The 52854-nt window shown below is 40.0% G+C and overlaps 1 long non-coding RNA gene across 1 annotated transcript; it reads left to right on the top strand.

The window, feature by feature from the left end:
• The first annotated feature begins 22599 nt into the window (after positions 1–22599).
• Positions 22600–39885, top strand: LOC113964659. The gene is made up of 3 exons (XR_003533250.1): positions 22600–22609; positions 32765–32767; positions 39792–39885. It is a non-coding gene; the product is annotated as an uncharacterized LOC113964659 (long non-coding RNA).
• Positions 39886–52854: the final 12969 nt, after the last annotated feature.

Here is a 52854-nt window from a genome sequence, read left to right as displayed (position 1 = left end):
GAAAATGTTGTTAGAAGGTTTCTAGGGAAATCCCCAGTCTGACAACCAAGGAAGACCTAGATTTCCAGATCAGCGTCAGATTAATTTTCTCCAAGTTTCAGCCCATAACTTCCTGAGCAATGTGCCTCAATCCAATCTGCATCACTTTTCAATATGCAAACAGGAGTTTGGCTGAAGCCTGATAGATGTCAAAATACCTCAGCAAAACTCTGATCCAAACATACTTTGACTCACATATGGATCCTTCTTGAACTAATTTCAATGACTCCCAAATTGCCTTGTATTATTGATATTTCAACTTGCAGCACGGTATTTATTTTTCTTCCAGGAGAGCTGAACCTTAGCAGGGCATCTTCACCTGATGCTATGCTTGCAAACTGGCAGCAGACCTTCCTACAGGCAGAGTTTAGACTCCGAGCTTGTGTTTTTACATCTGAAATCCAGAACTAATGTCATCTTCTAAGCTACCGTGTCACACTGCAGACTCATTTCACTGGCTCTGTACTCCCATCTTTACACATTTCTTATCTTTCAGCATAGCTGCTCTGTATGATTTTTCCTTTGTCCCGATTATTTCCATCATTTCCTCTACCTCAATGAGTTAATTTATATATTTTCACCCTGAATCTCATGCTGTTATTCTGAGCCCATGTTGTTATCCTTTACAGCCTTTGTCTCTTATTTTCCATTTCCTCCAGGGCAGTTACTTATACTTTCACATCATCTGCAGTTTTCCTTACTTTCACATCATCTGCAGTTTTCCTTACTCTCACATAAATGTGAACACCTGCATAAGAAACGAGCCTAGCACAAATCCCTACCTCATCCATTTTCCTTTTAGTATTCATTTCACCCTCATGTGTTTGTGTAAAACCCCACTCTTCTCAGGCCTCCCTGCCTGGCAGGGCGTTACTTGGCTTCTCTGCTACTCTTATTGCTCCTTGCCTTACAGATGTTATTTGCCCAACCATACCTTTTCACTTGCAATATTGGATTCCTTTTTCATTTCAGCCTCAAACACTGGAACTTTCTTACGTCTCTCTTCTCAGCCAGTGTTCTGTAAGGTGCCTGTTTTCTATGTACATGTGAGCAGTCTAGAACAATTATCTCAATATTCAAAGCAGTGTAAAGATTTGATTTTAGGTAAGACCATGACCTCATGCTTGTATTTGTGCCAGTGTAGATGATCATGCAATTTTAACTCACTTATTGTTTGAGATACTCTCAGTAGTTTTCTCAGATTTGTGGCTCTTGAGGCCAGCAGGGATGGCTCTTGAGCAGCACTCGCCCATGTTTACTCTCATTACAGTGTAGCTGTAAGAAAAAAAAATGAAAAAAGTAGTTTTACAAATTGCTACCATAAATTTTAATGAAAGCCTCACTGTTTAATCCTGTGCCTTATTTCTAGTCCCATTTTTCTGGCTTCAAGACTGCAGAAAGCCATCACCAAAGCTTTCCTCCCTTGTAAGCTCTTATGGATTGCAAATAAGTTATCCTTTAACTTTCTTTTTATGAAATACATACTAGCTCCTAGATCGTAGATTTTCTGCCCATAATAAATATTTCCCAGCTTCTTAACTGTTCTCTTAACTCTTCTCTGAACCCATTTCAGTTTGCCAATATCCTTCTCAAATTGCAGATGACAGAACTGGACACAGGATTCCATTAGTGCTCTCTCCAGTGCCAAACACAAATATCATCGCTCCATTGCTATTTGAGCTACCTCTGTTTATACATCCAAGAACTGCATTAGACACTACCCTGTCAAGGAGAAGCTTATTACCCCACCAGCTCAAATTACCCTTCCAATCCTTTACAGAGATGCTGGTTTCTGGAACACAGGAAGATTTCCTTACCTCACTTTTATTATACATTGCACTCAGATCATGTAATAAACTTCAGGTTAAGACCTACATTGTTTAGTTTATTCTCAGTTTGTTCAGAGAACCACGTTGTTCTGTATGGCTTTTAAGCCCAGCATTGCTGTCACTGTAAACCTCTTTGGTTTCTGGCACTTAATCAATGACCAAGAAGCTGTTACCAGCTGACCACTCTAAAAGCACATATGCTTGCTCATGGTTACCTGCTTATGTGTACTGAAGACCTGGTACCCATCTTATTTTTTTAGATGTGCTATGGTAATTTTGTGGCAATCTTATTTACTTAAAAATATCACATAAGATCTAATCAAATTCTTACCAGATGTCTGAGCACATTATATCCCTAATGCTAGCCAAATTTATCCCATCTTTATCTAGCAATCTATTTCAAATATGAAAGCATCCATTTAAGCTCTTTAATAAAGAGTAAGAAATAATAATTATAAGCCCATTGATTTTCTCCTCTATTTTCTTATTATATCCCATTTAAAATATTTTACCCAGAATGAATGTCAGAATGAGAAATAGCAGTCGAAAGCATGTGAGTCATGCCATCTTCTGATTGTAAACACTGGCATAGCATGGGAGAGGCCTCTGTCTCTAAAGAGTTATTTAAAATTCATCCTACAAATACCGAGGTCCTCAGCCAGCTCATTTAAAACTCCTGTTGTTGAGGAAGCAAAATAGCTTCTTTCTCTCATTTTAATGGATATTTTTAACAAAGTTTTTGTATAAAGTGTCTCAGACTTGTTTGTGAACACAGTGAGGTTGTCTAAGAAAACTGTCAGTAATGACTTCCTGTTTCAGGTGGGTGCCCTCAAGATTTCTCTCAGCTGCCACCTAGCCTTGTAAGCAGTAGTATCCCATTTGCATCTGTATTTCTCTTTCTGGAACTAATCCACTCTGAAACAATCAAACTGGTACTTTTGCTTGTTTATCATACTTGCAAAAGCAGCTACCAGCAGCCCCTTAACTCTGATTCTTGCACAAAGCTCAGTGGCAAGTCTGAGTCCCCCTACGCCCTTTCCAAGAGGGGACCTACAGTGTGAAAAGCAGAGGCACCCACTCCTTGGGGATTTGGTGAGATGAGAGGGAGTTGTGGCCGTTATCTTCAGAGGATATTCCTGCTTGGAGTGTGTCAAATGGTTTACCACCAGCCTGGATTTAAAATGAGGTGGAGGCTTCAAGCTGTGCTCCCTAAAGCATTTATCTACGCAGCTAGGGCCAAGGCCTAGGAAGGACCCTCATCTATCCTAGCAAGGACCCTCTTCCAGCTGCTTGTGGCCCAGCTCTCCCTGCAGCCAAGGATGTGTGGAACCCTGCATCAGCCTGCTCTAGGCAGAGCCTGTAAAACACCTCCTAAAAATTCAGCCTTGGGGAGGACACTTTTCCACACTTGAACTGCCTCGTTTAGTGCGTCTTTCCTGGAGGGATGCACAACCACAGAATGAAAGAGAGATATAGACTTTTAAGTTTATGGCTCCAGTTAAAAAAAAAAAAAGGTTCAGATCCTGTTTCATACCTGACCTGGCCTCTGGCTTTATTCAGCAGCTTCTGTGTTAAGAAAATATTCAGCAGGCCAGGAAAGAGGAGAAGAGGGTTAGGAGCTTAAAGCTCTTTTGCTGCTACAGAAAAGATGGGTGAGAATAAATTATATAAAAATAATCCACATAAAAAATAAGTAGAAAAATAATACTAATCCTATTTAGACGTGGTGATTCTCACTATATGTTTTATTTATGAAACTGTAATCCTAGAACAGTAAATAGTGCTATTCTTTATTCTCCCATGAAGATAATGAGGTAGAAAGGTATGTAGTACACAAAAAAGCACACTAAAAGAAGAAATTGACCACGTAATTAGAAGAGATTTTTTTTCATGGAGCTTAAGAATGTTTTAAAACAGCATTATGTAATGGAGATTTATAAGGGATTGCTTTCACATAACATATAGTACACTGAAAATGAGGGAAAAAAATTACCCAAACATGTTGCATTTCAACTATTTGACATTGCACAAACACCCTTTGTCCACTAGAGAACCAGACGGTTTCTGCTGAGACTTGTTAGTAGGAACAACTTCAGCTACTACAATTGAGAACAGGCTTGTGTGTGCCTGTGTGAACGCGAGCCACACAACTCCTCATTTGCTCCTCAATTATTCTTTCTGCACTAGTTCCCAAGGACTATTTAGCAGTCCTGGTTGCTCAACAATCGCCCGTGGTTTCACACTGAGCTAAACGCTGTCATGTGGGGCCCGAGTCTCTGCCCATAATGCGCTAATTGAAACTTGGCTTCGGGAAGGAAACAAAATGAGGAGAACCGTGGCTGGGTCAGAAGCCAAAGGTGAATTTTCCTGGCTGGCCAAAGATTTGAATTAGGTATGTTCTAATTTTGTGCCAAAACAGTGCTCCAAGTTGAGATGGGAAAAAACATAAACACCTCCCATGGTTTCGATCTGTCACCTAGCAAAAAGCGCGTGATTGCTTTGTATAAGTAAAATCCCTGTTCTTGGCTTTATTCATCCAAAGCTTGATTGCACCCTATGAGGCAACAATTAGCAGATTTGGCTTGTGAATTCAGCCATTGCAATAGCTCCTGCTCAGGACTCCCACTTTTATCCATTTAATAGTCATGATTTTGGTTTGACATCTCAACCTGTGTGGTAAGGAATACTGTAAAAACACTTCCTCTTATAACATGTGCCACAACCCTCTCCTTTGCTGGAATGGTGGTATTCTGGGAGAAGGATTTCTTGCACTCTTCCTGGTTCTGCAGGAGACCACTAGCAGCTTTGCCGTAGCCTTCTGTCCCCACTTTTTTTAGAGGGTATATTCAATGATGCCATGAGCCATGACTGCCTTGCTTGGCCTCCTATGCCACTTAGACACTCACAAGTCTATGGGTCCAGATGGGTTCCAACTGAGAGTACTGAGAGAGCTGGCAGAGGAACTTGCCAATCCACTCCCCATCATTTATCATCAGTTCTGGATAACCGGGGAGGTCCCAGATGATTGGAGGTTTGCCATGTGACATCCAGCTACAAGAATGGTCAGAAGGAGGATCTGGGGAACTACAGGCCTGTCAACCTGATCTCAGCACCAGGGAAAGTTATGGAACAGATCATCTTGAGTGGGATCACTCAGCACGTACAGGACAACCAGGGGATCAGGCCCAGCCAGCATGGGTTCAAGAAAGGCAGGTCGTGCTTGGCCAACCTGATCTCCTTTTATGACCAGGTGACCTGGTCACCAGTGGATGAGGGAAAGGCTGTGGATGTTGTCTACCTGGACCTCAGTAAAGCCTTTGGTACTGCCTCCCACAGCATTCTCCTGGAAAAGCTGGCAGCACATAGCTTGGACAGGTGCACTCTTTGCTGGGTTAAAAACTGGCTGTGTGGCTGGGCCCAGAGAGTGGTGGTGAGTGGAGTTACACCTAGCTGGCATCCAGTCACTAGTGGGGTTCCCCAAGGCTCAGCGTTGGGACCAGTCTTGTTTAAAATCTTTACTGATGAGCTAGACAAGGAGATTGTGTGCTCCCTCAGTAAGTTCGCAAACTACACTGAGTCTGGTTGATATGGTTGCTGTTTGGTCAAAGGTTGGATTCAATGATCTTGGAGATCTTTTCCAACTCTAGTCATTCCATGATGCTATGTGTGTAAGTAACTCCTTCCAGTGTAGTCCTGTATACACTCCTATTTTCCACATACAGCAGAGGTAAATGTTGAGGTGTAGCATCATTATCATTACCAATGCACAGCTCAGTTTTTAGCTTCCTGACAGTGACTCAGAAGAGCTGGTTTTTACTCCCGCCCCTGCCATTTGAGCAGGCACCACTGCAGCAATGACAGAATAGTGCAGATGTACCTAAGTTAGAAACTCTTTAGCTTAGCTACTGCTGCAGCACTAAAACTCAGTGTGAAAGTAACCACTCTGTTGCTCATTCAGCTTCTCCAACCCATTTTGCAGCACTTTCTGCAGTCCCTGATGTTGTGTGTGCAACAGATAGATGTTATCTGCTCTTCTGCAAACTAAGCCGTCCTGAGCCAGCTGGAGGCACCACTACCCTGCAATGCCTGTTGGGAATGAATGGAGAACCTGTGTGGTTAACAATTCATGTCTTTATTCCGTCTGTCTACACGAAGGATACTGAGGATTGTTGCTTACCTTTGTAGTGCTTTGAGGATAATAACATAAGCAATTTTCTGCACATCTAAATACATTATGCCTTAGGAAATCAGCTGGTGCACAGAGAAGCTGATTATGCAGGACTGGAAACAGTGTCTACCTTCAAATCAGAAATAAAAATTTTGACCTTAACTTCTTGCTTCTGCAAAGGCCATCTGGTGGTCAATTGGGCATTGGCTATGCAAGTGATGATGTGCACACACTACAGAGAGGCTTTAGAGAAGAGCACAGCACTCCAGCCCTGCTTCAGAGCTTCTGATAGAGTAGAGCAGAAATCTGCTCCCCAGACAGCAGTAAAGTGGACACTGACAATATTTTCTTGCACGCATATATGTGAACTTCTGCCAGCCATTTTCCAAATCTATCTGTTCTATTACTTTAAAATTTGTACTTCAATGGGGACCAAAATACTCCCTGCAGTCATTAGAAGGACTGGAAGCAGAAAGGAAAGGGCCTGGGATTTGCTTTTAGGCTGGCCCTGGCATACATGATGCTTGGGAAAGAGACAGGGCTGTCCAAATTCAAAGGAGAAAACCTCTTAAAAAAACCAAAAAACCAAAACCAACCAACCAAACAAAAAACCGGAATAGAATTGAAATAACCTGTGTGCTTGAATTTCAACTAATCCCAGTTTCCATGCATTTTTGTCGTATTGTAACCAGTTTGCAAACAGCACTAAAACATCAGAAAAAAACTGAGACTCCTGAATAACATATAAAAAAATAGGCTGCCATTCAGTTTTCATGGGGCATGTGCTGGCTACTTTTGAACTACTGCACATTTCAGTGTAGAAGCCCCATCAGTACTTTACCATTGTCAGTGGGATGCCTGGCTAAGAATTAATCCCTGATTTAGATACTCCCTTTCATATGACTATGTGGCAGTCAACTTCTCTACTCACAGCCAGTGAAGACATCAGTATCAGTCCCTGCCGATAAAACCTCTTCTTCCCTTTCTACATGCTGGGCTGTAGCTCCTGGCTGGGACTCTGCACTGCAGAACAGACATTAAAAATCATTTTTCTGGAAACTGGGTGGCACAGAGAAATGTCAAGGAGTGGATGCCTTTTCTATTCAAGCACTAGTAAGACTCCAGCTGGTCCCTTTCGTCTCCTGGTTAAAGGCAACTGAAAGCAGCTGCCATCTGCTTGCATAATGTTTCTCTCTGAAGACTTAGTATCACTAGTCAGTCATAAATGCCTGTGTCCATACAGCGTACATATTTCATTTTCAGCAAACAGTTTAAGGAGTCTAAGGGGCATGAAGATCCCTGAGTTACAGTTTTAGTCTATGGATAAGTAGCGATTTTGCCTTGGCAGTAGCTATATGGGAAAAACATGGTGACAGTTACACAGCATAATGCTGACAGCACTGCATCTCCTGCGTGAGTAGGTAGGGAGAGAGGACTGTGCTCTGGGCAGAAGACTGCATGTACCACCGAACTGAATTTGTCTTTGGAGCTGTCTAGGCACAGCAAGAATAACACTTTGGATTTACCGAGGACTTGTCCTATCTTTCCAGCAGAACAAGGAAGCTGAGTCATGGAGCTCCATCTGTGCCTTGCCAAGAGCAGTATGCCAAGGGCAATCCCAGCCCCTTCTTACATGCTCTTTCAAGCACACTTCCTTAGCAATTTAGAAATATATATGCCCAGCACTTTACACCTCCATTTATAGCAATTTCTTACACAAAAAGCTGACTTTTGTTGTTGTTTGCTCGATTTCCATAAAAAAATTTAAAGTGAATATCACAGGGTAGATATTGTACTCCAACTTGCACTCAAAAATTAGGTATTTTTCCTCACAGTTAATGCAGACAGCTGAATTTAACAGTCAGAATTGGGGCTGCAATTGAATTAGCTGCTCTTGTAGGACGGTGCCTATAGCTGTCCCTGAGAGTGCTAGTACTGATTATCCCTGGATAATACCAAATAAATGGTGTCTGCAACTCAACATTGCTGCTGATTACAGATGGGCATTTTGAAGCCGATCCAAATATTTGCTTGTGTTTTAAAGACAGAATATAATACTAACTGAATTTAAAATATATTACAAGATTGAGTAATGAAAGGGAAATTACATTGCTGGAATTTTTGACCACTTTTTCTCTCCCAAATTGAACACTTATATTTAAAAATTCCCAGTTTACAGCTGGATACTGTATACAGCTGAAGAATATCATGTTAGATCACTGTATACTAGACACAGCTAAATGCTGTTTCATTCCAATGTCTCCTACAGTGTTTTAAGTGTACTGTAATTAACTATTAGCTATTGGTTAGTTAAAGTTTTTTAACTGAAATTAAATCAATGACACTTTTCTTCTTTTCCCAAAATGAACATGCTCTGTGGTATGAGGGGAATACCTTCTTTGCTTTAGGTCACTTGGATATTTTCAACTTGCTTCAAGTATGTGAAGGGCTCTTTTGCTCATACAGTTCCTACACTGTCCTGACAAAACCATGTCTTGACTCTTATTGTATAGTCCCAGTGGGGAACATGGATTTTGCCCATGTGCATGGTATTGTAAATTAAGGAATAAAGTAGTAATACTTTGGAACTAATAGTATCTTCTCCTTCCATTATGGAACTTGGCATCAAAGCTGGTGTGACTCAGCCAGCTCTTTCCATTTAAAAGTTGACTATCAATCCTATTCTTTAAAAAAAACTTCAGAGATGATTATCATAACATTTTATCCATAATCAGTTAGAAGGTGCATTTGCTTTTTCCAGGTCATAGAGATATTTGGGGCTAAGCAACTTCCAGGTTTCATTTTAAAAAAAGCCTGCAAAGTATGATGGAAATTTGAACCAAGGTTAATTCCTTGCACACTTCCATCCGTGTGACTGACAGAGAACCTGGGAGGTCAATGGTCTCAAAATAGTGCAAGTACCTTCAGTCTTCCCCTCAGTATAACTGCTTGTTTCAAAAGCTTATCTGAGAAACAAACACTTCTGCCATGGCAGAAATGAATGGGATTAAAAGTAACATAAAACTAATTTTGTGTTCAAAGCACCTTGACTGACAGTCTGAGCGAGTCACTGGAAATGTACAAACTTCCTCCCACACTTTCCCATAAATATGCCTCAACCCTTGACAGACCGCACAAGCAAAGGGTGGATTTGTGACCTTGACTATCTTAGCTTTAAATCAGTGCCTAGCAGTACTACCAAGCTTGGTTTATATAATCAGATAAAAATAGGTGACAAATTCTATTTACTATTAGACAACTAAGTGCAAAAGGTATGAAAAGTTACATCTGGTCTACTGTTTCCTTGAATGGGTTTATAGGACTGGCTAAATGCATGAGTGATTTCAGCAACCATACTACATCAAACCTGTTAAAAAAGCAATGGGAAATAGTGTGGTAAAATATTTGGCATTGTTTCATCCTGCCTTCTGCTAACACAAAACTGCAGCCCTCCTTTGTGACCAAAATCGTGCCACTTTCTGGATGGAAGTACAATCAAAATTCAAAGATTGTTTTCTGATCAAAACTGCGGGGCTGTGTTTTGAATATTTCAATTGTGGGGATTACTTTTCTTCCCAGCAGCATCTCATGACTACTAACTAACTTATTGCTCTTTCAGATTGCTGAATTTTCTCATGAGACTGTTTCCCATTAGAAAACCCAACTCAAAATAGAAAGGTACCGCTCACCTGCTAAAAATGGACATAGACAGGTAGCAAAGACCTTCTGGTACAATAGCTGGGCACAAGATGCAGAATAAAATGTATGAATTTATTTGGGTGAAGAGGTAAAATAGTGCTAAAGGACCTGCGGAAGCATTCCCTTCCAGTTTCTGCAATCTTAATGAATGTTTCAAAGCCATCTTAGCAATTCCTTCTATTGTACTTGCCTGACAGACATACCGCCTTTCTGCTAAATCAGTGGAAGGAAGAGGATGGCATTTACAACTACCACTGTCTGCCTGCAATTCTGCTGTCCATGAGACAGAGAAAAGATGGAATTACCTAAAATAAACCATTTTCTCCAGTAAAGCAACTTAATAAAAAAGGGGCTAGTAATATGATGTCTGTAGTCTTTTTTGCCTGTATTTCTTCAGATGTTATCCTACAGCCTGCCTATAAACCTTGCCAGAATATCTGGACTCCCTTTTTATTTGGCAGTAGATAAGGCAGAGAGGCCCTTAGATTTAATATAGCTTAGAGATAAGAGGTGATAATGTCCCTAAATGAAAGTGCTAGAGTTGAAGTTTGCTTACCTACCCTGACTTCCTCCAAAACTCCAGATGTAGCACAGTTGTGTCTCTAACAGTCCCATAGCACGGGACAGCAGAAGCACATGGTAAGGGGACAGCCACTGCCCCAAAGCAAGCAGGACAGGGTGGATGGGAGGAGGAGCTGGCAGACATGCTCAAGGAAGGCCCCAGAGCAAGGCAGCAGGAGCTGCTATGGTCAGCTCTGCATACATCAGTGTCTGATACTGCTACATCGGCTTTTGCAGAGCCTACAAAAAACCCCGAGATGTGTTTTGAATATCTGCTTTCTGGCACTTGCCTTGAACCTTTGATGCTAACACTTGAAAAGTAGCTGCAAGTCTGCTAAAAAAAGTAATGCTTTGACAGTGCTGAAATTCAAACCATACACGGAACATTCACTTTTACTACTATTTTGTAAATAAGGTTATCAAAGACGTTGATAAGAAGAAAGTTCTGTGGTGACAAAATTGATCACATCCTGCAGCACCAGGATTCTCTCCTTCTTCTCTCATCTACTTCTTGAAAACTCTGAGAATTTTAGTATGCAAAAATAATATCTCGGAGTTGACATTATAGCTATTTCCTACAACGACCTATTTTTACCGTAGGCTTCAAACAAACTCCACTTACATGAGCCTGGTAAAACGTAGGAGAAAGTAACTTTGCACTCAGTGGAAGGGAAGTCACTCATTCCAGCACACCCAGGGTCACACAGTCACTGCTGCACAGTTCCTTTTGCCACCCTTGAGGGGCAGAGGCAGGAGACACAACAGCAACTCTTTGCCACCGAGGCAGCTGCCACTGCCAGTTGGACTGTCCCCAGCAGCAGATATGAATTGGTACAGCAAGGGATGATGCACAGTAGCTTTTCTGCTTTCTTCCTCATGTCTTTAAAGGCCACTGCTGATGCCAATAGCAGGCTGCCTTTCACAGCTTGGACGTATTTTTTCAAGCTGCTGTGTAGTCAGCTGAATGGGTGGAGGCCTCCTTCCCCCCTTTTGCTGCTGCGTAGCTCACTTTTCTTTCCTATATCTTTTCACCTTTACTCTTTTTTCCTTCAGCTTTCTGGTCATATGTCACTCCTCTTTATCTTGCTGAGACCTCTTGATAATGAAATAACAATTTAGATAGTTGTAAATTGCAAAGATAGTTCAGAATGTCCTTGCCAGATGTGTTGCTAATTTAATGTTGTATATTACACTTGACAATTCCTTCTCTGTTTCATTTAATTAAAGTTTATTTCTCAATAGTTGTAAAAAATACTATTTTTCTAACTCAGTTTGTGTTCTAGCACTAAACTATGTTTTCAGGAACAGTTTTATTCCATTTGCAGAAATACCAAATCTCCCTCTGTCTGTCCAAAAGAATCCATCTTAGAATGGAACTTAAGTTCAATTTGTAAAAATGCACTGTACTATCATATTTTAAGAGAAAGGGAACGGTTCTTTATGGACAAAAGTACAGTCAATATGTTTTAGGTATTTTAATGAAATCTAGTCTCAACTGAATAAAGATTTAAGAGATTGGATTAAATTAAGATTCACAACACCAAGCTGAGTGGTATGGTTGACATGCCTGAAGAATGAGATGTCATGCAGAGGGACCTGGACCCATATGAACCTCGTGAGGTTCAACAGCGCAAAGTGCAAGGTGCTGCACCTGGGTTGGGATGACCCCTGGAATCAATACAGGTTGGGGGATGAAGGGATTGAGAGCAGCTTCAGGGAGAAGGACTTGAAGGCATTGATGGATGAAAGGCTGGACATGAGCCAGCAATGTGCCCTCACAGCCCAGAAAGCCAATTGTGTCCTGGGCTACATCAAAAGCAGTGTGGCCAGGAGGTCAGGGGAGGTAATCCTGCCCCTCTCTTCCGCTCTGGTGAGACCCCACCTGGAGTACTGCACCCAGCTCTGGGGTCCTCAGCACAGGAAGGACATTGACCTTTAGGAGTGAGCCCTGAGGAGGGCCATGAAACTCATCAGAGGGCTGGAGCACCTTTCCTATGAAGACAGGCTGAGAGAGTTGGAGCAGAGACAGATGTTCCCACCAAATCAGGAACTACCCCTGCCAACATCCTTCTGCACAACAGAAGTGACCTCCTCCCTCTCTCCGTTGTCCCCATGGACAAGAGCAGCTAAGACCTCAGAAATCCCTCACAACTTTTTTAAATGGAAGACAGGTCAGCCAAAACTATGTCAGTGTTCAAGGCTATAGCTATAGAATCCTTCAGATTCTATCTGATCTTCTATCTTCTCTGCTTCTGACCTGTCTTATGTAGGAAATCTTCACTCAAAGCATCTTTCCCTTCTCAACAGAACTAGGGAGATCAGCTCAAAGAATGTTTTATTTCTGAGGTTTTGTTTTGGCCTCCCAATACATTGCACTAGGTGCCCCAAAGGAGGTAAGTAGGTAAAGAAGGCCAAATTCCCTGCCAAAGGTAATGTCTATGGAGGAAAGGCAGCACAGGATCAGCACTCCTTGTAACTCCTTGAAGCTCTAGATGTGCTTGAAGTTTGTTGTCTTTGGGACAGGACAACTTGGCTGTATGTGGCACTTGGGGATATGGTTTAGTTGTGAACATGGTGGTGCTTGATGATCCTAGAAGTCTTTTCCAACCTTAACGATTCTATGAATCTATAATAATAATGGCCCATCTTCGCGAACGAAGATTTGGGGAAAGGTCTTTTTACCTTTCCAGCCTGCGCAATGGATTTTTTAGGTGAGACACAGCCTGCGCTGAACTGAGCCCACCCTTTAATCCTAAAGTTCATCTGCCGGGGCCAAGCAAGCTTGGACAATGGCAGTGAGGTCCTCAGGACGTAGGTTTGTTTAGAGTGTCCTTTCTCATAGATGGATGGCCACACAGGGCTAACGACCTCCATCAGGCCAGGAGACTGGGGACTTGAACCCGTGGTCGCAGCAGTGAAAGTCCTGCACGCTAACCACTAGGCCACCAGGGGTCTCATGAATCTATAAAGAGGTACTGATAGAGCTTAGCCCACTGCACTAAGCACTTAGACTATGAAATTTAGGAAATTTGTTGTGCTTGTTTTTAAAGGAAATTGATTTGGAACGGACTCCCACATGGCACAGTTTGCGCTGCATTTACTTTTCCTTGGAATTCCTTTTTCTTTTGCCTGTTCCAGACAGATGCACACACTATGCAGATACTACTGAAAACATACTTAACCCCTATGGTCAGCTTTTGTTTTGCAGTGAGCCACCTGTAGGCAGACCCCCACAAAACTGAAGAGAGGTTAATGCAAAAAAAATCAACAAAATACTACCAATCACTGTGCATTAACTATTCCCAGAAACACATCTATCCGCAACAAGGGAAACACAAGTGAATGAACGAAGTAGTTTGAAAGCCTGCCCCAAACCCGCACATATGAAATGACTATATGGTCGTAATAAAGGTGGCAGCACCATTTATCTGGCTGCGAGTTACTGTGCCCATAAACAAGTCTACTGCTGAGAGATCTGTGCCTCAAGATACTATAGTGGCAAGTGGCAATTAAGAGTAGATAGCACATTGCCCTCCTTATGATAAACACAATTATATAACATTATTATGCAGTGATATTTTTCACTGTCTGCTTTTGCATATATGCCATTTTAGAAACACGATAAATAACTGGAGATGTTCTTCACAATAGATGGGACTGCCTGAGGTTATTCACATACTAGAGATTCAATGCTTGGAAAACTTTAAATAAACTGAGCCCAAATAAAGGAAATCAAATGAACCATTAGAGAACTGGAAGAGGATTTATTTTCTCAAGACAGTGCTCTACAGGAGCTGTACATCATTTGCAGATGTAAGTACAAAATGAACACAGCGGCTTCCAAGCTAAAGTGTGCTGTTAAATGGGAACTGTTAGCAGTAGGCTAGATACACATTGCTTCCCACCTGCTTCTCTGTCCTCCACCAAGCAAAAAGGGACAGCTTTTCTTCTCAGTTCCTTTCAGTGTCACAACCTTTTTGCTTTTCCATGCTAAGAACGGAAACAAGGATAATGGAAAGAAAGACATAACAATTGCTAGCGCTGAGTTTCTTTCCCTCATCTTTGTTGTGCTATCTGCTGACAGGAATACAAAGGGTGTGGGTAGACTGATAAAGGAAATTGATTAGTTTTGGGAATCAGAATTAAAATGCTGGCAACTATTAATGAAAGTTTCCTTCTTGATTTGTAAACTAGCGAAAGGATGAAAAGTCATGAAAAGCTTGCAAGAGAATTTTCAAGAAGAATATGTTGGTCTAGTCAACTATACTAAATCAAAACAATTGTAGATCTTCAAAGAGCAAAGGAAAATATATGATTAGTGCCTTCAAAATAGACATTTACAATGAGGATATTTCAGATATATCCTAAGGATTTACTTTTTATTCTCCTTCAATAAATTCACAATTAACATCAGATTCTTCATCTCAGTCTTATCTGAGACTTCAAGTTTAGACTGCAAACACTTCACCAGTTTTCAGGAAACTGAGTGTCATTTTCTATACAAACTCTAAAGCAGTGTTCCTTAAGCCTTTTGCAGATGCATCTCCTTTTGCAGTGCCTTCCTTCCTAAGTGTTTACACAAGCCAGGATAAGAGCTACTTTTAACTGCTGACAGGACATCAGTCACACCAAGGTGGATACTAGACTCAATTCAGACTCCTCCTCTATGATCCCCCATGACCACAACACACTGTCTTGAGACACATTGACTCAGAATATAAGAAATAGGAGGGTTATTAGTGCAGTTGCTGTTTTTTTCTGCCATTCATAGAACAATATTTTCCACATGAAGTCTGTCATTTCAAGATAGCTCTATAAAGAAGATGTAAATCATAACTATAACCCACGAGAAAGTCAAATATATCTGAGACTACAATGAACAAACTTGAACTCCCAGACAATTCTGCTGTTTGAGAATTCTACACAAATTTATGGTGCTTCATTGGCAGGAAACAGTTATCTTCAGTATCAGTGCTAGACCAGACACGATCCTGTTTAGCAGGAAAGCAGGAAATTCTGTGACCTAGGGAAAAGTATTAAAGAAAACAGTCCCACTCTTTGCAGAAGCTCTCATAATACAAACAATCCAGAGCAGTAGTGCTTAGAGGGAAGACACTGCGGTGTTTAAAGGGTGTTATTGTACAGTTCACCCTAGACTGTAGATAAGATCTACAGTTGCATACATTATAAATGAGAATTTTTAAAACAAGAAGCAAATGTTTACAGATGGGAAAAAAGTGTCACTGAACTACTCTTCAATATGGAGGTTGTTTAATGAACTGGGCAAAGGGATTTTCAGCTTTATACAAGACATTTTTATGGTTGGACTATGTTTGTTAAACTTGCATTAAATTCATCACTGGTGTAATCCCAATGACATTAGGTACAGGAATCAACCATTGATTGAGGCTATCCAACCTCAGTTAGACTAATTTCCTCTCCCTGAGACAAATCAAGAAAGCACACAGACACAGGTCTCAAAGAGGGAAAAAAATCAGATAAAATTGAGTGAAGAGAGAAATGTCATTTAGATGTCTACATCAAATTAAAGTCCTGAATTTGCAGTTAGGTATTAATGTTGGAGGCACTTTTTGTCCATAGATATTTCAGTGTCTCCCCCCTCTTGACACAGCTGAGCAGAACAGCTCTAGACAGTGCCCAAGTGGAATCAAGGTCCAGAAATAAGCAGTTTTCTGCTAAAATTCAATGCAGTAGATATTTCTAGATTGACACAGAAATCCTGAAATCAGCCTCCATAACAGAATCTGACTGAAGAACATATCTATATTCCATCCCATTAAAACAGCAAGAAAAAACATCTGTGGTTTAGTCATATAGATGAATGATAGAGTTTGAACACCTATGGACAATCTTCAGGTTATATATGAAGGAGAGAAAATATTATGTGTAGAGACATTTTTGGGAGTCACACCAACATATAAATATGTGTTATTTATACAATCCAAATAAAGGCTACCATATAAATCCTTCATACAAAACAGGCATTAAATCCAAGTACGCATTTAGTGCTCTCCATTCACATTTGTATCTTTACCTTGATTTCACTTGTGTTCAATCCATTGATTGCCTCTACCTTTTATCTAGAGGATTATTGCATTACATGTATCATGCCATTCATCTTTACTGTATTTAACAAGTTTTACAATTAAAAATAAATGTTTTATGACAAACACTGAGCATATGAAGTTCACCTGAGGTTAATGAGCACTCACCTGAGAGAAACAATACAGGTGGGGGTTTTTTCAGCTTAAGTAGCTGGAAAAAAAACTTTCCCAAGCCAAATATTAAAATTTATGTTTGTACAGATGAACAAAAACATTTTTGTAAAATAGTTGCAGTGATGTTGAGAGATTTGTTCTTATTTCTTTTCCATATAATAGAAAAGAAATTCACAGCCTGACAAATAGGATTCTAAATCTAACATAAAATTCCAATTCTGGCACCAAATTCTAATTTCACCACTTTAAAAGAGCTTCAGTAACTTAAATGACTTCAACAGAACCTTAAATTGCCTTCACAAGTCTCTCTTAGTTTCTTTAATCACATTTCAGTCATTTTCATTATGAAAACTGCTGAAGTATGTTCCATGTAAATTCAGACTTGGCCTTTTGTACAGATTTTAATTGGAGATGAACGTTCAGGAGGGATATAAATAGCCATCACAACCTAATTGAGGACAGCCTCAGTGTAAAGAACTGAGAGATAAGAATGAGACTACACAGAAATCCTCAAACTTATGATTTAAAAACTAATTAATACAATTTATTTTGAAAGAAAGAAGAAAGTGATAAGAAAGAAAAAGCTCTTCTGAAACAATTTCAGGGATTGCAGCTGAGAGAACGATGTCACTCAGACAAAACAAATCAGGTTCTACAGTCAGGAGAGGAATTCAGTAAACATGAGGAGTGTGTCACTCGGCAAGTTAGATCAGCCAAAATGGTAAAATCTCAAAGATCACGCCAATTATAATGACAATGCTGGGATAATTAATTGAAAATTCGAGAATTGATTTCCTCTAAGAAGCAAAAAGTGAAGAAAAGACAAGAAAGAAATAACAATCAGGAGACAAAGATGTACAAAGTTTTAGGGAAGAGAAAAAAAAAGAGGACAGATTAAATGTAAAATGCACACATAAACTGATACAAATAGAGGAAACCCCAAAGGGTTCTGGAAATGCACACTGACTTTGCAAGAGAGATTCATGACTTACTTCTTTGACATCGAAGCCTTATCTGGCCTGAGGATGATACTCCTGAGGAATTAATCTTAGGGTAAATGAAAACTTAGCTATTTTAAAAGACAGAACACTGACTACTTGAAAATTTAATTCCAGCTCCTCACAAAAAAAGTTCAAACTCAGAAAGGGAGAAATTCCCCATAACCATTAAGGATTACACACGTGGAGGTTGCTATTGATGTAGAAAGTGATAAGCCGCTAAGGTGAAATGTTGCAATGAGGGAGTATGAGACAGGTGGATTTGATCTAATAGATTCACAAAAGTGACTTTTTAAAAAGAATATTATCTTTTAAATTAAAACTAGGTTTGTTAGTTCTCTGTATCTTTAATGACTTTTAAGATATGGTTCACAATTCTAAACTATTTGTACTTGTGAGGAATATGAAAAGTTGCAGTGTGATATTTTTTGTACTGGCGCTATAGATGTTCACTAGTTCCATATAAAAACATCAATCTGGTACAGCTAATCAGGATATTTGGGTGTTGAACTCTGGCATCAACCAGTGGATGAACTCTGGAGATCTACATCACTGCTTGCCTTTTAAGAGTCTGGCAATTAGGTTTTTAGATATTTGAATGAGATTTTTTAAGACAGTCAAAGTGACTTCATAAAGAAATCACATGCACTCTGAGAGCACACCGAGGTTATGTGCCAAATTCATCCCTGGGAAGCCTAGTGGAAGCCAGCACTTTTATTGCCAACAGAGAAGTCTAGATAAGCTTAGGAGGTGACACTGAGAAGGTTAAGCACAACAATGAGGAGACATAAAACAAGAGTAGTCTAAAGACAATTATGCCACATCCTTCATACGTCAATGAAAAAAATTTGCACTGGTTTCAGTAAGTCATGATCAAAATTTACTGGAAGAAATGCTCCAGGAGGGGTTTTTTTCCTAGATTTTATAGAATCTCCCAGAATTTCCTGTTCAAAATGAATCATGCATAGCTCTAGTTGAAGCAATTGCTTCTGAAGGCACCATACATTTGTAAGACATGTATTAAACTCCAACATTTTTTGTAAGATGAAGCAAAGAACAGAGCAGTATCAAAACTCAGAGGTAATTTCAACTTCCTAATTACATCAGCTCAACTGAGTCAATACAATTGTAATGGGTTGAGAAGGGAAACAGAGACCTGGCAAATGAGATAACATTTTTCAGAGTTTCATGATTTTCAATGTTTCTATCAGAACAAACAAAAGGTAAAGAGTCCCTAGCCAGACAGAATTGCAGGAGAATATCTCACCACATTTGTCTATACCTGACCTATGTACTGTGCTAAACCTTCCTGGAGTTAAGCAGCAAACACAGATACTTCAGAGATTTTCTCTCAGATGGAACATTCCCAGCAAATGCACCATACCGGTATAACTGGAAGGTGGACTTTTCTAGTATGGATTCCCATTAAAATTTACTAGTGAGGCATGAGCCTGAGCTTCACTGAATGCTTATATGTCAATGAAGATAAAAAGTTCCTATTTCTTGAAGAAAACCAGCTAACCTTAAAGGCTTTTAACCAGGGCAACAAGTTGTGGCATTCCATAAATGCACCATTCTGACGTGAGGGGGTAAACCTGTTGATTGAAGGTGCAGAAAACCAAGATTTTGCATCCATTTTCACTGAAAAGATCAACCATGGGTTCTTTTTTTTCAAGAACAGTAGGTGTTTCTGGAGCTTTCTTTCTCCCCTAATAAACCTTATGGAGGAAGAAGAAAAGGTCAGGAACACTGGTGTAGAAAAGGCTACTGCAGCAGACTGAAAAAAGAGCACTGAAGAATGGGCATGAGAGTAGCCTCTGAGTATGTAAATGGTCTTCATCTGCTCCCAGTTCCTCAGAAGCTGCACAAAAGGCACTGAGCTGACACAGATTTAGGAGGATGGACTAGATAACCTCTCAACCCTCAGCCCAATTATTTTCCATGAATCAGCAGAAAGAGAAACTCCCTTCTTATACAAATCTCAGCTCTTGAGGCTCCAAACTCCCATTTTTCTTTTCAGGTGTCTAAATTATATAAACACAGGAATCTTATCATTAGACATAAACCAGACCCAACAAAATTACAACACACATCAGTTATCAGTGGATTCTTGGTCCTGCCCCTATTGACTTTCTTAGAAGAGAAGTGCAAACATAAAATACATGATGCAAATCTTGACATACACACAAAAAATTGGAATAATCACTGTGGTGATTCTGCTTGTTGGATTTGATAATCTGTAATTTTGCCCATTTTTGTCATCAAGGAAATTCCATTTTGTTCATACATTACCATTGGGAGCCAGGACACTTTCAAGGTATCTAACAACTACTGCAAGTGTCTACCATTTATTTCTTGCCTAACATCATCTTTATTCATCACAGAGTACCCTATAATTACACGTATTCAGAGACTTTAATAAACAGATTTTTTTCTCCCACAGCCATCTTCACCATAAAACAGATGTTTAGTCAGGCTGGCAAGCTTCCCTTTCCTTAGAACTGTTTTTATTGGGTATCGAAAAAGAGATCATAGGACATGAAAACGAGGTGAAATGGACTCTTGCTGAACACATACCAAACATAAGGGTTTGCTCCATTTTTCCTGACATTACCAGCTTTCCTCAGGCTGCATAATGTGATCATTCATGCAAGTCACTTTGTGATCATTTCTGGCAGTCCCAAATTAGTTTCTGCTGTTTGGTGCTGGAAGACAACGTGCCAGTTCCTTGGAGAAGCAAACCAGCAGCGCTAGAAATTATAAGCTTTCTGAAGTCAGACATATACATGATTCTTGTTTCAGCCTTGTCAGACAAGCTACAGAGATCTTTAACTTCAATTATTTGTAACTGCCTGGAAATCAGCATAAACTGTCCATATGGGAAGCTTGACAAAGCTGTCAGTAATGCCTGTTTCACTGCATATCTATGCCAAAGAACCTTCTGTTCGTACAAAATTAGACAATGATCTTAATTTTTCATTTCAGTTCCCTACTAAGTATTTTAGGAAGAAAGAAAGGAGCCTACAGTTAGGTAAAAATGTAAGTCAAGGATGCATGCCCGAAGGAAGCACAGACAGCAATAAATGGGCAAGTGTAATGTTGTATCCACTACTGAGCACACAACCCTCAGCCACGTATTTGACCGAAGCTACTTTCTGCAGCTTGCACATTTTTGCACACAATTTATAGTTGAATTACGTGTCACTAGTTTGGGAGTTTAGGCAGATTAAGTTTGGCATCTCATTTTCAGTAACATGTAGGAAACACTAGAATAATTTACACTTCCATAGCATTACTATACACCCAGAGTAGTGCAATTTAAAGAATTAAAGTGTACGAGTTTGCATCTGGAATGCTGACTTAATTTATTGCATAGCTCTGCAGTTGATTTCTGAAGTAAACCCCAGGCTCTGTTGAAGTCAATAGGAATTTTACCACTTGCTTCAGCACAGCCCAGATTTCATCCTTATGATATGGGCTTGCACAGCAGAGGGAAAGAAACAAAAAAGAGATCAATAGGATTTTTTCAGTTTCATACTCTTGGCTGAAATGGTCAGAGCTGGAAGAAGGAGTCTCTATTTGACACTGCTAGTTTTTAAATTTGGTCAGGAGGTCTAGTTTTGTCCTCTGCGGTTGTGGCTACAGAGGGAGGTCCTCTGTGGCCCAGGGAAGCTCCAGCAGTGTAGGAAAAGCGTTGCTGTCTTGGGAGCAGCTGCTGCAAGGGCTCCTTCAGGCTGTGAAGAGCTCGGCACATCCTACCAAAAGAGGGAGAAGGGAGGCATTGCCAGACCATACTCAGGCATCTGCAGGCCTGGAAGTGGCAGGCTGTGGTGTTTTCCAAGCAGACTGAGGTCTGCTTCTCACAGCCCAGATTTGGCACCAACTGGGTGTTGTTCCTTGGCAGTGTCCATACTGATTAAGATCACTGAAGCAAACAGGGAAAACAGCCCTCTCCTCCTTGAAAGCAGTTTCTGCAGTGCTAGGGTTAAGCAATGCAGAGAAGCTGGATACCGTGTGCTTTCGTCTGGGAATTACCAACACAGCTGCCTGAGTCCTGTGCCAATTTGTGACTTCTCACCAACACACAAATAGAGTAAATGATGTGGAAATGCTCCTCCCCATGCCATCACAGCCATTTTAATCACTGTGATACAAGCACTTCTACACAGAAAGCACTGGAAAAGCTGGGTTTACCCAGAAATTTTCTGAGCAAAAGTCAGCCATGAAAGCTAAACCACAAATTTTGTCCAGAACTTGATGTATTTTCCTCATAGAGTCTCTCACATCCACTTAAGACTATAGAACATATGTAGTTGTTTTAACTGGACTATTGTACCTCTAGGAGCTTGTGATCCATGCACTGGTTACCCAGAGCAGGCACAGGAACATGCTGTGCTGAGCTGTGCCTCACTGTGCTGCACATATTTCTTGGCCTTCAGGACCATGCTGTGCTCTATATATCCCTTAAACCTAAACTCAACTGGTTAATCATAATGAAAAAGCCTGATGATCACTCTCACCTAGCACCAGTAATGATGCCACCAGGATGTCCTTGTCTTTATCTTGAAAGGAAGCAGCTTATTTTATTTCTAAGAAAGTCCTATAAAAACTTTGAAGACCTCAATGCCAGTGAATCTCACCCCTGACAGGAAGTCTGAACAGCATGTCATGCCCTGACCATAGGTCAGTCTGATGCCACATCTATCTTGAGGTTCCCAGCATCAGAAGGGACACAAGATTTTATGCCTTGCTACTAGCTTTGGTGCTGAACCAGCACTCTGGTGCAAGACAATGTAGAGAAGTGATTTTAACATCCTTATTTTCTCCTTCTGCCCAAATACTCCTGAAGGCATATTAGGGAAGCTAATTAGTGCTATTCAGCAGAAGCAAGGACAGGAGGATTTAACCCTAAACACTGCAAAATAACTGAGCTTCCAAACTGTTTTCTCTCTTTACACTGCATTTCCATCTGCTGCTTTGGAAACTCACATGGTTTATAGTCAACCAGCCAATAATCCCACCCTGCACTTTGAGAGCCAAATTTACTGGGTAACTCAGGTACTCAGGTGGCTCATAGTTCACTGAGATCAGGTTTGACGCCAAAGCTTTTCATGGAGTCAGATTGCAGGCTGCAGCTGGGAGAGCTATCCTCTTGTGAAATACATCCCACTGAATTTAGCAATGATACAGAAATACAATGCCAGAATGATAAACTCCTAGTCAACCCTGAACTTGTGTGGGATTTGCTGCTCCAGTTCAAACTCTGTAAGTCTATAGGGCCTCATCAGATTCATCCAAGGGTATGCAAAGAGCTGGCTGATGTCATTGCAAGATCTCTCTCAATGATTTTTGAACAGTCTTGGGAACCTGGACATGTCCCAGTGGACTGGAAGCTGGCACATGTTGTCCCAGTTTTCAAGAAGAGGGATGACCCTGGAAATTACAGATCTGACATTCTCACCTCAGTGACTGGTAAAATTATGGAGAAGATTATTCTGAGAAGTACTGAAGGGGCAGGCACTGATGTCTTCTCTCTGGTGACCAGTGACAGGACCCAAGGGAATGGCATGAAGCTGTATCAGGGGAGGTTTAAGTTGGATATCAGGAAAAAGTTCTTCACCCAGGGGGTAGTTGGGCACTGGAACAGGTTCCCCAGGGAAGTGGTCACAGCACAAACCCTGATGGAGTTCAAGAATTTGGTCAACACTTTCAGACACATGGTGTGATATTCGAGGTTGTCCTGTGCAGAGCCAGTAGTTGACTTGACCCTTCCCATTCAGGATATTCCATTATATTTCCTATGTCCTGTGAAATAGGACTTTCATGCTGAGGAGCACAGACAGAATCCTTTGTGTTTGTTGAAGTTGCAATGTGGAGGAGAAATGCCTGTGAGCTCATAAGAAAGGAAAAGTCAGAAAAAAATACATCAGTACTTGCAAAATTAACAGTAGATATGCACACATGGTAAACATGTATTTTAGAATCATATAATATCCTGAGTTAGAAGGGACCAACTTCACTTCCTGGAAATCTGATGTCACCCCTAGTTGTAGATCATTTTAGTCTGCTGCATTTAAAATGCTTCCCTTGTACTTGGAAAGGTTATCTGAGTCCCTAGTTCAGAAAAGACCCTGAAATATCTTGAGAAGAGAAATTCTTGATTCTTCATCTGGGAAATGTGGAAATTCAGGCATTTGTAAATGAGTTCCTGTGTTGTGCCATCCCTCCAGTCCCTGCAGGCTGCGATCTGGAGAGCTGGCAGGATACTGCAGCTGGCAGAGATCCTGCTCCCTGAGCATGCGAGTGAGCAAGGCACACGCTGTCAGCTTCAACACCTGCTAACTGGGAACAAAACTCACCACAATGATGCAATATCCATCCTATCACTTGCAAAAATACTCACATCTATATCCATGATAAGGCTGAAATCTTGGGCTTCTTTTAGTCGGTTTTCTGGTGACAGCTAATGCTGCTTATCATCCCTTTACACCTCATGCCCTAAAAGTTCTCTGAGCAGCAGTGAACTGCAAATTCTCTATTGCAAATACACTGTGAATAATTTGCTGAAGTCCTTATTAAAGAATATTACTTATGGTGAGAGTGGTATCAACTTTCAGAAATCTCCTTTGTGATAATGGGTTTTCAGATGTACTTTAAAGCAAAATCTAAGATTATTGCTTCAAAACATATGTGTATATATATATTATTACTGCCTGGTTTTTATTTATGCTTTTGGCATGGAAGTGCTGTGTCACAATCTGCAAAGAATCCTATTTTTGTCAAAAAAGAGCCTGAGCAACAGTTAACACTTCTCAGCAAATAAGCCCATACACCAGTCCTGACTATAAAAACAGCCATGAACAGTAAGCAGTTGGCCTTAGTTTTTTGTTCTTCAATAGATTGTATCTTGGAACAAATAGCTGTTCAAAAAGCAGGAGCTTCAGGAAGCTTGAAAATCTTTTAAAGCAGGCATTTCTATTTTACATCTTAAACACAGAACTGCATTCCTGCCCAAAAACTTGTTAGCACAGCTGAGAAAAAATGCTTTGATAGAAAGGCATAAGCCATCAACTCTAAAGATGGGATCAGCTCTTAGCATATGGAACAGAAATAAAAAAAAAAGCTTCCAAAAATATTTGTGGGAGACACTGACTTTCTGTTTCTACTCTTCTTTCAAGGATTATCATGACTCTTTTCTTTCTTGCTTATTTGCATGTCTTTCAGTAAGTAGCTTTTTCCATCATTTTGTGTACTGCTAAGCTCCATATTATTTGACATACTTTCCCCTTATTACTCACTTAGTTTTTGTTCTTTTATTTTCACCTTGTCCTTGCATTTTTATGTGTCCTTAAGACTCCTTGAGTGTTTATTCTTCCAGGCTGCTCACACCCTGAAAAGTAAGACCTGACAGTTCAGTGTGCCTGTGGTCATCCTTGTCTGAGAGAAGATGGCTTTCCTTTTCTTATCCTCATCCTCCCAATTTCCCCACAGATGCAGAACATAGTGGGCCTTTTCTTATTCCCCTTCAGAGAAGGAGCAAAACAGGGTGCTTATTTTTTTTGAGAAAGATAGAGAAAAAGTGAGAAAGCTAACAGGTACCTTTAGGGTTTCTTCTGCAGTGGCTCCAGTAGCCCCAAGTCTTTGTCATTTCTCTTGTGGTCTCTACTGCCTGGTAAATCTTCCCTCACTTCAGCACTGAGGGAAGAAACACTTCTGTTTACAGATGGTCAGAGAAAAAAAAACCAAAACACAGTGGGATTAAATCTACTGCTTCTGACTTAATTATTTTAAGATTTGAGCAGTTGGTGCTGCAAGAAATCAGCCATATGACCCCTTGCCTCTTGCTTTCACAAGAGTTTCTGCTTGAGTGCTGAGCACAACTCCATCTTCAAGCAGGAGTCTGAATTGTGAGGTTTCGGTGGAAAAGAAGTACTTTAAAAGTCTACCTTCTGCCTGCTAGACTGTCAGGTAACAGCATTTTGCAGAGGTAGGTGCAGAAACAAGCAAACCAAGCAGACATTGAGTGGCTTTGTACTGCACTGTTGTGGAAGAACAGCTTTTTTCAAACAGACTTCCTAATCTATTAGTCTCTCTCGCCACACACAGACACACATGAGAAATACCTATAGGCTAACATCACTCCTAGTAACACAAGGCAAATGTATTTATGCATCGACTGCTGAACAGTGTTTTATGTAATGCGACATCACACACATGCCTGAGAAAAGTTCAGAGCAACAAGCATTTTGCTATTGCAGCTTGTTTGAGCTGAAGTTGTGGAGCAGAGAGATCAGCAGACTAGTGCTGTTGGATGTAGCTGCCAGAGATGAATTGCGACCCCTGTGACTGGCCAGTCAGACAAACTCCTGTAGCACTTCTCACCAAGGGACAGGCACCACATCTCGTGCAATTCATAGCAAAGAAGCATTTTGTTACAGTGACGGTGCAGCTCTTTTTGGTATAACATGCTCCCCATCTACTCCAATCACAGACATCATTGGCTGTGTTTACATAGAGATACATGTTCTCTCCCACCTTGCATTCTACTTAATTTCCCTACTAATATCAACCTGGAGACTTCCTGTTCATAGGCACATATATTCCAGGTCCAGAAGAAGTCTTAGAGCTAAAACTTTGTCATATACAAGATTAAACCACTGAAGTGATCAGGCTGAGATGATCAAACCAAATTTTCAGTTTAATAGGAAACTCTGCAAAAGACCAGGATTTAACAACATCATTGCGGTGGGAAAATGCAGGAAAAGTTAAAAGTGGAGGAAGAGTTCAGGGCACAGGCCAGAAAACACATATGCTTATTTTAAAGCCATTCCCATCTTAAGCATACTGAAATATGTTACTTAATATAGTGTCATGCAGCTGCATGCACACCTAACTCCTTCCAGACTCTTAGCATCCTGTTGCTAATTGGTTACTTATCATTAAAGACAAAACACATTAACAGTATTTGCAATGCAATACAGTCATGATCTATTAAATGAGGCAGGGTTCTGGGCTGTTCTGCTGGCTTTGCAGTTGTCACAGTGTCACTGACTCCTCACTGTACCTTTGGTCTAACTGCAGTTGGAGACCGTTGACGAAAAGGATGATCCAGGACTTTGTCTCTCATCAGCTGCTCTCTATCTAACACAGTGTAGGCCATCTCTTACTTGAGAACTCCTGGTACTCCTGGAGAAAACTGAACCAGAAATATTTATAATTCTAAAAATCTCCAGGCTTCAGGGCTGGTTTTCCTGGTTTCAGAACTGTGGGATTTAGGCAGACCTAGCACAGGAATCAAACTATCAGCATACTGACTGAAGAGTATGTTTTACATCATCTCTGAAATTGAGGCTTATGAAACTGACAGAAGAGGGAGATCCCTGGTGTTAAAAATAGGATATTAACATGCATTTGAAAAACCAAAAAACCTCTAAGCTCATTATTTCCCTCTTCATCTGTAATTCCTATTGTTTATGGAGTATTTTAATTTATTTTCCTTGGTTGATATTTTTCCCTGTGTGATAGATAGCAACAATTATCTTTGAGAGAAAGATTGTTTTGTGGTTAAAAGTGTGGCCCAGGATTCTGAAAATCTGCATTTGTATTCTGCTCTACTACGGGTGATCCTTATGATGTTGGGCAATTCATTTGATCTTGTCTTGGCCCATTTTCTCTTTGCTAAACTGAAGAAAATAATTTTTCCATACTTCATAGAAGAGTTATGGGCATAAATTAATTCATATTTATGAGGTACTAAAGGGATTCTGATGAGTACCATAAAAAGGCTGACTTACAAATAAAACCCTCTCTGTGTTCTGCTTTTCTACTGATATAGCTGTTTTTCTCTACTTCTTTTTATTCAGAGTAATATTTTTTACTTGTGACACTTCTTGATTTTACCTCAGAACGATAAGTACTTGTACATTGCAGTTGCAGCAATTATTTTTATGCATGATATGCTATATATGAAACTTTCAGTGTCCTTTATAGCCAAACAGAACAGAATAGTTCCTTTAAAGATTTATTTTTAAAGCCTGTGAAAGAGCACCAGACTTGCAGCTGACAAGGCAGAAGCATTGCACCTTTACACATAAAGCAGAGGGAGGATGGGAAACAGAGAGAAGAATATCACTTATGATTACAATTCAGTCCTCAGGAGGGCTGACTCATGGGTGAGACAGCAGAATAACATCCACTATGTATAAACTCTGCCTTCTTACTCCGTCTGTAAAACAGAAGTTTGTAGGGTGTCACTCAAGCTATTTTCAAACTTTGGGTGACAACTGAAAAATAAACAAATCAGGTTAAAGTCTCTTGGAAGAAAGCAGAGGAGACTATTCTTCTGTCCTTGACCATTCACAGGTAAGCTTGAACCACTTTTTTGATATAAAACCCAGGAAACCTTTAGCAGAATCTATCACACAAATATTACACCCTGCTGAGAATTTTAAAACCAGCTTTGCCAATAAAAACATGTGCACAAATTAAGTTTCTTTTGTGGACTGAATGTACTTATTTGTCTATGTATATTTATGATGATACCCAAGCATTATGTAGAAATTAGCTATGCAGCCCTATTCTAAAATTCATGTAGGAAATAAAAGCTTTCAAAATATGCAGGGAAAGAAATCTTTTGACTACTACAAAAAACAGCTCTAAAAACTTGAGAAAAGAAAGCAATTCAAAATTTTTCCTATGCTTGAGCAGCATCAGGAATAATAGAAAGCTATGTGACACCATTCAGACAAACAAGTTGTTTAAAGTAAACTCCTAGTCAGGGGAATTCAGTCAGTCCTCCAGTTATCCTTCCCTTCAAATGTCATCGAGCTGGACGAGAAAGAGCCAATAGAAGAAGGAAGCATTTTAAGCCACATACTGCCACTTGCAGGTCAAAAGAAGTCCATGACAGCTAAATAAGGCAAGGATAGAAGCACACAAATTCATAGCCATGTAATGCAGGGTTTCAGAGAAATTTCTTAGAGGTACCTGGAAGAATTTAATTGACATCCTCAAGAGAGAGCAAGTTTGAACAAAGCTAGCTTTGTCACCAAGAAGGAAGTGCCTAGCAGCAGTCATATCTCTTAGAGTAACTGGAGCTGTATGTTCAGGTGACTGGTGACTGGTGGCACAACAGGATGTCCCGGTTTCCACAACACAGGCACAAGTGCATGGAAACATTAGCATGTTGAGAAAATGCTCTTGGACACAGCATATTGTCAGCTTGGGACTGTATCAGGGTGAGTCCTGGGCTTGGGGAAAGACAACGTGCTTTCAAACCATCTCAATCTCTCCTCAGGGCCTCTCTGAATCTTGGTGTCAGTCCATGCTGCCTTGGGACAGGTCTACACTGCACTAACAGCAGCATTTCCTATGGGGTGGCTCTGCTGGCTTGATGTTGTGCCCTGTTCTTCCCCTTCGCTGAGGGAGAAGTGTAGATTTGACCATTTAGGTTTCTGCTCTGAGCTACTTTTCTGTAAAAAAGGTGTCTGTGAGGCTACTCATGCCAAGGGCTTGACTCCTCACCAAGAGAAAAAGCAGCAGTTCAGGCTATGGGTTTCTCCAGGCATGATGTACAGAGGAAGCAAGGGAGGACCAGCAGTCAGGAGGGGAAGAAGGGCAGTAGACCTGCCATTCCCTGCCCACCATGGTGCCTGGAGCCTCAGAAGCAGGCAGAAGGGCTGGGAGGCTGCAGAGCCAGGGTGACACTAGTTCAGTGCATCCCACTTGGCATGCTCCTGAGGCTGAGGTCCAGCAGAGTTCCATCTCAGGTGGCACTTTGAAGCTGCTGGTTGCATTTGAGCAGCCCACGAGGGCCCCTGTGCTGTCCTGGGCTTGAGAAACAAAATACAGCAATGTTGCCTCTGGGTCTATGTCACAATTTATATTTGAAGGGAATTCACAGACTTTCTGCTGAGTTTGGAGGAGGCACAGAGAGAAGAAAACTGAGTTCAACACGTATGTAAGAGGTGGCCCCCATCTCACAGCAGGGATGCATTCCTGCTGACATTTAAAATTAGTAACTTGTCAATGGCACCTCAATTTCTCCATAAATAACATATTCTGGCACATCCATATTATGTCTGAATGATGACATCACAGTATCATTCTAGCCATAATTTGGGCTGATGTAAAAAGTAAAAGTAGTAAGAAGTATGAGATTATGAAAATATTAATTTCTTTCCAGTTAGTAGGGTGATCAAGCACTGTACCACTTCAGTGAGAGAAGACAATCTGGGATCTGTGCCCTGGCTCATGTGCTGCTGTACTCTGATCTGCTCAGACAAGTGGGAAAGAGAATTTTTTTATCTTGTTGAAAAGGTGAGTGAACCTTCTTGGCTTTGGTTTTTAAGTGTAAGGCGAGCTTATTGAACTGTTTCCCTGAAGTATTTTAAATAGAAGAGAAGCGAGGAAGCTTAAATAATGGTATTCACTAAAATAAGTAGCAGTAATAAAAATTTTGTGGAATTAACAGAACATACTACTTGATGTAAAACTTAATTTCTCCATTTTAGTAGTAGATTATACATATTTCACTCATTGACAGAGAGATAATCATACAACTTAAGCTCAGTGTCATTACTCAGTATTTTCAGATCATTTCATTCTTGCAATCTTTGTAATTAAGTATTTTGTCTTAAGCATTCTAGAGCAGTTATAAATGGTTTACATTTGTATAGGATTCTCCCTTTGGTAGAAATTTGCTCATTTGTAACATGACTTAAAATTCTGCTGAAAAGGTCTGAAATTAAATTATAAAAAAAAATATTTTCTATGTACAAGCATACAACATTAATTTGAAGACTCAAAGCATTGTGTAGCTCCAGATTTATTTTGTTTATTATGACTGTAGTAGAGTATTTAAATTTCAAAGAATTTTGGCAAGTCTATATTAGCACAAGTACAACAGCATCTTAGGCAAAACAACAGCGTATTGGGCTTTTCATCATTTTCTACCATTAGCCTTTCCAGAAAAAATACTTACAATCTTGATATTTAAATGGAATACATGTATTAAGTTGTTTTTTTTTAAAAGTCTTGCAAGAGTGGATGAAAATTATATTTGAATTTGTACGTTTTTCAAGCTAGGTCTCATTTCTACTTCCGTATCAGTCAGCCACTCAAAGGTATAGACACCTGTCATTCAAGCAATTAATGGAAAGACAAACCACATCCTCACAATCTTTCCTGAAGTGCTGTACATAGCCTGGCTGTTTGTAACTCTCTGGTTAAGAGGGACTCAAAGAGTATAAACACATTTGTTCTGCACACCACAAAGTTCCATTAGTGAGCTTCGATTGCTCTCAGATACCTCAGACCACGTCTGGTTTGATGCCGCAGGCATCAGAGAACTGCGTCAGATTTCTGTGACCAAAGGGTGTGGGAAAATAACAACAGTCAATTAAACAAAACCTTGCTCTGTAACCTGAGCATAAATTTGCTTCCCAGAGCATGGCTGAGCCATTCAATTCTCTAGAACCTACATCTGATGAAATTGCTTTCCACTTTCCTCATGCTACAATTTAGCTCCTTCCCGTATCTTCTGTTTCGGGATCTACATATTAGATGGCACTAATACTGACCCTACAAATGAAACAAAAGAAAAACTTTCCAAGTTAAAAAAGAAAACAAAAAACAAAACAAAACCAAGGACTTTGACTCCCTACAAAGAAAAGCTAATGAGGAAATCTAGGATAATAAAAGAGAAGCCCTGAGCACCTGGAATTCTTCTGTCAGGTTCTTAGGTTGCTAACACAAATACAGAACAATTGAATCAGAGCAGGCTTCCTTCTGGTTTTGGACAGCAGTTACCACATGTTTTTGAAAAATGTACTGTGTACATCTAAGTCTTGGCCCTGTCCCATTTCATACATGCTCAGGTCATGCTCTCAGCTGCCCACCCCCACAAAGAGTCAATCGTTAACCTCCATGGACACATCAGGGTCCACTGTGCAGAGCTCATTCTCACACTTTCTTCTCCTTTCATGCCATTCATTCTTCATCTGTAGCTTAGTATGCTGCATTATATATGCAAATATTCGGCTTCAGTGGTCCAACACTCTGTGAGCCAAAGAGGCCAGAGATTCTTTTTGTGAGGTTAAATTTCACAGAATTTTTGTGCCATGAGGGAAGAACCTGCTACTGACTAAACAATCTGAAGTAAATGTGCTCTGCACAAAGTAATTGGACAGATTTTGGCAGAAGTTTTCTCTGAAGCCCTAAGACACAGTGCTATAAAAAGTAAGCTGAACCGCCAGAACTATTGATATTTCTTTATCCATTTTCAAGTCAAAGCTGTCACATAGCCTCCTTTGGAGGATTATAGAAATACTGGATTATAGAAACAAGTCCCAGCTGATCAAGATGCTTGTTTGGGATGTGAAAGAGGTGAAAATTTGGACCCAGGATTCCTCCATCACAGAGGAAGCTGTCAAGGTTTTGTAGAAGAGATGTCTGAGGGCTTACAGCAAAACAGGAAATTAAAGTTGAAAGTTGGACACTTCGCAGAAAGAACAGAAAAAGTTCCCACCCTATTGCACTACCCCTGTTGCAGAATGCACCTGCTTTTAGGTGCCAAATTTCTACAATTACATCTTTTTCTCCCCTATGGAGATTGTAGCTGGCCCCAGTCCAGAACTGAGAAATCATTTTGAGTTTTTACACAGATTAGTAAAAGTTGATTTTTTTTTTAAATGGGGGAAGCGCAGAGAAGACCATGAAGTTTCAGTTTGAGCTATAGAGGACACAAATCAAAATGTATTTCACAAACTCAGACTAAGATTTTAAAGGTTATGCCAATTTTCCAGCTTAAATGTATGTTCAAACCCTAGGCCACTGCATCTGTATTAAGAAAACTAATTTGGTTCCAAAGGAAGATTTAAAAACAACAGTAAGACAGGCTCATAGTGTGAATGTGGCAACAAATGAGAAATGCCTTAAGCCCAGAAAAGTGTTTAAGAGGCAATTATAATAACCTCAGAAAGTTCAGTAAACTCATAACCTAATAACCAATAATCTCAAGAAGTTCAACAAGGCCAGGTGCAAGGTCCTGCACCTGGGTGAGGGCAGTCTCATCCCCTAATACAGGCTGGATGAAGAATGGATCACGACTAGCCTTGGGGAGATGGACTTGGGGGTGTTTGTGGACAAAAAGCTCAATATGACTTGGCAATGAATGCTCACAGCCCAGAATTCCAACCACATCCTGGGCTGCATCAAAAGAGGGGTGACCAGCAGGTTGAGGGTCATGATTTCCCCCCTCTACTCTGCTCTAGTAAGACCCCACCTGGAGTGCTGCATCCAGGTCTGGGGGCCCCAACAAAACAAAGATACTGACCTGTTGGAGCAAGTTCAGAGGAGGCCACCAAGTTGTTCAGAGGACTGGGACACCTCTCCTATGAAGACGGACTGAGAGACTCGTGGTTGTTCAGCCTGGAGAAGAGAAGGCTTCAGGGAGACTTTATAGCACCTTCCAGTACCTAAAGGGGGCCTGAGAAAGCAGGAGAGGGACTTTTTACAAGGGTGTGTAGGGCTAGGACAAGGGGGAATGGCCTTAAGCTGAAGGAAGGTAGGTTCAGATTGGATATTATGAAGAAATCCTTTACTGTGGGGGTGGTGAGGCACTGGAACAGGTTGCCCAGAGAAGCTGTGGATTCCCCATGGCTGGAGGTCTTCAAGACCAGGCTGGATGTCACACTGACTAACCTGGTCTAGTGGAAGGTTCCCTGCCCATGGGAGGATGGTTGGAATTAGACAGTCTTTAAGGTCCCATCCAACCCCAAACATGCTATGATTCTATGATTCTAATTCTTATGAATTATATGCAATTTCATAGGCGCCATTTAAAGGTAAAAATATAGTGGTGTAGTGTGCAAGTGTCAAGAACACTTAAAAGCCCTATTAGCCAAGAAAGGAAGAATAAAATTTTAGGATTTTTCATAGGTAGCAGAATAGTTTAAGACAAATATAATATATTCTTGTATAGAAAAGAACTAATGCTTCACTTGGACTTGGCTAGAGTGGATAGAATGATTTAGCTTAATTAATTAAAAAAAAAATCATGAAAGAAAGGAATTTTTTAAGTGTTTGGGGCCAAGAAGCAGCTTTATTCTTCTATGTATTTAATACAAAGACATTTTTCACAGTTCAGTTATCCACTTCTAGGACATTTTGAGTTCATTGTTACTTTGAAGGCCACTATTCTGAATGGGGAAGAATACTTAAGAATATAATTTTAAATCTTAGAGAGTGAGGTTGAAATGATCAATCATCTCAGTTTAGCATAGTGGCTGGTACAAAATAAACCCCCTAAATAAGAATGTTTTTCTGAAGTAGTTTAATGCCAAAGAAGCATTTCTGATTATGTCACACCTCCTGTATTAATAGAGCAAGGTGTTTTGATAACTATCTTTGACCTATCTAGTTAAAGATGTCTTATAAATGTTTCAAGACAACCAGTAGAGCATGAAGTCTGGGATTATGCAACGCTATCAGTTCAGAAGTGTGTGGTGCTAGTTTGATTCCAAGTCTCATAGATACTGATGCATTACTTAGCATCTCAGCTCCTGGTAACAGAACATCAAGTTTGTTTGTATGACAAGGAAACCTGTAGCCTTCCTAGTCTGGAATTTCATCAAGTACACCTGGAAGTTTCCAAAGACAAAGAGAACCTAACATATCTCAAAACACTAGTCTGAACCCTGATACTTGAACATTTGCCTCTTCAGGCTAATCCTTCAAATTCAGTTTCTTTTTGCAGTTAAGTAAAGAGTCACTTTCCTTCTGCATCCAGCAGGACTCAGCAAGACTGAGTTGCAGACAGTGCCCCACTGCTTCACTTTTTGGACTGTCAGGGAGCCAAGTCCTCTGACTTTTTCTCCTGTGCAGTTAACAAGAGAACAGGCCAGACACTGAATCTCTCTGAACGAACAGCTGAGAGCTCCAATCATGCCAACATGGCCGGCTCCAACCTAGACATGTTAAATCAATCTGGACTTGTCCTGGCTTCTGCAGAGCTCTTTGGCTATAGCTCCACCATCTTCCCCCAGGTTTGAGATTATGGTCCCTCAAAGCCAGCTTTGGGCCAGTGATGCTTCATTTGATCTCTATTGAGGCTAAGCTAATAAGCCTAATGGGACCTGAACTGCTCTGCACAGGTTTCCAGTTTTTCAGTCAGTGGTTTAACAGCTACAATGGAGAGCTGAGTGTCCTGGTATTTAATCTGGTCAGGTACTCAGCACCTCCTCTCTCAGACACTGTTTTTGAGGCCCCAAATGTCCAGCCCTTTAAAGAACAGGACAATGTCCCATTTATTTTGTTTTTCTAGTTTTAAATCCTGTATTAATGCTGTACTTGTTACTTGACCAGCGAAATAAGACTGTGACTATTATAAGTCAATGCTTTGGAAGCCTGGGGTTTAATACTTCATATAAATTCTGGCACCACTCAATTTCCTCAACAACATGTTCTCAGAGCTGACTGAAATTCCAAGGGGGAAAGAAGAGTTTCCCATACATTAATGGGATATGGAAAATGCCAGCTCTACCTCTGAAAAAGTTTTTTTAACCAGATGTATAGTTTTTCTCATCAGTAAACTGAAGATGTATGCATTTTCTGTTGCAGATGCAAATGTAACATTTGTATGGATCAGTAAATACTTTTCCACTGCAATGTAAATACGCTTGACAGTTTGAATCTGCCATGAATTTCAGTGATAATTATGCAAATGCCATACAAAACCAAAGAAAAGCAGTTTCTTAAATATTCATGAGGGAATGTTTATGTTACAATTATAGCAAGATACATAATATTCAAAGTATACTGACCATAAAATGTCTGTGACAGCTCTATTCTGCATGAACAGTTAGGAATACTCAGTGCCATCCTTCATACTTGTAGCCACAATAATTATTACAAATCATTCTAGTTAATCAGTCTCCAGGGGTACGGCTGTGTAGTCCATTCCCACGAGCTCCAACAGCTAAATATGTACTGCCACATAGACTTCCAGAATGTTACTATATATGTGTCACCACTGCTGTATGCCATAGAGGGTTGCTTGAGGACATGCTTAATCTGAAGGAAAAGGCATTATCCGTGATAAAAGCATCTTGCATTTTCTGGGCCTTTCAGAGTTCTTGGGAAAATTCTCATATCATTTGTATGTTTGCAGATTTCAGACACACAGGTCTCCCACCACTGAAACAGCTTTTGTTCTTGGGATACAGACCTCTCTGAACAAGAGTTTCTTGACTCTTTCTCTTCAAGTCAATGTGACTGTTGTCACTGAATTGTTGGCAATCTTGTTAAAAAAAATCAGCAACAATGCACCATCAGTTTTTGGCTCCTCTTCATTGTTTAGAGGACCTGGTTGTTTCCTAGCAAGGTTTCAGTGCTGTTTCAATAAGATCCCACTATGAGCCCATCTGGAATACCCACTAAAGATGTGGAAGTGTAGCTAGTAATAACCCCTTTAAAAATAAGGGGAATGTTTTTCACTGAGGTCCCTGGAAACACAAACAAGACTATTTACCTGTAATTTATTCTCTGTCCCTTTCATATCCCTGTGATCAGGATTCCAGGTTTTCAGATTAACCCATGATTGATGATCAGAAGCCTGGCCTCTACACCAGGCCATTACCTCAAAGAAAGTGGCTGTATACCAAGACTGATGTGAACTAAACTTGTGCGAGCCCTGACACTGCAACATCAGAGATTGGAAAGAAGAACGTGGATTGACAAAGAAATAGACCCTTGCCTCAGAAAGTTTCATGCAATCTTCCTCTTTTATCTAAATTGGTCTTCACCAATGGAAGTTGGTTCAAGGTTGTCACATGAGGAGGAAAGAGTAATAAAATATCATATACATGATATAATCTTTACTGCACATGAGAGGAAGAGTAATAAAATATCATATACATGATATAATCTTTACTGCAATGAGGGGAAGAGTAATAATATATCATATACATGGTATAATCTTTACTAATACTGTTAATGATTCTCTCCCTGCCAACTGATGTCAGCACCAAATTAAAATACAGACGTAATCTCTAATCTCTAATCTGATCTCACCATTCCCTCCATATTTCAGTATTGCAATAGTAGAGACTATTCCTGAGATGAACTTCCAGAACTTCTGTTAAAGTTTTTGTGTCTGTGTTAAATTTTGTAAGACTGACCTGTATTAACAATAATACTGATCTTTAACACAAGAATATCTAAGAAACAGGACATACTCTGACTAAATTAAACATCATTGCATCCTTTCAACCTAGACTATATGTCTTCAAAGTATGAAAGAAATAAATGAAATTTTCTGATATAAATATGTACTATATGAATGTTACTTGGTTTAGACAGTACAGAAAAACTGGCTTGATGCTATGAGTATATATCTTACTTTGTAACATATAGGAAACATCCTTTTGCATCTGCAAATATCTCTGTATTTATTGTGCTGTAAGAGTGTCTAAAGAATCTAACAATAAGCTTTAGTATGACAACAACTGTACAAATTCAAAGTTCTGCCTCCAGAAGATTTTCTTGCTACCCTTACGTTTGGATTCAGGGGTAACACATCCCTCAGATAGTCTAGTATAAGACAGAGGGCAGTGTTCAAGAGGAACGTAAAATACAGACAAGGGCAATAGGGTACACTGATCTCTTGAGGGAGCCCTCATTTTACATTTTACAAAGGAGCACATTCAGTGCTAGTCCACAACAGTAGTAATAATCAGCAACTGTCACTTTTGTTAGCAGGAAGCAAAAAGCCCCTGTGCCTCTGGCATTCACCTCTGTTCAGAGATCCTACTCCCCTTCAGACAGTGACCTGCACCAGCAAGCAGTTTCCCTAGCCCCCTTATCAGCCGCACAAGCAAACTCAGCACTCATCTTCTGCTGCTCAGATTGTCAATGAAGCACCCAATTCACTGCTTAGGCAGGCAGCAGAGGTCAAATAAGCACTCTTTGGGTCATCCAGGATCTGTTTTCCTCATCTTCCCACAGCTACTGCATTTGGGTGTCAGAATCACAACCCCCACAGAGCTCCTTTGAAAGGAATGATCCATATAGTCCTTGCTTCCTGCAGGTTCCAAGGGCTGAACCATTTCCTCCTCTCCAGATCATGTTGCTAATACAGTGTGTGCAATACAGTTCCCCCAAAGGTGTTCCCCACCATGGAATTTACCAGGTATATGGTCTTACTGCACCTGTGCAGCTTCTCTTCCTGTAACCCTGAAGTCTTAACACACTCTAGAGATTAAAAAGCTTTTTTTTCTCCCCAGAACGGATGACTTAAGTCACTACTTACATAGTGCACTCACAGAAGCTCTGTGGTGCCTACATCTTCCACATGCTTTGAACATCCTCACAACTTCCAAGGCTCCCAGATGAGGCATACCCTGTGAGCAGCTATTCTCCCAGCCAATCCAGCCACTTCTGCAGCCTGACAGAAATTGCAGTGTGCATGCACACAATCTTTCAGCTCCACTAGGAAAAGCAGAAAAGGTGGGTACAACAGGCGAGAAGTCAGTCTCTCAGCCATTGTATCCAACTCTTCATACTTTTCCAGTATCAAAGCAAAAGCACACTTTGTGGTGGTTTCTAGATCTGCACAGGTGGCAAGGCTACACTGAAGGAATCCTGAATTCTTATTGCCACTGACACATTTCTCCACTGTTGTCCCACACAGGTGAATAATCAAGGTAGTTCATTAGAAACAGGACAATACAGCATATTAGGTAGGTGACTCTGCCAACCAGGTCGTTCAGAACCAGCTTGAGTGTCCCTATGCAGCTGTGTGCAGTGTATAGGCCAATCCACCACAAATTATCACTCAAATGGGAATGCAAGGTTCCCGATTCACAGTGTTGTTAAGGAGTTGAATCCTTTTCTGATTCGTATATATTCCACATACACAACAGCCATGCAGAATTTGCTATAACAATCATACATTTTTCAAATAGCTATCAAAGTAATTTGCATATCACACTTTTTCCTGCCCTTGCATTTTCTTATCTCTGGTGCATGTTCCATCTGTAATTTAGATCTTGCCAGGTGTTGCATGGCTAGAGGTACTTTACATTTCTTAAGGGAATCTCTTGCTAAGCACATTCCTATTTGCAACTTGACTTTTTCCTTCCTTGTTTTGAAATCATTGCTGCTGATCATGGTAATCAGCACTTTGGCAAAGTTTCCTATTCTATTCCTCCTCAAAGTCCTCATTTAAGATCTCTTGGCAGCGTTAGAAATGTGGAATCTCACCTACCCTCCCCTACCTCAACACACAGTAGCCATTTCAACGCTTTTCAATAAACACAAGCCATTTTTTCACCTTTGTGTGAAGCCTTGAGTGCACTAACTGGTCTTTATGGCCCTGACTAGCCTCACCTGGTACCCCCACCCACATCCCTACCTGTTGGATATTATATAGGGTCAGGATGGGCTTTTATTCCCTTCTTCAAACTCTGTCACAGCCTGTACCTGGTCAAGGACTCTCACACTGTGGACTGACTTTTCCACTAGACCTGAGCCCCGCCTCACCACGGTTAGCATCCATTTGGTGTCCTCGTGCTCTGTTAGAAATCTCCCTTTTAAGAGTGGGGACTTTCCTTAAGGGGGGGTTAAGTTTTTGGTGCTATAACAAGGAAGTCTATGGCTTTCTCTCTGAGGAATGGTAGCTTCTTCCTTGACATCAAAACCAGCCTACTATGAAGTCCAAAATTGTAGCCAAGGAAATAATTAGGGTTTGAGGAAAAACCTACCAGTCCTGAAACACGCTAAATATCTGTTGTTTGGCTATTAGGGATGGAGTACGGAGAAAGGGAGGATTTCAATCTTAAATCTAAGTTACTTGAGGACGAAGAAATGCTTTCAGCGTGTAGTCAAACTCCAAGGCTATGCTCTGTTTTATTGTACAATGTTACTTTTTATTGGTTTGTCTTCAGTTAACACTACTTAAGAATTTGGAGCTGTAATCGATTTACTTGTTTTTAAGTACCTTGCATAAAAGTATCTAATCTCAGCAGAAGCCCTCATATGCTGATCTGTAAGATTCCAGTAATGGATGTGACATCTCATGATGCTGCCATACATATGCTGTGGAAATATGTATTAATTCAAAAGTCACAATGCTGTACCAATTTTACGATTGGCTCAAAGGATGTTGGCTCCTCTGTTTATAATGTTAGTGGGAGCTCTAGTACCCTGTTTCTGGTGGCAGGTTAGGCAGTGAAGGGGCTGTGCAGAGGTTAAACCATAGAATCATACAATATGCTGAGTTGGAAGGGACCTGTCAGGATTATGAAGTCCAACTCTTGACCTTGTACAGGACACTCCAAGAATCACTCCATGTGCCTGAGTGTTGTCCAAAAAAATTCTGGTCATTGAAACTGAAGTCTTGTATCATCTGTCTTGTACCCAGGTATAGAAATAACAGGAGAATATCTTATAGGAGCATTATGATAAACTGATTTATTCTTTTTGCACTGAGACTTCCAGAATATGAAAACTAAGCACTGTACTAATCATTGTTAGCATAACTTTAGAAAAATGATATGTCAAGTAATTTATTTCTTTAAAACAGTGCAAGACAGGTCTCATGTTGCTCCTATGAAATGCACATTGCCTTTGTTCATGGCACTATTTCCTTCTGCTCATTGTTCAGATTACACTCTCATTCAGTGTCCTAGCAGTTGGTCAATATGAACATGAGTCTTTGATTTGACATCCTTCTTTTCCCAGCAGAAAATTAATCTACTTATGATATTTCTGATTTGCTAAGTCAGAGTAACAGCATGTTTTGCCTGCTTGGAACCCAGCATCTCATGTCAAGACAAGCTGTGCTACCTGCTGTGCTGTCTGATATGAAAAGCCTGCAAGCTTTTCCTGTGAACTGCTTCCTAAAGAATGAGAGTTTTATCATTGTACTGTCCACCATTTGGAAACTGCCACTAAAGACAGTACTTTAGCCCTGGGCATGGAAAAAGGCTTGTAAGCATCTCTACTAAACAGCTCTCTTCTGCAAGTGCTCTCTCCTGGAAGCTCTTTGCAAGACACATTACTGTTGCTTACTGGAAAACTCACAAAAAAAGGACAAAATTAAGACCTTGACAAGAATTATTATACAGGTGTATTGTTGAACAGGACTCAGAGACTGAACACAGGCAGTCATGGCCTAATAGAGTTGAGGAAAACAACTTCAGATGGCATGAAAAAGCAACTGACATAAGTGTACCTCTCACTGCTTTGGAAAAGTGATCACAACAGGAATAATGTCAACAAAGTGTGAACTAGAATCTCACAGTCATATTCTAGAAAGTACAGCACTTCACTTAGAAATACCAGAATAAGTATTGAGGATCTGAACAGCTAAACTTTTAGGTGCCTATATATTTTCTTGTAAAAGATTCCTGTGTATATCACGATTTTGAGCATTTTAATGGAGTAGGTTCTTTTTTCATTACAGAGAAGTAACTCAATAGCTATCAGGCGCAAGCAATGGAACAGTTTAAGTTATGTAGTAATGAAACACAGCCTAGCTCTAAAAATGACTAGGTAAAAAGAAGTACCACAGTTCATAAAAAGTACATTTGGGAACTGGAATGATTGAGTGCACCTTAAGTATTAGCAAGATTACACATTTAACTTCAGAACAGGATGGCAGAGAAACATCATTCTCCTGCTTACATGAGCAATGTGCGTCACGTAAGAGGTCATAAGAGTAAGATCTTGTCCTTTTAGTCTTTTGGTGCTTTTTTAGCAAAAACCACTACTGAAGGATATACCTAAAGCACAGAATTTAACAGTCACAATGCTGGGCAATCTCCCCAACAAAACAGCATTTGAAACTTAGGGCCTTGTTTATACAACTTTGAGCTTATTTAGCTGAAGGTCTCTTTTCAAAATCTTTCTGTGGTAATAAGCATTCATATCAGTCTATTTTTTAGGCTAGTTCCACTTTTCATATGTGAGAACACTAATGCTATTTCTTTGCAATTTGACAACTATTAGAGCCACTCTTGGTGAAAGAATAAAGTCCAGCTACATGTAATAAGATAGAACCATTTCTAGCATTTCAAAATGTACTGGTGAGTCCTGAGTAAACTATTAACATGTTTAACTGGAAGACTAATTGCAATACTATAGTACAGGAATCCCCCTGAAAATGAGTACTCAGTTTCCATTTCAGCAATATGCTGCACTTAGAACCAACAGTTGTGACTACCTATACTCAAAATACTGCAAATCTATCAGCACAAGTCTAAAACAGGACAGTTTGCACAGCCAGGCACATTGATTATGGCTTGCTCACTGCCACCTTCATACAACTGCAAAATCATCTGTTTTATGCTTCTGGGCAGTGAAGAGAACAGGAGTGTTAAATCCAGATGTTTTCAGGTAAATATGGGTGGGAGGGAGCACAGCCTGGCTTTTCCACTCCAGTCTGAGTGACTGGCCAACAGTGGAGTGGATTATCTTCTCAGAGAAGCTAATGTGAAAAAAGGGAAACAATACTAAATCAGGAGGAAATAATTTTATTCTCCACACCTGTTCTTCATTCGTATATAAGTGAAACATCTGTTCCTATTTATGAATGGGCAATGAAGTTGTCACAGAGTAAGACAATGGAAGCTTGTCCTCATGAGAATAGCAAAAGTACCTTTTCAAGATAGGCAATTCAGGAAAGCAGCACGGGATTCCATATTCTGGAACAGGAAGGTAAATCATAATCTGATACTAAAGTCCTGCGGCACATTTCCAATGCTGCTGGGTAACTTTAGCTCACAACTTTTGGAATTTGATTGTACAGAGTGTAGAAATAATCACACAGCTTTGGGGACAGGCATAAACACAGGTATGGTCCTGGCTGCTCTTACATTGACGGGAGATGCACATGAGAGGCTGAACGTGGAAAAGGAAATTGAATCTGAAGTGGTACATATCTGTCATGGAGTCACACAGGTGCCAAAAATAGACCAACCAAAACCAACCAGGTTGCCTCATTAACTGCCCAATCAGGGAAATATTTTTACATATATCCAACCTCTACAGCACATACATAGAAATCTCAGTCATCAGGCAAGTTCCTTTAGCCATCACCTCCTTTGACCACTCTCTTCCCAGTGCTTTTATTCAGAGCAGTTGAAGCCATTTCCTCTGCTCCCTGGTCATTGCCTGGCTTCACCTCTTGCTTTCTGGGTGAGGTCGTAAATCCCAGCAGATCAAAGGATTTAGAACTGTATTTAAGAGACTAGTTCATGCTGTTCCCAGGGGGAAGGCAGCTTTAGTGATTTGCTGAATAAAAGCACTTTCTTTCCCTTGTTACAACTGTTTCTAACACTCCTAAAACTGTGGATGTGTGCTGGAAAACACTCGAGAAGCTGAATTTTATAGTTTTCCCCCTGGAAGAAGGCATTGATGTGTGAGGGTCTTTACTGACCCCAAAAGAAGAGTGCAAAGGCTTTGAGGAGACATTACATTTAGCACTGCAGAAATGAATCAGGGACAGTAGAAATGATGGTCTGTCTGAATTGAGCTAATTCCTAAGGACTTGTTTAGCAGACAGTATTGACAGACAGCATCCCTTATTGGGATAGACGGTACTCAATTTAGCTACTCAGAGGGGCTATGATACAGGCCTGAATGTGGGATACAACACTTGGGAGAATCTCTGGTGCTCTGGCCTGGGTGAGGCTGTGGGATTAGTGCTGAATTTTATTTTCCAGAGGAATGACCAAGTCAGATATCAGAGTCATCCTCTGAGCCCTACACGTACAGTTATCAAATAAAAGGCACTAATAGACCATAGAGATAATTTGCTTGGACAGCACTACCGATCACGTGCATGACCTGAAGCAACATAACAACTTTCCTGTCAGCAGGACTTTTTCGGTATATTGCAGGAGACAGAAAGTCCTGAGTCTTGCTATATACTGTAGGGAAGGGCTGGCACAAGGGGAGTGCGGACAACCAGCACAATGTGGCAGTGGCAATAATCCAAATGATCGGGGAAGCATAACCAGAATCTTTTTGTTAAAATGAAGCTGTGTTTCTGTCTGCAAGCCTAGATATAGTCGGGGTATGATACTGGTTTTGATAGGATTTCAGGAGTGCAGAACTGCAACATGTAATAATAGAAGCTTTCAGGATAACTATGAAAAGCAGGTGCTGACTTTTCTTTTTACTGCTTACATTTTATTGCTGTTTCCTTGCAAAAATATTAAATTAAATTATAATTCTGGTGTTTTGGTTTTGTGGTTTGTTTGGTTTGGTATTTTTTAGTTATTCAATTTTTTTTCTGGAGATTCAGCGTTAAATTAGATGCTTGAGTTCACTAGGAAGCACATGAAAAACTGGGCTGCTTGTTAAAATGTTTCATGTGAATCTGGGAGCCTCGGCTGAGTGTGTGCCAAAATATTGCCACAGGACAGTAGGGAACAGCTTGTGCAGCAAGTTAAACTATAGTAAGTCTGCCCGAAGACAAGGCTCTGAACTCTTCTTTCTCTCCAGTACTAATGTGCAGCTTCCTCTTAGAGGAGGATAAGTAAGAAAACCAAGCAGAAAAAGGCCTATTTCTGTAATTAGAACATTTAGGGGGTTTTACCTGGTAGGTAAAACAGCACTGTTAAAATGTTCCATATAATCAGAAGCAATCCTTTGGAATCTAGGTGAAATATCCCCAGAATACCAACAATTTGGATATCTGTCCTGGACTGGGACAATTGACAATCAGAAAAATAAGAAGGAAGGACTGTGGGATGGAAATAGATTTCAGTGTCCTTTTACATTAACAACTTTGTTACAAAGACAGTATCATTTTGAGTCACTTCTTAACTTGTGATTAGCTTTAGTTGCTTTTCCCATTTTTTCCCTCCTACAGTCCATATCTGAATAGTTGAACATCTCCATCGATAACAGAGGTATTACAGACCAAACTACATGGAAGGAAGATGGTGGCACAGCTTTTTAAAAAAAAACAGCTGACCCTCCAGCTGGAGTAGACAGCCTCAGATCTTGCACAGAGATGCCCTTATATCATAGTCAACTTGATGTACAAATTTTTACATTAGCTTAAGAAAATTATTAAATTTCTGGCTCTGAGATAGCTTTTTGTTGACATGTATCCCTGAAGGAATGTGTTGTCCTCCAAAAAATTGTTATTTCCATTATAAAAGTTACATTGAACTTAGAGGTATGAGAAGGAGTTCAACACATTGCACTTTGTTTAGTTGTTATCCTAAGTATATGCTTCAGAAACAACTTTCTAATCTTGGAAAAGTAAGATATGACTATTGTAAAACTATGCTGAGCAGTTTGTCCTTTGACTTTTTAACCTTTAGACCAACTCATCAGAATTGAAAAACATTGTTGACTGCACCATAGATATGAGTTCTGGTAATTCAGTTGGTGATTGCTTTGTCTGAGAGTTCAAGAAGTGCTCTTCTCTGCTGAGCAGATATTTTAATGGAATTATTTAATTTAAAAGAACTTCATTTAAAGTCGTGTCATTATGAGAAGGAAGCCAAGAGAATGAGAGCTTGTCATGTAATATGAATTATACGTAATACAAATTACGTGTGTTGGATTACAAACAATCAAGATGAATAGCATAATGGTCCTATCACTTCATTTCATACTCCCGTTACATTTTTTAATGACCAACTTTTTTCTTGCATTCAACACTAGCAGATACAGTCTCTGGGCAAGGACCAAGCCTCTGTCTAAAACCATCAGGCTGCTCTTGAATGTATGTATACAAATAGAAAAAAAGTTCTGTGAGGAAGAAGCATCAAACATCCTATATCTAAACACTGCCTCAGATGCAGTAATAAGTGTAGGCCTGCACTTCTTGGTCTCTCTGCAATGAATAGAAGTGGTATTATTGACTTCAGAAGGGACCAGAAATAGCCTGAAAACAGCATATACAAGTTGTTGTGTCTGTTTCTAAAAGACACCAGGATAGAGGCTGAAAAGAATATCTTTTCTATTTATATATATCATGGATATATATCACAGATGTATATCTGTGGCTTGTACTGCCAGAACTTCTTGGAATAAAGTTCTTTTTAGTAAAGGAAGTTTCCTGTTAAAGTCTATCATTGAGGTTTAAGGAAAAGGAAAATAAAAAAGTGAATTAAATTGAGAAAGGAAAGAAGGCTGTGCAGGAAATACCTGGCTGTACAATATCCCATCCTGTAGCTTGTCCTGTAAAACATCAGTACTTAAACTTCTCCAGGCATAGCAGAGGCAGTGATCCTACAAAATTAAAAGTGAATTGGTGCATAAGATTCAATCTCATTTGACATTTGATTATCAGTGGAGAAGGTTTTGGGCAAGGAGTTAAAACCTTGAACTGGATCCAGATAGCCCAAGACGCTATTTGATTATTTCCCTAACTGTAAGCCTCTTTGGCTCCATTTGGTGTTGTATATAAAGGATGTGACTCCTTAGTTGGTTTTAGAAGGAAGATGAAATATCTGTAAGGTCTGAAATTCCTGCGTTTCTTTGATTTTGCCTATGCTGCTTTTTCTTCAGTGCTAAATTTTGTTGTTTATTTATGTCCTTGGCAACCTGTACTGCTGCACACAAGCTCAAAATAACATGTTATATACCTGAAGAGTAATGATGTCCTCATCCTTGTGTGGCGTGGAAACACCTATTATTTTGGTTGCTGCTGGTCATAATTAATTTACATATGAGGACTGACTATTGGCCAAAAAATCCTACTCCCAGATCAGCTTGGGCTTGCTAAAATAGGAAAAAATATTTTATAGTATTATCTCTGTGTGAAAACATTTGGCTGATTCTTGCTCTGAAGGACTGCTTTCTCCTTTAAAAGCTGGGGGTAGTTCGGAGGTCAAAAATGAAAATTAAGTATTAGTCGCCCAGTAATGGTGTCTGCTCAGCATTCAGTGAAGGACGTGAATCCCAAATAACATCAAATAAATATTGCTCATTTCAGAGCCCTCTTCCTAATGCAACACCTCTTTCAGGCAAACTTGCTAACTGGTACTCCAGTGCATATACCTTGCCACCCCTCACATACACACCTGTTTATGAAAGTGTGTGTGGTGAGCAATTTAGGAGCTTGCCTGGGAACCAATCCACTCCTCTCTGTCTATCTCCAGCTCTACCCAACCACTGCAGCACCTGCTGGCAGAGGGTGTAAGGACTGATGAAAACAGAGCTAGTGCTCAAAAGAGACACATATTGCATGCAGGGCAAAACAGATGAAGTAAATGTGGTGGAATTCCCAAAGACATAGCTTGTTCTGTTCCTGTTTAGCAGCCAAAGAGATTCAACTGGGAGGGTGGAAGGGAAGGAAGCCAGACCTATAATTTTTGATTTTCATTCATTCCCCAATCTCTTGATTAATTTTGAAATGCTTTAATATAACTACAATCCTGTTTGCAAAGGGGGGGAAAGAGGATTTTTTTTTTTTAATATGTATAATAGTAAATGAAAGAGTTTATGCAACTGCAATTGTTTTTGTTTTTATCAGCTTCATCACCCTGGTCAAGAAAATTAAACAGATAACAGACTTGGAAGTAACCTAAATACACATTGACAGAAAATTGCCCTGAGATTTCATCTCTAATCGAGCAAAAATATTTAACTGTTGTATCCTCTTCCAATAACTTGGTTTCATTTAAAAGACTTTTTTAGTGCTGGAAATCACACCGACAGTTATTTTTCTGTGACTTGGAATGATTTCTGATTCACCTTCAGCAGCAAAGGACCACGAGAATTTATACAGCAGAACAGATCAGAAATCTTCTTGGTCCACTGTTCTGCATCTCAGTGGCTTGCATTAGATGCTTCATGAACAGAATCAATGGCCTCTCACTATGAATGAGATATATGTGAAACTAAGATGAAAGGTTTTTTAATGTGTGCCAAATTTACTGCCTTTGGAAGTCCAATGCGTTTCCTTGACATTACATTATGACATAGGCAAACTATCTTAACCTAAACTAATCATTATTTTTACTCTGTTATCATATGCTATTGCTCTTTTTCCAGATTCTCAAGCACTTTACTATTGACTCCTGTGAAATTGCTCCCAGTACACACAGTTTTAAGAGTGCAAGATCCAGTGTCTTAATCTCTTTTAGTGATTAAAAGGATGATTGATCCTACCATTCTGTTTGCCTTGCCAGTTAGTTTGATGACCTTTTTATTTCCACTGCATCTTTTTGAGTAGTATGAGAAACCCAAATTTTATTGTAAGTGAAAACATCAACTGAAAATACTGTTTTCCACAGTAATCTCCATTACCTGCTCAATGAAGGTAGAATCATGCTTGGATTTAGTACTATCTGCTGCATGCTGAGCAGACACCACTACTGGGCTGACTAATGATTCGTTTTCACTCACTTGGCTTCTGAGCTTCCCCCTGCTTCTAAAGCAGAAAGCAAATACAAATAAGCCTGCCCTGAAAGTTAAGTTTCAGGCAGGGGCTAGTTTAGGTAGGAAGGAAATTTTACACCTCTCCTCCATCAAAATGCCTTTCTTCTTGTGCTCTGCTATCTAGACATAGAAATGGATCAATATAACCGCATACCAAATGACAGAGTAGTGCTCAAGGGCAGAGGTGGCACCTCAGGGAACTGCAACTCATATCAGGTAGATAAAAAGTTGTGCCCTGAGTTGCAAGTGGAGAGAGGAGGTCTTGTAAGATATCACCCTTGCTCACAAAACAAAGTGAAGAGAGTGGAAAGCAAGTTTTTTCATTTTAAGAGGATAAAATGCCTCCAAAAGTTCACCAAGGAATTTCACGTGGAATTTCTAAGCTGCAGTATTTGGTTTTCCTGTGGGCCAGCTGGTGTTCCAACATATCCTGGAAGTTACACTGTAAGAGCTTGTTGCTTTTCTCACTTTTGTTGAGGAAGTTGTTAAATAAGACTTATGCTGAGTGAGTTTGAAAGAAGTGTCTGTATAAGTAAAATTGTATTTGGTCAGTACAGTAGAACTCTCCTCAGGCATGTTTTTAAAGACAAAAGGGAAATTTCGCATTGGAAGCTGAAGAGTGCAGAGCCATAAACTGTAACTATTTTAATGACCTCTGTTGACAAGAAAAAGGATATGAAAACTTAAAAATAATAAAGCATGATAGAACTGGAAAGTTGGAACTCTATTCACCAGGATTCAGACTATTCTGGTTTTTTATTAAAGGTTAATGATTAGAATGGAAGAACACAAGTATCTTGATAGCAGTGGAAGATGATATGATATGATATGATATAATATGACATCAAACCATATCATCATGATTAAGCTGCAAAGGAACTTCTTACAAGGGCCTGTAGGGATAGGGCAAGTGGTAATGGTTTTAAACTGACAGGGTAGGTTTAGATTAGATATTAAGAAGAAGTTCTTCACTATGAGGGTGGTAAGACACGCCCTATCCCTGGAACTGTTCAAGGCCAGGTTGTAAGGGCCTTTGAGTAACCTGGTCTAATGGAAAATGTCCCCAGCCATAACAAGAGGGTTGTGACTATATTATCCTTAAGGTCCTTTCCAACTCAAACCATTCTATGATTTTATTATAAGAGTTCATTTGATATGATATATGATGTCATATCATATCAGGGACATGATATAATACAGTAAAACAAATGAATACAGTTTGTCTTGCTTTGTTTACATAAATAGTATGACATTCACATTTCAAAGTACAGAATCTACATCCAAGAACTTGAAACAGGAAAAAAAGAAAGGAAAGAAATAATGCCTCTACTACAGGTAACTCACAATATTTCTTTGAGAACAGGCTTTGAGGTAACTCCCTTCAGCCTCGACCCTAGTGATAAATAAAACATCTAGCACTGACCTGCTGGGGGAACACAGCAGAACCCAGAATAAGTGGTGGGACTGCACTTCAACTAGTGTGTTACAGACGGAGCTTGTCAGTCTGCAGCAGGAAATAACACAGTCCTCCCAAGGCACTGCAGCCAATGGTATCCCACAGCTGAGTCCAGATTTTAAAGATCTAAATGGGTAAACAATTATGACTGAAGAAGTCCTGACTGTCTTTGTCAAATTGGTTCAAAACATTTGCACTTCCAAACAAGACAAACCCAAAAGAGCTTATTTTGGAGATAAAAACTGTCATAGAAAAGATTGTGAGTGGAACAAGTACCACTGCAAGCCAGTAAATAAGACTTGTGAACTCCAGGGGATTAATGATTCCTAGAGGATGTTCAAAGCCAGAAGATGGAGGCAAAATCAGTCATTACAGACATAGGAAAACACTCGGCAAGGGGATTTGTTCTGACATAGGAAAACACTGGACAAGGGAATTTGTTCTGACACTATTCATTTGTGACCTGGTGGAACAACACCCTAACCAGTTTCCTGTTTCTCGAATTAATGTCCTAATTTATTTTTTTTTTTAGGGAGCCACAGGGGAGAAATCTGCAAGTGCAGCTCTGCCAGAAAGCAGTCACTACAACACATTGCTTCATGTCTTCTTTTTTTTATTTCTTGCAATGAAAAATCTAGCAAGGAGTGTTATTTTAGCATAAAGAGAGACAATTCCTCCTGATGGAGGCAGAGGGGATCCATTTATTATCCCTAGGTCTTGTTGCAAGGGCAGCTCAGAGAGTAGAAGGGAATCAGATGTCCTTAGATTCTGCTGCCCTCATGTTGCCTTAAAGTCCCTGGACACAGTGAGACAAAGACCTCCTTGGCATAAGCTTGGTAAGTGTTTCATGTTATTCCAAAGATGACTTGGCTCATAGGAGTTTCATTTGTTGTGAGTTGCAGCAGAGTTTTTTCTTTTCTTCTCTCTCTCTCTTTTTTTTAATATACTTCATTTATTTTCATGTCTTTGATGCTTTCCAGAGCAGCTCTTTTCTCATTGTCATCTTCAATTAAGGATATTCTGGGAGTATGTGACATCTTCCTGCATGCCTAGAGCAGGCGTTTGCTAATGTTGATCCTGGCTGCAGAAATTTTATTCCGTTTTGCATAATTAAAGTTGGAATTATATCAAAGTTGGAAATTATATCAGAAATGAATGACTGACAATTTATGAATAAAAATTAGGATTCATTACACTCCTGGTTGTTATCTGAAAGGATACCTGTATGGCTTCTACAGGCACGTACATGTCCCCACCAGCAATGTCATGACAGAGCAGGGTGACTCCACACCCCCCCCCTTTTTTAGTTAGCCAAAGGGGAAGGGTTTAAGCCAGTGTGGTAACTCTGGTGCAGACTGAAAACTAAATCCTAACTTCAGGTGAAATTTGCTTCAGTTAAAAATCAACACCAAACAAATAATATCAGGTGTTAGCATTGGCCATTTGGTGGTGCTAAGAGTGTTTAAATCTCTTTTCAGTTTTCTAGAAATCAAACTGAAGCAATCTAAACCTGTCCAAACTTGGCCAGCGCTTGCCTGCAGTCATGGTTGTGGTTTGTGCTGGAGCAGCTTGGGGTGGGCTTTCTTCTGTTTCCCTTCCTTCTGGAGAGTCATCATCTTATTCTTGAGGGGAAAGGGAAACAAAGTATCTATATCTTGTTGATGAAGGCCATGGTGCTGTCTCCTCTGGAGAGGTAGATCCTGTTCCCTGCCCCTTTCTGCCTGGAGAGGGCCAAGCAGAGAGAACGCTGATATTGTGTTTGGGAGCTCTGCCCTCCTTCATTGCTCCTGTGTAGAGGAAGTAATAGTTTGATGCCTGCTTACCCTTGGGCATGTATATTGGGTCATTGGCAGCTGGGCTGCTTCTTAGCACTGCTTAGCACTGACTCCATTAGTGTCAGCTAGCAACAAAGCACATTTCTGATTTGGGAGAAGTAAGTCTGCTCATAGCTACCACTGTTAGAAATATATCTAGTTTTGGCTGCAACTAGGTTTGAACCTCAGTTATTCAGAGATCAGTGCTAGAGCTTGTGTATAACTACACTACTCCCTTGACTGACACTTCGTAATGGATTTTTCTGCTAGTGTTGTTTTCAAGGCTTAGGATAAGAAATACATAGATATTTGCTTTTAGGACCAGCTCATCTACATATGTTTTCTAGATCTTCCTGAAGGAAGTAATTGTTACCAGTGAAAAAATCTGCAAGTCTTTTCAAAACTACAGTAAATAACCTGCTCTTCAGTCTCTCAGCTCAAACAGCATTTTTCATGTTCAGATTAAAAATGTAATAGAAAAGCTCATGGCTAAGAAGAGTGCAAATGGAAGTGATGTAAAAAGCATGTCTGAAATCAAGACATATTTACTGTCTCATCACTTATGGTCTGTGCTGGCTAAAGATGTCTTATTTAAAATCTATTGTAGCTCTTTTTCCTTGTCCTGTCCAATCAGAACAAAAGAAAAGATGAAGTGGTTTTTAATGTTAAGACCATGATTTTCAGTGCTGGCTCTGTTGCTAGAAGTTGAATTCTTACCCAATCCATTAAAGGGCGCTGGTTTCCCATGTCATATCTAGTTTTGATCACAGCAGAGAAATGGGAAACAATAAAAACAGACGTAATGTGAAACAGATTTTTAGCTTTCTGCTTGATTTTTTTTTTGCATTAGTTTCTCACTTTTGACAATATTTGAGTAAGAGTTAACTTGATGTTCTGCAAAAAAACTCCAAAACTTTTCTTTTCTCAATTCCTGTAGAAAATCCTTGCCTTTAAAACAAGATGCTATATAAATAGCAGTGTGCTGGAAGAATGCTGATGCAAACTGGGTGACTTAAGTTCCCTGTGGTGGCTGACAATATTTCAAAGTGAGACTTATGAGCAGATCCATTTCTAAACAGACTGGGTGAAGTCTTTTCTAGAAAAGTTCCTTCCCCGATTCAGTGCATCTCGCTCGAAGTATGTGTTAACTAATTCTAAGGCCTAAGTTAATCCATCCAGGCAAAACTTCATCTATCTCAAAAAAAAAAAAAATTAAAAACATCAAGACTAATTAGTCAGAGTTGTAACTAATGTAAAGGGTGATAATAATGTCTCCTCATAAACCAAAACAGGAGGCATGAAGGCAAACTGATGTGCCTGATTAAAAATCTACTCAAGTGGGCTACATAAGTGGAGTAAAAGGGTTAAGAGATCCAGGGACTAAGGCTTGTAGTCTACACTATCTTCCTTTAGCCCAGTAACAACAAGGCCAAGACTACTGCTGTGCTCAGTTTCATACTGCATTAGCAACATCTTGCTTGCAGGCTTAGTAAGGCCTTACTTACAATAAGTTCCCTCGAGCAGAATCAGGCTCTATTCAATTAATTTGTTTCAATGAAGTGCTACATTGTGATGACAAGCAATAAACGCTAAATTAGATCTTTAGTGCTCAAATCATATAATAGCATATTTAGAAGTGTCCC

The sequence above is a fragment of the Neopelma chrysocephalum genome, unplaced genomic scaffold (genome assembly GCF_003984885.1).
Source record: "Neopelma chrysocephalum unplaced genomic scaffold, ASM398488v2 Primary Assembly neopelma1_42b, whole genome shotgun sequence".
In the NCBI taxonomy this organism is placed as follows: Eukaryota; Metazoa; Chordata; class Aves; order Passeriformes; family Pipridae; genus Neopelma; species Neopelma chrysocephalum.
The sequence above is the reverse complement of the archived record's forward strand: the minus strand, read 5'-3'. Positions and strand labels throughout refer to the sequence as shown.